Source organism: Nuphar pumila, chromosome 17 (assembly GCF_984573655.1).
Source record: "Nuphar pumila chromosome 17, dmNupPumi1.hap1.1, whole genome shotgun sequence".
NCBI lineage: Eukaryota > Viridiplantae > Streptophyta > Magnoliopsida > Nymphaeales > Nymphaeaceae > Nuphar > Nuphar pumila.
In genome coordinates, this window is record NC_143265.1 from 38111384 (window position 1) to 38183472 (window position 72089).

Genomic DNA, 72089 nt, shown 5'->3' on the forward strand with positions numbered 1-72089 from the left:
ATTCACTATGGTGTTATATCTTATTTACTGCAAAAACTTTGTCTAGATTGTCGACAAGAATGGCTTGTCTTGATCAGCATTCATGATGAAACCTGTTTATATCCATCTGCTGAATTTTCCCTCTTCTCGTATGATCATCATCAGTTTCCACTCACTATTTTCAGCATTTGTTGGACTTTCCATTTCCGAGCACCCACATCACACAATGATCATTCATTCCCGCATCATACCCTTCAGCACACCCTTCATCTCATGACATCAGTATATGCCCACCATGTCCATAGGTTGAAACACCTGCTAAAAGTAGCTGTCATCCATGTCATTCATGGTATACGCCTTCGTTTCCACTTGATGCACCAGCATCCTTCTGATAACACCCCAGCCATCATGGCGCAAATGCTTACAACGCCTTACACTATTTGCTACAGGGGAGTTTGCAGCAATCTGCATATGTCCCTTTTCCACAATTCCCTGCACACCATTAATGCCCAGTTGCAACGTCTGTAGCATCTTCCCAATTGCCACCATCTTCATATTAACGCTATGCAGCGTTGTCATAACAAACCACTCATCAAGCACACCATTCTTCATATATTTTTCCAGATCTTTAATTCATAGCCACTCCTAAATTCCATGGGCTCAAACCTCCCAGTTAAATTTGTAAATTGTCTACATGACTGTTTCTTGTGGATACATTCTACATCTGAGATCCTAGAAATACTTTCATTCACTTGTGGTGCTCCCACATTTGTCTCAACCTTAATCAAGCAAAACTTAAACTCTCCCTTCAGTCGATCTACAATGATCTCAAGATGCAGTTTTCCCATCCCTTCAATGAGAGTCTATTTAGTTTCATCAACTCTTGGAAAATGAGAAGATGGATCTTCTTGAAAAAGCTTGACCAAACCAACAGACACTTTATCAATACCAGCTTTGGTCTTAGGTTTTATCACAACTTTAATGACAAGGTCTGAGAAATCCATTATTTTCAGCATAATTGGCTTCTCAGGATCACATAGGGTTTCACCTTTCATGGTGTCTTTGAGTCCAACAAGTGCTACTATGTCACCTGTCAATGCAGCCTTTACATCCACTTCAGCAACTAGTATCATACCTTATCTCTGTCATATTTTTGTCATCATTTTGGGCTGTCATTTCTCTTCCCCCTTTACACCTAGGTCTGGTTAAATGCACACATCAATGCATTATGTCCTACCCAAATATCAACTCATTTCCTGCATTTATCTGCGGTAGTTCATGAAGTCACACAACCTCAGTTTTCTTGCACAGCCGCCTCCATCAGCTGGCTATTATCAACACTTCCCATCTTCATATTCCCATTTCTCACAGCATTTGCCTCATTTGCTGTAGCTTACCTCCACTGTCAGCCAATTCCACTACTTACAGTCCACTAACCCACCTACTTTTGTCATGTATATCCACATATGTATATATATACCTATGCATGTATATATGCACGTATTTATAAATTTATATAGCATTTCTCCTGTCTTTCCATCATTTCGTATCTTAGTTTAGGAACACTTTTTTTTTAGATATCCATGTGATATATGTCATTATTCTTCTAATTTTTAACCCAGATGCTTTTGCAGGAAATATATGGAAGATATCATTACTTGGGGGTTGTAAATTTGATTTTGCATATTGTAATAGCTAGATTTGAATGAAAATTTATGTTTCTTGCTTTAGGTAGAATGAATGAGCATTATAAAATATCATGAATTGCTTGTTTTCATGCATTTTGCCTTTATTTCTCAAAATCTCACAATGATGAAACACGAATGGCACATGCACCATTTCGTAAGAAATAATAAATATTAAGTTGATGATCCACACCAATGGCCATAGTCAGGGTGTGGACAAAACTTAGCATTTTTATCTTTTACAAAATAACACTGGATCCACACTGGATCCATTTTCAAAATTCATCATATTTTCCTAAAATATTTTCTTCTTTTATCAGAATTTAACTTAAAATTAACTCAAAATATATACCAATGGCCATAGTCATGGTATATAGAGGGTTAATTTCATTTTAAATTCTATAAAAGCACCAAAAAGGTATTTTATCCTTCATTTGAATTTAGATATGACTATTATATAATACATTCAATGACCATAGTCAGGAGTGTATTATATCATTAATCTTATTTAAATTCATTTGAAGAATGAAATATGATTTTCAAATCCAATTTCAAACTTATTCAAATTCATTCATCATATAAGATAGAATTGCATCATATTTTCAAAATTTCCTTTTCAAAATTCCAAGTGATTCTTCTTCTTCATTTCTCAGATCAAATCTTATTCAAATCCAATTCTATCTCATTTCAAGATTCAAAAATTCAATTTCAAAGTCCAATTTGACTTTGAAATTCCAAAATCATTTTATATTCAAACTTCAAATTTCCAACTCAATTCAAAATTCAATTTCAAAGTTCAATTTAACTTTGAAGTTTCTTCAAATTCAAAAATCAAGTTTATCTTCTTCAAATTCAAAAATCACAAGTTTGAGATTGATTTTGAATCTTGACTCCTCTTAAATTTTAAATTCAATCTAGGTTTTCAAAACCCAGATCCATCTTCAAAAGTCCCATTTGGATTTTCAAAACCCAAATCCAAAGTTAGATCAACTTGGATCCAGTTTTCTAAATATAATTCTACTTTTGGATCTTAGACCTCAGATCCAAATTACATCATGAATTCCAGACTTTAGACCCAATCCCTTCTAGGATCTAGATCCTCATTCCACTTTGGATCTCAAATTACAGATCCAAATTCCATTTAGGATTCAGATCCTCATTCCACTTTGGATCTCGAATTACAGATCCAAATTCCATTTAGGATCTAGATCCCCATTCTACTTTGGATCTCAAATTACAGATTCAAATTCCATTTAGGATCCAAAACCCAATGCTACTTTGGATCTTAGATTTCAGATCCAAAATCCATTCTTTAGGATCCAGAACCCAATTCACCTCAGATCTCAGATTCAGATCCAAAATCCATTCTTTAGGATCCAGAACCCAATTCACCTCGGATCTCAGATTCAGATCCAAAATCCATCCTAGGATCCAGAATCCAATTCTACTTTGGATCTCAGACTTTAGATCCAAATCCATTCTAGGATCCAGAATCCAATTCTACTTTGGATCTCAGACTTCAGATCCAATTTCATCTTAGGATCCAGAGTCCAACCCTATCTTGGATCTCAGATTTCAGATCCAAAAACCATCTTGGATTCCAAATCTTGAATCCAATTCCATTTAAAAATTCCAAATCCAAATTCCACTTTAATTCCAATCCTTAAAACCAATTCCATTTCATTCCAGATCTCAAATCAAGTTCCCATTTCAGATCCTAAATTCAAAATTCAACTTTGAACTCTATTCAGAATCCAGATCCTGGATTTGGATTTCATCTTGAAATTCCAAGTTTAAATCAATTCCATTTCTCAATTTTATTCAGATTTCCCAATTCTATCTTTTCTTCTGATTTTGAACTTCAAAGTTAGAATTCAATTCCATTTTCATTTCTATTTCTGATTCAAAATCCATTTATGACTTTGAAAATTCCTTTCTTCTTCTTTTTATCTCAAAAAACTTCAAAATCATCTCTTTCCAGATCCAGATTTATTTTCCCAAGCCCTTGATTATTCTAAAAACTTAGAACTTTAAATCTTAAGTTCTAAGTTAGAAATCATTTCTTCACTTTATCAAATTCATCTCAAGAACACTTGGAAATTCTTTAAAACATTTTCAAAAGGAGCATACATCTTTGCATTTGCACAAGCATGATTCTTTGTGCATTTAGACTTAGAATAAATTCTTAGATAATTTCTTAGCAAAGCAAAAGGCATTGATTCGACCCTTGGTTCGATTACCCCTGGTAAAGGCGCCAGGAACGGTCGAACCTCGTACCGACGAGCGAATCCCGTCTCCCAATTTTCTCGCAAATATTTCAAAAACGGAGGCGAGTTATTTCAAAAAATTTCAAAATTACGGTCAAGTGAGACCCGCAAAAGAATTCCTCTTCTCTCTCCTTTTTTTCTTTTCTTTTCTCTTCTCTCTTTCTTTCCGTCTTTTATTTTTCTCCCTTCAAAAAGGAGGAAATAGAGGTTGGAAAGGAAAAGAGAAGGAAGAGAGAGAACATTACGAAAGAGGAAAAATTTTGCGATGATCATAGAAAATAATTGAATTTCATTGAAAATCAAAAATTGGATTGGAAAATGAATTCTCAAGAAAACTTGAATCTTGGGAAAATCAATTTTTGAGATTTGGATTGCTTTTCTGAGGAAATGGATTTGAAAATCTTGAGAAAATCAGGAACTTCATTGGAAAATGACTTTTGAAATGGAAAATGGATTCTTAGGAAACTGGAAAACCTGAGAAAATTGATTTTGAGATTGGAAACTTAGTATTGAGAATGTGGTAATCTTGGAAAATCATAATTTGAACTTGGAAAATACTTTGAAATCTCATTTGAAAACTCGGAATTCTGAGAAAATCAAATCCTGAAAAAGACTTAGAAATTTTTGAGAAAATTGATTTTCTGAAATTGAAATTGGAAAATGAATTTGAAAATAATGCAATTTGAATGATATGAATGAATGAATATGAAATTGAAAGGGAATTTCAATTAAAGAATTGGGAAACCCTTTTTGAGTTTTGAGAAATGCAGTGCATTTTTGAAGTTAGCCTAAGAGTGTTGGCTGAATGTGGCTAATACGAAGATCATAAATCTTGGTTTTCTTCGTATTCTGACTATGGCCATAAATACGAATCCCACCGAGTTTATAAATTCCATAAGAGCTTGTGCACGTGCCATTCGTGTCAACCATGGTGAATTTGGAAAGATGTGCATGAATGATAAATTAGATATCAGAATTTGCAGAAATTAAACTATATGCAATGTAGTCCTATTCTATGCAGGAAATGTAAATTCTTATTCAAAATTATTACATTGCTTTTTACATTAAATTGAATAAATAAAAGAAATAAAATAACTAAGTCTTCTTCTTGAATGTTTCTGCAAAATTAGAAAATAATGTTAGCAAAAAAATGTAGGTTTTTCTGAATTTATCCGAAAATATTGGAAATTATCGAATATTACTCAGAAATAAACCCAGATTAATACCCCCTTTGATATAAACATGAGAAATAATGAAAAAATTTTGAAAATAAACTTGAAAATTCAAAATTAGGGTCAAAATGACCAAAATACCCCTGATGACCTTGAAATCAGGGTTTTCTAAAGAAATTTTTGTAAAATTTGAAATTTTGAAAATCAAATGAAATAAATCAAACATAATATGATGCAATATGATGATATGCATGAAAATTTAGAAAATTGAAGGTTCGAATTTCGAAATTGTTGTCAAAATGACCAAAATGCCCCTGATAACAAGACAATGGCCTTGAAACCAGGGTTTTCTGAAATAAATTTTACAAAATGGGAAATGTGAAATGCAAATGATATTAAAATTAACCCTAATATGACATGACATGCTTTTTTACATGATAAAAACCCTAAAATGGCAAAAATATCATAAAATATAGAATTTAACTTTATTTTCGCCTGATTTTCGCCTTTGAATTTAAAAATAAACTGACATACAAAGAAAATGAACTTGGATTTGATTCAAATTTTGCATGGACACCTATAATAACACTAAAAACAGAATGGATCTCGAAAATCTAGTTTTTTGTATTTTCTTAATATGGAAAATAGCTAAAATCCTAAGAAAATCAAAATTTTGCCTAAAATGTTGATTCTAAATAGGATTTTGGATATCAAACTTCCATAAAAATTTCCAAAATTTTATGGGGTGACAGAGGACAGTTAGGCAAAGATTTGTGCTTTTTACACATTCTGGTTTTGACCTATGGTCGGAGCTGTACAGTTTCGTCAAGTCGGATCGGAATCCAGCGACTCTAGGATTTAGGGCAAACAGATAGGTTTCGGGAGAAAATATAGAAAAAATAGCAGCCAGATGGGAAAACGGCTGAAATTGTGGTAAAATTTTTCTGACAGATAAAGGAAAATTTTATTTTTTTATAGTATTGGTATTCGGGTTACGGTTTGGAAAAGAGTATACTGTTATCAGAGACCTAAATCTCTGAAATTTCTGGATATTGGAATCTGTCGGACAGAAAAGATAAATCCGGGAAAATTACTTGGATAATTTCAAAAATCTCCAAATTTTGGGAAATGACAGAAAAAGGGGTTAGGAACAACTTTTGTGTTGAAAGTTTTCGCATTGAGGCTACGAGATGTGCGAACACAACACGTTAGGGTCTGTCTACACCCTGACAAAGAAAAATCGAGATTTTCCCAGAGGTTTGGGAAAATCGATTTTCTTATAGAGGTTAAATCCACTGATAAAAATCCCAAAATTTTCAGACAATTAGTAGATTCCATCATGGATCTACTGTAATTTTTAGAGGATGATTCGAATGCCCAACATGGGTAAATCTGAAGGTTCTTTTTGCTAAATCAGAAATTGAAATTTTGGGAGGGTTCAAAACCCACTGCAGCATATGATTTATTTAATAAGGTTCAAAAACCCGAATTAAAGCAAACTTTTGACAAGAAATTAAGAACATGTAAATCTATCTAATAAATTTTTTATTTTTTTTTAAGATCCATTGACGACAATACTAACATGGAATAACAGCTGGACCCTTACGTATAAATGAAAACCTAAGTTAAATACTTAGTAAAGGCAACATTAAGTATTTATGAAGTGACCAAAATATTCTAAATGCAACATAAAGAATGAAATCTACATGAAAGTAAGAAAATAAACAAGGATCAAAGGAGGTATGATTCATTTTAATATTGGCTCTCAAGATGAGAGATCTGATCCATTGAATGGATGGATCTCAATGTTCACATAGCCTTAATAACTAAGGTGAAAACCTTATCGTATTTATCAAAGTAAAAGAAACATGAAGAGGATATTCATACAATTATAAATCCAGCTATTGATCTTATTTCATAACATCCACATGAAAATGAAACCCCAAAGACCTCAAACCGATGGGTGCCAAAGGTAAATCCCATAAGGACCTTAACAGTAACTAAGGCAAATTATGAAATAAAGAGGATAGTGACTCACCTTGGAGATTCGGATGCAACCAGTGGATTTATAGCAGCAATGGAGGGGATTACCCTGGTGGCTGGAAGGGTTGAAGGTGGCTTGAAAGAGGTGACACCACTTCAAGGTTTGCTGGAACCATAGGTTGAAGGTTGCTGGAGGTGATCGGCTGCAACCAAGATGGAGCTGGAATCGTGGCTGGAGCAAGAGGACTTGAAGAAGGTGGTTGCCACCTTGCTGGAAGTTGAGGGTGGCCTGCTGCCACGTTTGGGGGTTGAAGCAGATGGTTGGAACGGCTGCTATGCTGTTGAAGATGATGGCTGAGGTCAAGTGTCGCCGGCTGGAGGTGGGTGGTTGCACTGCTAGAGGTGGTTGGGCTGGGCATCCAAGGAGGTGGCTGCTGCTTCAAGGTGGTGGCTGTGTGTTGCTGCAATGAGAGGTGGGGGTGTTGTGTAATAGGAACCAAGGGAGAGAGAGGGAGAGAGAGAAGCAAAGGGCCCTCCGTGAGATCCACCGTAAGCCCTCCTTGTTTTCTTCCTTTTTTGTTTCTCTTCACTTTGGTCCCAATAGGATCTTTTCTAAGTCCTTGATAGAAAATCAGAGAGAGATACTTGAATGGTTGGGCCAGGGGAGAAAGAAGGAAGGAAGGAAAGGGAAGAAGGAAAGAAAAGAAAGAAAAGAAAGGAAAGAAAAGGAAGAGAAGAAAGGAAAGGGGAAGGAAAAGAGAAAAGGAAAGAAAAGGGAAGAAAGGAGAGGGAAAGAAGGAAAGAGGGGGCTGGAGAGAATGTACGTGAGTGGGGAAGGAGAAGGAAGAAAAGAAGAAAAAAAAAAGAAAAGAAAAAGAAAAGGAAAGAAAGAAAGGATGAAAAGAAAGAAAAAGAAGGAAAAGAAGGAAGTAGAAGAAAGAAGAAGAAAGGAGAGGAAGGAAGAAAAGGAAAGAAGAAATAGAGAGGTTGGAGGTTTGGGCGACCACCTTGTGGGTCCCACCTCTCTAAAATAAAATAAAATAAATAAAAATCAATAAAAACAAAAACAAACAAATAAAAAGAAACATCTTGTTTTTTATTAAAATAGAAATGTAAATGAATGGGCCATCTCAGAGCGGGTCCAAATTCCACTTTTGAAATTCATTTTGACGATTAGAGGGGTGAAATAGTCTTTTCAAAAAAATCCATGAACGAAACGAGCTATTTTTGGCAGTTTTTTAAACGAACTCAAAATTTGAAGTTGAATACCCCATTGCGAAGTACATCCAACATAGAATTTGAAAAATTGAGTTTGAAAGAAATCCATATTGTTTTTCTTGAGAAAATATTTTCAAATTTAGACTCCCGGAGGTAAAAATGTCAATTTTGGAAACCCAGGGCTGGAAATTGATTTATGAAAACTTTCAAAACTCAATCTGGATTGAAATTTATAAAACTGGAGTTCTGAACTTCGAAAATGGAATGAAATGTTATGAAATGCTGAGAAATGATGAGAAATGATATGAAATGCTATGCGAAATGCAGACCCTGAATGAAGAATTTTGGATGTTAGACCCCGATTGGCAGTTGTACCAATTTAAAAAGCATTAAAATTGATAAAATTTGCAAAATGGTTGAAGAAATGGTTTTCAGGCCTTACCGAGCTAGAGTGACACTGAAAATTAGAGTCTGAGCTGAATTGAACTTAAATGAGCTGGATTGAGCTGGGTTTTGGAGTTTCAGAACTCAACTGAACTGACAACGCACTAACTTAACTGACCTTTACGACTAAATTTTCAAGAAAAGCTGCCATTTTTAGAGAAATGATACAGAATGGTCACTAGAGTGAAGTGAATTACAAATCTGAGTTGTGTTCGAGATAGAACAAAGGTCAGTAATACTGACATGAACTAAAATTGAAGCTCGAACAGTAGCTCAATTGACTTAACTCAACTCAATTTCAACTGAAAGAGCTGAAACGGGCTAAAATGGGCTCCTAGACACTTGGAAATGGTTTTGAACTGAAACTGGAGCACTTAAACTCCTGGTGAGCTCATGCTAGACTCTGGGGAATATGACTGACTATGAATGACTGACTCGAAAACAATTGACTTAGATTTGAGTGAGAATTGAGCGCATTTATGAAGAAATGATCCCATTTTGGCAGGAATGATCACAAATGAAAATGGCCTTCTCACTGTGAGCTCAGATGAGCTTGAAATGACTGATATTTTAACTGTTCTGAACTGACCAATGAGCTTGGTTGACTCCGACTGACTGGCGTCCAGGATGACCTAGGGGTAAAATGGTATTTTTTCTAATAAGAATGGGTAAGGTTTGACTCCTACACTGACCTAACAGGGTTGGTACTGCACGATGAGGGTTGTTTGAGAATGGATGAGAAAAATTTGGGGTGTTTACAAAAATAAAAAAGAAGGCATTCAATCACATCCTGCACAAACAATTATGCACATATAATATTCTCTAAGAAGCTGACTCTAAATGCATTAATTTTAAAATAGTTGTAGGACCCTAATCTTGACTCTAGACTTAGATCAGCTATGTCTAATCATGCTATGTCAATATACTCGAGTCAAAATCCAAAGTACGTTCCATAAAAATTCATCTCTGATTCTAGACTTGTGTTTTCCCAACATCCTTGAGCGCCTACCGATATACTTTAGACTATGGCCCTTGGTACGTGGCAAGGGGGTGTCAACCCAAATAAGTGGCCAAGTTGTGAGGCTTTATCCCGAACTATGGTTCTGGAAGAAAGCCTAGCCAAGTGAAGACCGGGTAGAAATAGGTGGGGTTGTTTTTGATAAATGCTCACATGCAAGAAAATTAGAAGGCACTAAAACCTAAAGAAGTAGATTTTTGAAAACTTTAAAGAAGCAAACAATGTTTACACACAAATCCTAGATTGAGGAGGGTTGTATGAGACCTAAGTCAATGTGAACATGAATAATTTCTCCTCAATTTGGCCCTACCAAATCATGCCTACTCTATATGCAATCCATGACAACTGGGTTTGAGTCTAGGTTCCTAGGTTCACATGATATTAGAAAGTAAAAGCTGACATTTTGTAGAACACGATTTTGATAGTTGAGCTAAGTTAAGGCACATGATTGATCAGATGAAGACGGGTCCCATCTCGATCACCAAACATGTTATCATCGCAAAATTTTTTTCTCTACAAGAGAGAAAAATGATTCTGCGAGTCAAACTCCACCAAAGTTTTAAAAATTATTTTTTTGAAAATTACTCACCTCCGTTTTTAAAATTTGCGAAAAAATTATGTAGAATGGGACTCGCATGTCGGTACGAGGTTCAACCGTTCCTGGTACCTTTACTAGGGGTAATTAAACCAAGGATCAATGTGTGTTTAGCTATGCTTAAATATCTAAATCATGCTCTATTTCCTAAATGCACAGAGAATCAAGCATGTGCTATGAGATTTTTGAAAGATGCATATTTTGAAAGATATGATGTTTGCCTCTGTTGCTTGGAGAATACTTGGAAAAGGAATTCATTGGAAATCATGGATCACATTGAAGATTACCTTTTGAATGGAAAATTGATTCTCAGGATAGTTGAAACTTTGAAAAAATTGATTTCTGAAATAATTTGATCATTATTTTGAGAAAATCGATTTCTTTTTGAAATAAATCAATAAAAGGACATATGGTCTTTTGAAATGCTTTCATGATGCGAACTAACTAACATGAATGGATGTAATTTTAAAGAATATTTTTTTGAGGATTTTGAGAAAATTATTTGAGAAATGCAGTGATTTTGAAGTTAGCCTAAGAGTGTAGGTTCAATGTGGCTTATACAAATATGACAAATATGACAAATATGGGTCTCATTCGTATTCTGACTATGGCCATAAATATGAATTCCATCGAGTTTGTTAACTCCCTGAAAGCTTATGCACGTGCCATTCGTGTCAACCATAGTGGATTTCGAAAATGCATGAATTGTCATTCTTCAGATATCAGAATTTACGAAAGCAAACTATATGCAATGCACCCTATTCTATGTAGGAAATGTAACTCTTATTCCAATATTACATCTGATATTACATTAAATAACGAATAAGAAAAAGAAATAAATGAAATCTTCTAATATCTCTGCAAAACTAGAAAATGGATTAGCACAGATATGTAGGTTTTTCTGGATTTATCTGATAATATCGAGGAATTATCGGATTTTATCCAGATATAAACCCAATTCAAACCTTCCTGATATAAATATGAGAAATAAGTGATGATAATGTATGAAAATATAGTTTGGAAATTCAAAATTAAGGTAAATGACCAAAATGCCCCTGATAACAATACTATGGCCTTGAAATAAGGGTTTTTAGAAATTAATTTTGTAAAAATGAGAATTTTGAAATTCAAATGAATACAAATGAGAATAGAATCAAACATAGGATGCTATGATATGATTATATGCATGCTAAACCCCTAAAAATGCAAAAATATCACCAAAATATCAAATTTTGCTTGTATTTCGCGCGAATTAAACATTTCTTTTGATAGTTTGGCTAACACACATGGCAATTGAACTCAAATTCACACCAAATTTGGCATGGACAACTATATTGATCCTAAAAATGGAACAAAATATGAAAACCAGTTTTTATGACATTTTTTTAATATAAAAATCAATAAAAACTTTAAAAATGCATGATTTTGCCTACAAGCCTTTACCTATCCCAATAACAGCCTGATTTCGGGTACCGAATTGCTATAGAAATTCACCAAATTTTACAGGGTGGCAGTATATAGCTAGATGATAATTTTTTCTATTTATAGTTTTGGAATTTGACCTATGGTTGGAGAATTACAACTCTGGCAATACCAATCAGATTCCGACAAATTAAAAACTAATGAGAAATAATAGTCTTTTGTCTAAAATTATGGGCAAAATAGTAAACAGTAACCAAAAACTTTGAAATTTTAGGAGGATATTACAAACAAATAGAGGATCATATCCTTTTTTTACAGATTTGTCATTGGATCTACGGTTACAGAGGACACACTGGATTAATAGAGATCTAAATCACATCAATAAACTGAAACAGGAAATCGATAGGTATGCTTTAAAAATCTAGAAAAATAAACAATACAGATCCTAAAATCCTAAAATTTTGGGCATTGATGGAAAATATCATGAGGATCAATTCTTTTTTTGACAAATCGAGCATCCATCTTACAGGCTATGAGCCATGATCGACCTAAGTCGACCAAAGGCTCTGGTGACCTGTAATAGGTGCTACAAAATGGTATGGAGAAACTGATTTATTCAAGATAGCAGATAATAGCAGAAAGATCTCATAAATTCCCATAAAATCCTAGATCTTTCTGTGAACACACTGTATTTTTTGGATCATTAATCAGATTTCCCATGAGGGAGATCTCGATCTAACAATCTTGTATCTGATGTATGTAGTGTCATAACAGTATTAAAATCCTGGTTTGGTATTTGATTTTTTTAATGAGGTCACAGAACCCAAATCAATTCAGATTTTTTGTGGAAAATCAAAGATAAATGGATGCATTCAACATAAAAATATCCATATTTGTTGACGAAAATTCATGCATGAAATAATGATTGGACAATACGCATAGACTAAAACCTATAAAATAACAATAAAACCTTAATAAAACTAACCTAAATATATGAAATAAACAAAAAAAATTGATGCTATGAATCCAAATGTGATGCTTGAAAACATGAAACCTATATGGAAGCTATAACAACAACGAAAAAAAAAAACATCAGGGAGGCATGATCCATATTTGATTTGGCTCTCTAAATGAGAGATTCAATCCATCGGATGGATGAATCTCATTGTTTATAGAGCCTCAATACATAAGATGAGAATCTTATTATATTCATTGATTTAAAACCATAAAGAGGACCTTCATATGACCGGTCCAGTCTTTAAATTGGCTTCATATCATCCTCATGAAGATGAAACTTGAGAACATCATATCAAGGGGCGGCAAAGGGAAAAATTTCATGAAACTAATAAAAAAAACAAATATGAAATTCTAACAAGCAAAAGGGGTCTCACCTTGGGATCTTGCTGCAACAAAGAAGGATGCAGCCTCAATGAAGGTTGCTGGGGGAAGGAGAAGGTGGTGGCACTAGTGAGGAGTGGATGCAGCAATGGTAGCACCGGCTGGAGAAGGAAGGGCTGAAGGATAAGCCAAATCGGTTGAAGGAGAGAGGAGGAAGGCGGTAGCGGCTAAAGAGATTGGAGATGGCTGCCGGCTGAAGGATGCTGCTATAATGGATGAAGGAGGGAGTTGATGTCACCAATGGAGGGGCTGCACCGGTTGAAGGAGGGAGACTTGAAGCCAAAGGAGGCTTGGGGTGCGTGAAAGAGAGGGAGTTGGAGGTGCCATGGGGTTGCTTGAGAATGAGAGAGAAGAAGAGACTTGGAGGGAAGAGAGTTAAAAAGGAGGAGGGAAAGAAAAGAAGGAAAGAAAGGAAGGAAGGGAAAGAAGAAGAAGGAAAGAAGAGGAGAAAGAAGAAAGGAAAGAAGGAAAAGGGAAAAAGGATAGGAAAAAGGGAGGGAAAAGGAAGAAAGGAAAGAAGAAAGAGAGGGAGGGTCGACCCCCTTGTGGGGTCCACTCCCTCTTGCTAGGTGGAATAAAAGAAATAAAAAAAAGGTAATAAATAAAAAAAATAAAGAAAAAGAAGAGACTTTTTATATATATATTTTTTAAAAATATTTGAGTGTGGAGCCACCTTGGAGTGGGCCCACACACTTTTTTTAGAAAAATTTTCAAAGTGGAGCGCCACATTGGAGTGTGTCCCACCTATTTTCAAAAGAATGAGAAAATAAAAGAAAACACTATTTGAAAAATGAAGGAGGTAGAAGGATTTCTCAGAAAGATTTTTGGATTAAATGAAAGACTTTGGCAATTTTGAAATAAAACTCAAAGTTTGAAATTTTATACCCCTTTGCAGAGCAAACCAGTTTAAAAATTTGAAAATCAAGTTTGAAAAGAATCCAGTCTGTTTTCCTACAAAAATATTTCGAAATTTAGAGTCCTAGGGGTAAAAATGACAATTTTGAAAACCCATAATTTGAAATTGAACTTTGATAAAGATTTTAAAATTCGAATCTGGATTAGAAATTTCAAATCTGGAGTTCTGGATCTCGAAAATGATATAAAATGTAATGAAATGATAAGAAATGATGAAAAATGATATGGAATATCATGCGAAATTGAAACCCTGGATAAAAGATTTTAGGTATTGGACCCCAATTGACAGTTGTACCAGTTTAAAAAGTGATAAATTTGGTAAAAAAAAAGCAAAATGATTCAAGAAATGGTTTTTGTCTCTATAGGGCCAGGAATGACACTGAAAAACTAGGGTTTTAATTGGAATGAACTGAGTTCTAGGGTTTCAGAACTCAAATGAACTGTCAAGATATTGGCTCAACTAAACTCCTAGACTAATTGATCAAGAAATGATATCATTTCTTAGAGAAAGGGTGAGAAATGGTCACTAGAGTGAACTGAGTTACAAACAAGAACTAGGTTTGAGCTGGAACAAAGATCAATAATACTGAGATGAACTAAAACTAAAGCTTAAACATTAGCTCAACTGACTAGACTTAGCTCAATTTCAGCTAAAATGAGCTAAAATGGGCTAAAATGAACTCCTAGATAGTGGGAAATGGATTTAAACTGAAACTGGAGCACTTGAACTCTTGGTGAGGTCAAGCTAGACTCAAAGGAATAGGATTGACTAGGAATGACTGACTCAGAGACAATTGGCTTAGATCCGAGTTAAAAATAAGCTCATTTCTCAAGAAATGAACCAATTTTGGCATAAATAATCAGAAATGAACATGATTTGCTCATTGTGAGCTCAGGTGAGCTAGAGATGATTGACATTCTAACTATTCTGAGCTTAAGAATGAGCTTGGTCGACTCTGACTGACAAAGATCTAGGATAACCTAGGGGTAAAATGATAATTTTCCTCGTGAAAGGTTGTAAAATGGCATCTAAACTGAGACAAACTTGAGGTTGGACTCCTAAACTGATCTACCAGGGTTGGCATATACAAGAGGGTAGTGTCTGAGAATGGATGAGAAAAATTTGAGGTCTTTACAGGACTCTAAATTTTCATGATTTTAATCTTTTATTTTCATTGTTATTCATTTTAAAGACCATGTTTCTTAACCTTTGTTTTAATCTTTTTAAAATCCAATTTTATTAGCTTTCTTCAGGTGGGGCCCACAATGCATGGAGTGTCCAAACCCTAAATTCTCCATTTTCATTCAAATTTCTTTTTTTCATATTTTATCCATACAAAAAATACAAAAAAATGTTAAGAAATCTAGGTGCTTTTTGAAGTTTTTGAAAAAAAAAAATCGCTTTTAACCCCTTTTATTTTCAGGCTTTTTAAAAAAGTAGTTTTTTGAAAAAACAAGTGGGGCCCACTCTGAGTGGGGCCCACTCTGAGTGGTGCCACATTTGAGAGTGTTAGGGTTAGCTTAGTATCCTAGATAGGTTAGAAGAGTCAAAGTTGATTTTAAAATTTCATTTTCACTTAAGATTTTAACTTTGGTTTTTAAAGTTTTCAAAAAAATAGGGCTTTAAAAACCAAATGTGGGCCACATTAGGTGGTGCCACATTTAGAAGTTTTCCAAATCCTTTAGAAGTCTAATTAGGTCAATTAGGGTTAGTTAGTTAGAGTCCATTTAGGGTTAGGATCCCACCAAAAATTGCCCCTTTTGGATAGAATTTCAAAAAGTCAAATTTCATTAATTAAAATCCTAATTAAGTGGGTTTCAAAAACCTATATAAAGAGGCTTCCAAGGGGGGGTCGACCCCTATGCTCTTTCTCTCTCCTCCAGCAGCTCTTCCTCCTCCATTGTTGCAGCAGCCACCAAGGTAAGTTTTCTCTATCTTATTTCATTAATTTTATTAATTTTTTATGCTTGTTTCTATAATTTTCACCATTGTCGTTGCATATGGATTCCAAGCTTCTTTTTCATTCAAGAATCATAAAATTGATTCAAGAAAGTGATTTAAGGCTGTGTATGGACGTTTTTTATGATTTTGAACCATTGAAATCGTTTAAATTATCATTTTTTATGTTTAAGCCAATAAAAAGATAAGATTCACCCGTTTAATGTGTCGAATCTCTCTTTTCGAAGGCTAAATCAACTTCTAACTGTATATTCCTTGATTTTTTTAATTTTTTTATCATGTTCATGCTTATTTTGATCATTCAAATGTCAAATCCAAATTCATGGTGTTATTTTTATTTATTTTTTATATTTAGATTAGTTTTTTCATATTTTATCGATAATATATGGGTTTTGATCCCGGGCATGCGGGAACCATGTTATTTTATATTTAAATTTCTATAAAAAAATACAATATTTTTAGGGTTAAATTGTGAACATGTTAGTGATTTTTTATAAAAAAATCAAATTATTTTGGGTTCTGTAACTTTGTCAAAAAAATAGAAAACTGAATCTTACTTTTAAACCGTGAAATCGCTAGGTGGATTCGGGAACAACTTGCCAAGGCGATATCTCCCTCGTCAAAGATCCGATCAATGATCCGTAAGTTGCAGTGTTTTTGCTATTAAGTCTAGTATTTTTTTTTTAAAAAATCATATTTTTATGCATCTGTTTATTATTTTTCTTCTAACAGAAATCAAAATTGGTTTCACAGAGCCCATTGTACCTTGTTTAAACCCTAGATCAACTTGGGCAAATCGTATCTCCCTTACCAAAGATTCGATCGATGATCTGTAAAAAGAAAAACCTTTATATGTGTGTATAATATCATCTTATAAAATTTCATAATTTTTTAATATGATTTGCTATATTTACTTGTACCTGAAACCAGATGTATTTATTTCAACTCGTTACATATAAGCCAGAATCAATCATATATTGCTGGAACGATATCTCCCTAACCAAGGATGATTTTTCTGATCTGTAAAAAAGGAAATATTAGTTTTTCTGTATAGTATCTCTATGTAAATTTTTATGAATTTTTATGGTGATTTAATACCTGATTTGAGTCTGACACTGTGACAAGTATATGCCCATTGGCAAAATTATGTATTTTAGGGTTTTATTCAATTTTTATATTAAAATAATATCAAAAATATATTTTTTTTAATGAAGTTTAATTTTAGGATTATCAAAACTATCCATGTTGATTTTTACAGATTTTTGAATCCATTTGATATACTATTTGATTAAATCATGAAAACAAGGTGCCCGTAGAGTCTTGGTTCGAGTAAAACACTGGCAAAAATAACTATTTTTGTGATATTTCAATTTTTTTATAAAACATTTCATATTTTTAATATTTGATAATGTTTATAATCATGGTAGGGAGCTTCACACCCGATTTGGTGTTTATTTGAATCCATTTAAGCCCTAAATCCAAAGTTTTACAAAAATCTTTTCTGAAAACCCTGATTTCAAGGCCATAGTCTTGTTTTTAGGGGTATTTTTGTCATTTTTCTCCAAATTCTAAATTTTAAAATTGTGTATCTTTATTATTTATTCAATTTTATATCATATTTTATTATTTTTATCTCAGAAAAATATGGAAAAAGGCTTATATTTGGATAAATCCAATAATTTTTAGATATTATTGGATAAATCTAGAAAAGCTGACATATTTTCACTAACAAGTTTTCTAGTTTTACAGGGACATTCAAGACTATATTTTATTTATTTTTCTTTTCTTTTATTTCAATTCAATTATTGATGTAAATTGTAAAAAACATTGGAATAAGAATTTAATTTCCTGCTTAGAATAAGACTGCAATGTATATAGTTTATTTTTTTTATATAAATGCCAATGTGTGATGGATGATGATTCATGCATATTCAAACTCACAATGGTTTTCATGAAAGTCACGTGCACTAGCTTATAAGGAGTTGATAAACTCAGTAGGTTTTGTTTTTATGGCCATAGTCAGAATACAAACGAAACCCAGATTTATCATCTTTTTCTAAGTCACAATCGGCCTACACTCTTAAGCTAACTTAAAAAACCATTGCATATTTCAAAGTTTTTCCAAGTATTTTCTCCTTTTAGAATAAAAAAAGATATATTCAATACATATTTGTGGCAATAGTTAGGGATATGTAAAGAATCTATTTCATCTAAGTTCTATAAGGCACAAAATTATTTTTCTCAAAGATTTTCCTCAAATCCTTCAAAAAATATTTTTTTTGCAAAATTACATTCATCCATTCACTTACGTTTAGATCGCATCATGAAAATATTTCACAGGGATACACGCCCACCCTTTTATCAATTCAAGATTTCAAATCTTAGAAATCAATTTTCTTAAAATCTTAAAAGTTTTCTTCATAATCGATTTTCTCAAAACATAAAGATTTCCTCATAAATTGATTTTCCTTTTCTTCAGAAAAGTTTTCCAAATGAAATTCATGATTTTTAAGATGTCTTCATTTATAAATTCTTCCAAGTATTTTTCAATTTTTTGAAGCAAACATCATGTTTTTTAATCTACATTTTTCAGAATTTCATAGCACATGCCTAATTCTTTGTGTATTTAGGAATAAAACATCGATTTAGACAAGTTGAGCAAAGCAAATCACTAGATTGATCCTTGGTTCAATTGCCTCTGGTTATGGTGCCAAGAATGGTTGAACCTCATACCGACAGGCGAGTTCCATTCTTCTGAATTATCCTGCATTTTAAAATGGAGGCGAGTTATTTTCAAAATCTTTTTCAAAGGTTAGTTTGACTTGCAAAAGTAAACTTTTGCAATGATAATAGGTTTGGCGACCGTGATGGGACCTGTCATCGTCTGATCAATCTTGTGTTTTGCTCTATTCAATTTGTCAAAATCGTGTTCTACAATGTCAACTTTATATCTTGTGAACCTAGGAGCCTAGAATCAAACCCAGCCGACATGGATTGCATATAGACTTAGGCATGGTTTGGTAGGACCGATTGAGGAGGCATTATTCATGCTCACTTAGACTCAGGTCAAATACAATCCTCCTCAATCTAAGATCTGATTGAAAACAATGTTTGCTTTTCATAAATTTTTCAAAATTCTACTTCTTTAGGTTATTAGAAACTTCTACTTTCTTGCATGTTGACCATTTTTCAAAAACAACCCCACCTATTTTTACCTGGCCACCACGTTTCTGGGCTTTCTTCCAAAACCATAGTTCAGGACAAAGCCTCACAACTGGGCCACCTATTTGGGTTGACCCCCACTGCCACGTACTAAGGGCCATAATCCAAAGTATATCGCCAAGCGCTCAAGGATGTTAGAAAACATGATCCTAGAGCCAGAAAAATCTTTTATGCCACGTATATCAAGCTTTGGCTCGAGTATATCGGCATAACATGATTAAACACAAATGATTTGAGCCTTAGAGTTAGGGTCCTATATCTATTTCAAAATGTGTGCATCTAGAGTCAGCTTTTTAAGAAATATTGTATATGCATACTTGATTGTGCAGGATGTGATTGAATGTTATTTCTCTTTATTCTCTTTGTTTCCTTATATTTTTCCATAATTTTTCTGAAAATCCTGGATGATTTTCAAAAATACCTTATTTTTCATGTATTTTTTTTTTTATAAAGATTTTATCAAGCCCTGGATGATTTTTTAGAAATCCTCTATTTTTCCTCAAAACTCCAGGTAATTTTCTATCCTTTCTTTCCTATGGATCTTGAATCTTCAACCTTATTTTGATCCTACCTATTGCTTTCAAAAATCGTGTATTTTTCTCATGGATTTCAATCACATTTTCAAAAATCCCTTCACCTTATTTTTTAGTGAATTCCATGATCATGGCAGTGGGAAATTATCCGCCCATCTTCCCTTTTGGTTTACCTTAGTTGCGTACTTCCTTTATCGAAGTAACAACACAATTGTCACAATTTTAGCGAGGGCTCAATCCCGGGTAATTGGATATCCTTTCAAAATTGTCAACCTAATCTCATCAGATTTTCCTCTTATCCTTTTCATTCAAATTGTTGCCCTAAAAAAAAAATCCGTATCCTGACCATCCCCTTTGTCCTATAGAGAGTATCGGCATTGTTGAATGGTTCAGACCAGATCAGGCAAGAAGACTGCACCATATCAGCACGTTAGCGATATTAGCAGCGAGCGAGAAAGGATGAGTTTCTCAAGTTTGGCCAAAGGACACGGTCAGCAAGCTAGCAATGACATCAATCCCACCATATATACTTTATTCCAGAAGATGATGGCCAAGATGCAATCGGAGCAAGCTGAGGCTAGCTCAAGAAAGGTGCCACCCAAAAATAAAACTAAGGGCAAAACCATTAGGAAACACATCAAAATCACCTGAAAGAAGGTCCAGCAGGACAACGAGTATGAAGGGACAAATTCAGCGGAAGAAGATTCTGGAGAAGAACAGGAGATGTTAATTCAAGAGCCTGAATCTGTTAACCAGTTAAAGAATCAAACCCTAACAATCGATGATCTGATCCAGCTTCAACTGATAGAAGTGACCAGGATGGTCAAGGGCCTATAGGTCCACGATAAAAGCAAAAAAATATACACAAGTGAGGACTTCTATGATGGCCTTGAAGGTCTGGAAGATCTCCCCCGCAAATTTGTCAAATTCGATGGGACTGGTGATCCCAAGGCTCACTTGGCCATATTCTTCATAGAATACAACCGATTCAAGAGAGATCATAAGACTTTATTTAGATGCTTTCCATACAGCTTGGAAGGTACAACAGCCAAATGGTACTCCGAGCATATCAATCCAATCGAGTTGCGAGAGTTCGATAAGGTGGTCAACTAGTTTATCGAACGGTTCTTATTCAATACTGAAGCCTTACCCACCTTGAACCATCTCTGTAGCCTTAAGCAGAAAGAGGACAAAAAGGCCAGAGACTTCATTCATAGATGGAGATTCATCTACAATCGAATGAGGGATCCGATATCAGAAGGGCATGCATTGTCAGTGATCCTAAATAATTTCTCCCAACCCTTGAGGGGCATGATCTCTACCTCCCCGGCATGATCCTTTGTCGAATTAATAGAACAAGTCGAATGACTCAAAATGGAGATAGAAAATGGTGTATATGAGAACCTCACGCTCTCGAAGAATAGCTCAGATGCCAAGGAAAAAGTGCGAGCCACTTGTGCAACCAACACCACGGGCCAAAACAATAGCAACAATGTAAGACCCGCAATTTTTCAGATAACTCTGAATAAATTCTTGAGGCATTTTCCAGTGAAAAATAGCATTTTTACCGTAAAGCGAATCAAACCGATTCATGCGACCCAAATATACTTAGGATATTCGTATCTTCATTAATCTATGCTTAAACACTCTGGAAGCCATAACTTCCTACCTGAACAAAATCAAGATATTTGTACGAGCCAACTTTCTTAGTTACGTCAATACGAAGATAATGGCCTACTTAGAAATTTTCAGAAAAAAATGCCAAAAACTCGACTTTTTTGCGGGACCCGCAAAATATTTATAAGACCCACAGAAATATTTCTCAAAAAATATTCTAAAATATTCTAGAATATTCTAGAGCCTTTCAGGACCTTCCATCACCTTCCAGGGAATATTCCATAGAATATTCCTTCTATATAAGATCAAACAGTCAGATGGATAAGATCAAGCTGAATTTCTGAATAAGCCAAAGGGCATTTTGATCAAATGGATTGCTTAGCCCCTAAGCAACCTTGGCTATAAATAGTGGAGGACCCTCCTTTGAAAAAATCGCCAACCCCTCTCTCTCTCCTCCTTTTTCCAAACCTCCCCTACCTAGCCTAGCCCACCTGACCTGGTCTGAGCCTGCTTGATCTGGTCTGAGCCTGCCTGACCTGGTCCTAACCCACCTGACCTAGGTCTAAACCCACCTGACCTAGTCCAAACCCAGTTAACTTGACTTAAACCTAGCTAGGTTTGAAGTCAAAGTCAAAGTCCTTTTTCGTCTGAAGTACGAATTTGATCCTTTTTGAAGTCAGACCTCTCGGAGGACGGATCGAAGCAACAGGAGTCATTTCTTCCGCAATTTGAAGTAAGTTCGCTTCATTAATCCAGCTCTCTCAAGTATTTGCATGCTTGTATATACGTATATCTTCCGAAGTAGTATCTTGCTTAAGTTCTTGGTTGAGCCCTCTAGGACGCTTCGGTGTTGATGCACTTGTCTCGTAACTATCATCAGATATATATGTTGGAATACACAGTATATGTGCTCTTCAAAATAGTATCTCACATTAGTTCTTGGTTGAGCCCTCTAGGACACTTCAGTATTCACTCGCTCACCTCGTAACTATCGTTGGATACAGATCTAGGAGTATATCTGTCGATACTGTCGGCGCATCTTATATCGCATAGGCTATGTAATTTACCTTTGCCGTTGCGTCGTATGATGTCAAGGCTTCCTACTTTCTACAATTTCCGATTAATGCACTTCCGATTATGCATTTACTTATGTCGTTGCATTGAAAGACGCCAAGGCTCCTGCTTTATGCGAATATATATGTAGAATATTTCATTCAGTTACACACTCTGAACAATAGTATATGCATTTCTTTTATGCCGCCGCTGTATAAAGCACGTGCCTCTGCTTATACTACATATATACGTAAATGAGCATTCAAATGGAGATCAACTCCAAATCGCCAATGTGATTCTCTTACCGCTCCTCGTTCAAGATTCTGCTTGACGAATAAAGCCCCTATTGGAAAGGCTTTGCTTTTTGGCAAAATTCTCTTTTCATAAAGACTAAGTCAATTACGTATGGCCTGGCTATGGCCCAGAGTTCCAACAACCTTGATGGATGCAACATACGCACAATGATGCACATTCATTTCCTGAGTTAAGCGTAACGATTTCCAGTCGAAGAGGGGAGATGCCGCTGAAATGGGTAAAAGAAACACACGCTTTCTCCGTTAAAGAGAGGAAGTGCTGCTGAAATTTCTGAAGAAGCTAAGAATAGCTCAGAAAGAACGTGGCAGAATACTCTGTCATATAGCAGAGTGCTGCCCAGTTAATGGAACACTTTCTACGATGTAGAAACGGTCGTCGCACTACTGCCGATAGAGCAAGGGAGGTGCCGACGAAATGGTTGGCAGGAGAGCTGCCGGAACCAGTTAAGTGGCACAACAATGTTGTTTGTTGGAATGATGTCAGAATGACTCGTCTCCCTGATACCTGTAAGAGCACCATACTTGTGACGCCCCCATAATTCCTGACTTGAAAATCCTTTGGATTTTTTGGTAAACTTTTTTTTTAAAACATTTGCGCAAGTGCGGAAGTACCAAAACAAGGAGAAAACAAGCGGCGAATTCTGGGGCGGGTTGCAGGAGTGAAACAACAAGGTTTGAAACAACTTTATTAATCATTTTACAAGTAGTACAAATCATTTTCCTTATACAAAACCAACAACTGCCAAGATCCTCAAAGTTTCCAGAAGTGTGGGTTCAGAGTCCGCTGTCGCAGATCGAGCTTCATCGCATGCCTAAGTAAAACACTTGTATCCCCATAAAACGGGGTCAGTACTCTTTCGAGCTGGTGAGACAAACCAAACCACAATATATCCATGTGTGGAAAACGAAAGCAGGCTTATCATGAAACACATAGCATGCTTATTTACAAGAATTGAGCAGTTACAACAAGAGCAGATGTACAAAGCTATACATGGTGCAATAAGAGAATATAACTAGTAGGAGTCAATGCGATTAAGCAAAGCATGACATTTCATTTCATAATTAATATAAATTAGCAAAGTATACATCAAGGAACATAATCTAACACAGTTTATAACATTTATAACATGGTATGCATCACAAAACAATAAATCTCTAATGTAACAATACAAAAAACTGTGACATGCAAACAAATGTGTCATCGTGAACTCTGCACAAATACAAGTGGACAAGTAAGTGCATCGTGTCATAAGTGCAAGAACTAGCCAAGTGACATTACAAAGCATTGCACATTAGGATGAGACAGTTAGAAACATTTTTGCCAAGGTAAGGCATGACTCAAAAGCTGTGCCAAAGTTCATAAACCATGTATCTAAACCATAAGCGAGCTCATCTCGCTAAGTGGGTCCATTGCCCGCAACAAAACTCGCCAAGGAGTTGCATAAGTCTCAAAAGACTGTAATTCCATGCCAAGTGCCTCGAGTCCCTTCACACTTAGGGAAAACCATATAATTTGCCAAAGTGATTCGTGCAATCAAACACAACCAACACGACCATATGACTACACCCATTTGATGACATACATTAAAAAATCACTAATATGAGTTTACGATTTTATTCTTTAGTGAAATGCTTACATGCTAAAGTGTGTGTGGCCGTGTACATGCTGTTCAAACACCAACAAAATGCCTTGCCACACATATATTAACACTCTTAAATATAACTTGTGTCGTGCCCTATAAGACGAGGGAAAAGCCATATTACATTTAACCTACGCCATAGATTCCTCAATTACGCCAAGACCTCATTTTACTTAAAAGCACTCGATAAGGTGTCATTAGCACGAAAATTTGCGTTCTATAGCAAAAATGGGCATACGTACCAAGGGGCAAGTCCATCCAACATCACATCGAGGAGCTTACCATTTCTTTGTGCATTCCTAACCGAATTTATATAAATTTGCTTTGGTCGACGTGCACTATTTGATTCCAACATAATGAGTCAAATTCCATAAGGTGATTGGGGTATTGGACCCCGTGCTACGTATGCACTTGCAACCCCATAGGCTGCAGCCCGAAGGCCCACTAACAACGCTAAAGGTGTGGCAAAAAGAAGGAAATCCAACTGCGGGCTGGAGTTATTCAAAGCTGACCTACCCATCTAGCAGCCGTATTGATGCCATGGGGCACCATGAGCACGCTGCAGGGCACAAAAAGGGCGACCCTGTTGAACCAAAAGAAGACAGTCAGATGCAGCCGTGAGAGTAACCCAGGTCTGGACCGACTCGTCCTGACCACACGTGTGGCTCAGCCACCACTCCACAACGCACAGGGTGCAGGCTTTGCAACTTGCACCCGGGGGCGACCCACCTGCTGTAATTCGGTTGCAGCAGGCCCACCAAACCACGACCTAGATCTGGACCGACTGGTCCAGACCCAAGTTGGCTTCAGCCAACGGACAAGGGCGGTGTGCAGGTGATGTCTTTTTGCAATCGTTGTAAAATTTTGAAAAGATTTTTATATGAAAAGCATGTGAAAACCAGACATCAAATAATAAAAACCGATTCTCACTAGTGGATGAGACCGGGTCGAACTCAGGGAACGGGAATATTTTGTATTCAAGCACACAATTCTAAACTAATCTTTATTGCTGAATTATGGAAATGTAAAATGTTCAGAAAAGTAAAAACAACTAGCTATTACAACAAATGAATACCCTTCGCAGAGGGCGTAAAGTGCAATATTTACAAACCCAATTAAATTCCTAAATTCTAAAATAAGAGAAAAACATGTTCTATTCTTGCACTTCCCATGTTATGCAATCGCTTCAACTCCACTCCTTCGTTATCCTGCACAAATTCAATGAACACGAGCAGTACCAGAATTTGAAATAGAAATCTATATTGAATTAACTAATTCTTAAAAACACTGAAGGATATTAACAAAAGACTTCAATGACAATTAAAACTACATTAACTAACACAATTAACTAAATTTCAATTCACTAACACTCCACTTTATGAAACCTAATTATTTCAATTAACTAATACTGAAGACAATTAATCACTAATACTTCATTAACAAACTATGAACATACACTATTGAAAAACACAATATTAACAAACATTGAAAGCAGTAAAATCAAAAATTGTAAAAATCAAGAAATGACTAATGAAGGATCAAAAATTCAGGTATTTGAAAACAATAAGAAAAACATGTAAAACAAGCTAACAGAATGGCAAAGGAAAACTAATTTTGAAAAAAAATTATTGAATGAGGCAAAACGAGAAGAATTTTTGATAAAAAAAAACAGGAAATTGGAAACTGTATAAGACCTAAGAATCCAATAGTGAATCAATCACTAAAATCTTGCTATCAAAACTTGATCCAGACTTTCTGAGATCAGTTTATCCATATTCACAGGAGAAGTCAGTATATAACAACCACGTAATCTGAAAACTCAATACATTGTAATCAATTAAGCTAAAAACTTAGGCATTTGAGTAAAATATTGATCAATGTTTATACAGGCCATGTTTCAGTAATCTTATTCCACTGTGAACCAGATCTTCACTGTAAAAAAAATTCGGTGAAGCAGAGTTAATTCCGATCCGTTATCCACCTCAACTCTAAATGAACATCTGTTTTTAGAATCACAAATCAACTGATCTAGATGATCCAAAACACATCGAATTTCAATTGATCTAGTTGAAAATCTGTATCCAAAGACAAGATTTGAATTCCATTCAATGATTTATCAAATATTTTGAAGAACTGTATTGGATTCAGGCAACAGAATTTTTTTTTTTTTCAAACATAGGAAATATGGAATTCAAAATGTGAACTAACCGCTAAGAATTAATATTCATCTAACGAAAACACCAATTACAAAGTTAATCAGTAAACTAAAATATCAATCTTAGAATTGATCAGCAGAAAAAAATTTCAGAACAGCAGATTGATCTCTGCTGAGCTGTTGCAGAGTAGTTCATGGCAAAGCAAGAAATTCCGGCGAATGAAGAAAAATTCCGGCAGCTTCGCAAGATATGATTCTTTTGATTTGTTTTAAATCCAACCGGAGAACAGAATGGATTCCAGCAGTGCCAGAAAAGTGACCGTGAATCAGATGTAATCCGTTAGCTTATTACAGACTTCCGAAAAAAATTCACCAGAAATTTTTATCGATTCAGGTAATCGATCCCTTCTTTTAAAAAAAAAACAGAATTCTATCGATTCAGATAATCGATATACAAAGCTTAATCCAGCAAATCCAGATCAATGTTTTGATTAAAAATTTATGCAAATATTTATCAAAACTATTGATAAAAAAAAAAATATTCAGGCCGATCCTTGTCGATCGCCGGATTCTTCACAAAATTTTCTTCTTTTTATGTTTTCTTTTTATAAATTTTTTTTTTCATTTTCCAAATTGAGATTTAGCAGATTATCTTTCAAAAAAATTTAAAACGAAGAAGAAGAAAAACTAATTAGAAGAAGAAGAAGAAGAAGAAGAAGAAGAAGAAGAACTTACCGGTGAAGGAAGAGGTGGCTTCCACTTCAGGCGCCGCAATCGACTGGAAATTTCCTTGCCACCGGATGAGGATGATCGGCTGCTGCTGCTGGAAAAAGAAGAAGAAGAAGAAGAAGAAGAAGAAGAAGAAGAAGGAAATGAGGGAATCCGGCAATTAGAAAAAACAGAAGGAAGAAGGGAAAATCAGAGGGGGAAAAGCAAATTTCTGGCGCACAAAACTGGAACCCCCTCCGATCTGTTGTACGCCCCTTTTTAAAAGGGTTTAAACCGGTTGGAACCGGTTTGAAACAACCCCTTTTTATTTTCAAAACTTCCAAACCGGTTCCAGCCGGTTTGGTTTTTACTTGCTACTTTTTTTAAAAATACAAACCGGTTCCACCCGGTTTGTATTTTTATATTTTTTTATTATTATTATTTTTATTTTTTATTCTTTTCAAAAGTAAAGAAAACTGTGAAACTTTTCAAAAACAAAACTATTTATAAAAGAACTTCAAAACTAATCTACTATATTTTTTCTTTTCTTTTCTAAAAAAACACTTAAATTGAATAAAACTATTTTTCTAATTTTTTTCTTTTTAATAAAAACTAAAACCAACTAAAACTAAAATAGGCATAAGAATGTAAAATAAAACTATTTTTTATTCATTTTCTAATTTTAAATTATTTTAGCACATTTACTCAAAAACTAACATAAAATTGGGTTTTTGAAACATTATTTCATAAAATCATGCATATTTAAATGTTAATAAACCCTGAATTATATGCATGATCAGCAGGTCCTCCAGCCTGCACCTGGATGCAGCCCAGCTGCTGCAACAACCACAACACGACCGAGAACCCAGACTGGAAGACAAGAAAGGGCTGATGCCCAACGAATCCAAAATGGGACAGGCCTTTGACAGGTCTGGACTTTATGCGGTCCAGACCATGTCAGGCCAGGGAACGAAACAGCCCACACCCACTGTGATCATCGCAAAATTTTTTCCCTCGTAATATTCTCTCTCTTCTTTCTCTTTTCATTTCCGACCTCTTATTTTCCTCCTTTTTGAAGAAAAAAAGACGGAAAGAAAGAGAGAAGAGAAAAGAAAGAGAAGAGAAGAGGAACTCTTTTGCGGGTCTCACTTGACCTTAATTTTGAAGAATTTTGAAATAACTCACCTCCGTTTTTGAAATATTTGCGGGAAAACTGGGAGATGGGATCCGCTCGTCGGTACGAGGTTCGACTGTTCCTGGCGCCTTTACAAGGGGTAATCGAACCAAGGGTCGAATTTATGCCTTTTGTTTTGCTAAGAAGTTATCTAAGAATTTATCCTAAGTCTAAATGCACAAAGAATCATGCTTGTGCGAAATGCAAAGATGTATGCTCTTTTTGAAAATGTTTTGAAGAATTCCCAAGTGTTTCTGAGATGAATCTGATAAAGTGAAGAAATGATTTTTAACTTAGAACTTAAGATTAAAGTTCTAAGTTTTTAGAATAATCAAGAGCTTGGGAAAATAAATCTGGATTTTGGAAAATGATTTTGAAGTCTTTGAGATAAAAGAAGAAGAAAGGAATTTTCAAAGTCATAAATGGACTTTGAATCAGAATAGAAATGAAAAATGGAATTGAATCAGAAGGAAAGATAGAATCGGGAAATCTGAATAAAAATTGAGAAATGGAATTTGATTAAAAAGTTGGAATTTTAAGATGAAATCTGAATCCAACATCTGGATTCTGAATAAAATTCAAAGTTGAAGTTTGAATTTGGAATGGAAACTTGATTTGGAATCTGTAATGAAATGGAATTGGTTTTGAGGATTAGAATTAAAGTGGAATTTGGATTTGGAATTTTGAATAGAATTGGATTCAAGATTTGGAATCCAAGATGGTATTTGGATCTGAAATCTGAGATCCGAGATAGGGTTGGACTCTGGTTCCTAAGATAGAATTGGATCTGAAGTCTGAGATCCAAAATAGAATTGGACTCTGGATCCTAAGATGGAATTTGATCTGAGGTCTGAGATCCGATATGAATGTTGAATCCTGGATCCTAGAATGGGTTTTGGATCTGAATTTGAGATCCAAAAAGTGGAGATTTGAACTTGGAAATTGGGATCCAAGTTGGATTTAGGGTCTAACTTTGGATTTGATTTTGAATATGAATTTCAAAGTCAAATTGGACTTTGAATTCGAAGTTTGAATCTGAAATTTAGAAGATGAATCCAGAATTTCTAAGTTTGAATTGAATTTGGAATTGAATCTTGAATATACAAATGAATTTCAAAGTTAAATTGGACTTTTGAATTTGAGATAGAGTTTGGAATTTGAAATACAAGATGATTCTGAAGTTTCATAGTCAAATGGGACCTTGAAATTGAATTCTTGAATCCTTTTGAGAAATAGAGTTGAATTTGAATAGGTTTTGATCTGAGAAATAAAGAAAAGAACCACTTGGGTTTATGAAAAAGGATTTGGAAAATATGATGCAATTCTATCCTAAATGATGAATGAATTTAAAGAATTTTGAGATTGGAATTTGAAAAAGCTATTCCATTCTTTAAGTGAATTAAAATAAGATTGAAGACATAATGCATTCTTGACTATGGTCATTGAATGTATTATATAATAATCTATATTTAAATTCAAGAGAAGAATGAAATACATTTTGGTGATTTTATAGAATTTAAAATGAAATGAACCCTCAATATACCCTGACTATGGCCATTGGTATACATTTTGAGTTAATTTTAAGTTAAATTCTGATAAAAGAAGAAAATATTTAAGGAAAATATGACGAATTTTGAAAATGGATCCAGTGTGGATCCAGTGTTATTTTATAAAAGATAAAAACACTAAGTCTTGTTTACATCCCGACTATGGTCGTTGATGTAAATCATCAACTTAGGATTAATTTACCTCTTACGAAATGGTGCACGTGCCATTCGTGTTGTCATTTGTGAGAATTTGAAAAAAATAAAGGCAAAAATGCATGAAAACAAATAATTCATGATATTTACAATGCTCATTCATTCTATCTAAGACAGGAAATGTAATATTTTTAATATCTAGCTTGTTACAACACTTGAAAACATCAAAAATTTCTAATTCAAGCTTTTCTAATATTCCTGCAAGATAGAATTAACACACACAAAAAAAAAATGTGAATGTAGATGACTATTCCAGGTCTTACACAAGATGCTTTACTCACATTTGAATGAGAAAGGCTCATGGCCTACCCTGCATTTGTTAAAAGATGCACATATATAGGAGCATGTATGTATATATATATATAGATATATATAGATGTATATATATGGGTGATGTCATAGTTAAATGAACATTGGTATGCAATGAATGAAGGCAAGGGCTAGGGTAACCCAAAATGAATCATGTAATAACATGGCCATAGCAGCTCATGACGAACTATTATGGGAATAGTGACTTCTTGTGGTTTACATTAAAAGAATGACAAAGAATGATAACTCAAAAAGGGATCATCATGACAAAGAGAGAGAAATTTACATCCGTTCCCTGTGAACCACTGCAAAAGAATGGTAAAATGATAGTTATGATAGTTCAAGAATGAACTATCATGACAAAGAGAGAAAAGTTATAGTGGTTCTCTGTGAACCACTGCAAATGAAGAATGATGAAATGTAGTTATGGTAGTTCAAGAATGAACTACAATAAGAGAGAAATGGCTTACAGTGGATCCTTGTGAACCACTGTAAATGATAAAGAAGGAAGAAATGTAGTTATGGTAGTTCAAGAATGAACTACCATAAGAAAGAAAAGACTTACAGTGGTTCCTTGTGAACCACTGTAAATGATAAAGAATGAAGAAATGTAGTTATGGTAGTTCAAGAATGAACTACCATAAGAGAGAAAAGGCTTACAGTGGTTCCTTGTGAACCACTGTAAATGATAAAGAAGGAAGAAATGTAGTTATGGTAGATCAAGAATGAACTACCATAAGAGAGAAAAGACTTACAATGGTTCCTTGTGAACCACTGTAAATGATAAAGAAGGAAGAAATGTAGTTATGGTAGTTCAAGAATGAACTACCATAAGAAAGAAAAGACTTACAGTGGTTCCTTGTGAACCACTGTAAATGATAAAGAATGAAGAAATGTAGTTATGGTAGTTCAAGAATGAACTACCATAAGAGAGAAAAGACTTACAGTGGTTCCTTGTGAACCACTGTAAATGATAAAGAAGGAAGAAATGTAGTTATGGTAGTTCAAGAATGAACTACCATAACAGAGAAAAGACTTACAGTGGTTCCTTGTGAACCACTGTAAATGATAAAGAAGGAAGAAATGAAGTTATGGTAGTTCAAGAATGAACTACCATAAGAGAGAAAAGACTTACAGTGGTTCCTTGTGAACCACTGTAAATGATAAAGAAGGAATAAATGTAGTTATGCACACATGATATACTAAGATTTACCAAAATATATGCAATATCTGAAAAAAAAATGATAAAGAAAGACAGCAATAGGGAGCAGTTACCTCTTCATGCCAATAGAAGTTGCCAGGAAAGATATTCAATGACTTGAACGCTCATTTACCAAGGACCAGCTCCTTGAAAAGCAGGATGCACTGTAGTGCGCTTTCGAACTCCACTTCTTGTAAGGCAATTGTGAAGCGGCAATACCCAAGAACTCTAGTCCACAAACTGTTGTTGATGTACAATGTTGTGGTTCTAAGGATGGTCTCCCTGATATTTGACTCGCTAAATATGATATTGGTGCTAGTATCATCTTCAGAGCCATTTGGTTTGATAGAATTTCCAAAGTAAGCAGATGGCTTCGCTATCACAGATACTCCTCCAGAGCAATCTAGCACATCCCTTCCACACTGCTCTAACATCTCATTCAAACGTTCTACCCTTGTCTTCAGAATTACTTTCTGTTCAGCAATTGCCTCTGCATCCCAGCAACTTGTCTCTAGCATACTTCAGAGTACTGCGTAGCTTGCTTAAGCCAGGGAAACTGTGGAATACTTCAATCAGGAGAGGGTCATTCATAACCAATCAGCCAAATTTGATCCCCCCACTCAGCATCCCAAAGGAGAGTCCACCGAGGGGACAAACAGAAAATGTGGGTCAGACTCCTTCAGCTTCGACAATATGCCTTCTATGTTCCACTTATCCTGATTTTCATCATTGAATTCCAAACCAGAGAATGAAGTGTCTATCGCCACCCTGGCTCCGAACCTTATGCAAACTGAAAGGATGCCCCTAATTTCTTTATTGCTGTAAATGGAGCCCGTAGGGATGACTGTTGACCTTGAAATATACCCAGGGTCTGTGTATAGTCCTTAAAATGCTGTCAGTGAGCTTGAACCCACTGTCTTTCATTGTAGGAATAGTCACAATATTGGCTTTCAAAACTTTGCTGCAGACATGTGGATTCCATTAGAGCCAGCAGGGAAGCATAGGGTTCCACCTTCTTCAATGTTGCACAGGACTATTTTATCGAATAAAGCCAGAGGGCAGTCCCCATAAACCAACTCGGTGATATTATGCATCTCGATCCCATAACTATCCTTTATGAACAGTCGAAGCACAATAGTGACATCAGTCTCTTGCTTCGTCATGTTCTGTCTTGCAAAGCTTTCGAAGATGACACCTTTTGCAACCAGAGGAATAGGCAAGGAACTATGATCAATGTCCATGTGAATCAATGCCGAATCTCTTGTTTGATTCACAGAGAGCTCAGCATCACTAAAAGCTGCAATGACAGACTTCGCAAATCCAATCATCATATTTGAGCTCGTCTTGTACTCCTTCTATGATATAGGATGCTGGTCAACAAGCTGAAAAAGCTAGAAACTCATGGAAAAGACACCCATAATCATATTGGCTAAATAAAGCTGGATGACCATTGAGAAAATCGACTGTCTTAAACAATGCATTAAAGAAAGCTACTTCCAAGTCCGAAGAAACCTGATTTTTAACAAGGCCACAGAAAATGGCTGCATGTGAGGGTAAAACATTGTTGGCAAGGTACCTTAGAACCCTATTAGAAGCAGGAAGACTGGAGAGCTCGAGATGATCTAAAATATCCAAGAAAAGCCGAGAACCAATCTCCCGCATTGTATCCGGAATTTATTAAAAAATTATACTGGTAACAACTTCAAATTCTGTCATGCCAGTGATGACAACTCGTGGTTTTAACTTCTTGATCAACTCAATTAGAAGATCAGATTTGGCGTGGAGCTTCAATCACCATGATCACATTTTCTTCAGGTTGGTCATCTGTACTACAATTTATACCCTCTTTTGCCAAAGACGTCAACCATTTCTTGGGCAAGTTCATGTTAATACAACATTAAAAACTAGAAACAATTGATAGCTGCATCTAAAACCAGACCCACAGTACTGAAGCCAATAGCACCAAGCTTATCAACATATACTATGGTCCAACTTCTAGCAAGTAAGCTTGAGAATGCCAGCTCTTATTTAAAACTTCACCATAAACTCCTTAGCCATACAAAAAAACCTGGACATTTGCCACTTTGTTCTGATATTCTGGAGTAAACAATTGTTAAAGGTATATAGACACCATCATGTGAAATAACCTCCTCCGTTTCACAGACAAAGTACTCCAACATTGTGGTTCTTCTGGCTTATAAAATTGTTTACCTAAACAATCCTTGTGGGGATGATGAGCAAGCTGGAAGCTCAATCCTGTATCATTGTTCGCACCAATCACTCCCAATGGCAAAAACCTCTCACTGTACATCTAGCAATATGGCAACCTTTGGAAACTGAACGTTTATCCCCTGGGTGAAGATTTACGAGAATGTAGAAATATTCGTGGTGATGTTTCCAGAAAATACTACATACCACACTCACGTTTCTGAACTTGTTGCGGCCCATGTTAAAGATTGGTTGCACTAACTACATAATCCTTCCTTAGATGAAGTCCTTGAGTTAGAGTTCACAGTAATGAACTTGCCATCCTTTGTGCTTGTAATGTCAACGCAGTAATTTGCATCCTGCTCTTTAAACAACAATGTATCCACATTATTTGATCCCAGAATTGTAAAAAACACTCTGTAAGGCCACCAAATCTGATCTGTAACCAAAGTATGAACAACTCCCTGATTGGGGATTCTTTGATGCATACCGCAGTTTCCCAATGGTGGTGGTGGTGTGGAAATGAATGGGGCAACAACTATTTTTGTAAATGGATGAAGCAACTAGTGACAGAGTTATGTGGTAGCAATGGAATACCGGGCTATAAGTATTAGGCAGTGAATGGGAAAGAGGCCATAGGTGGTGACGGCAATGTGGGATAAGACAACATATGGTAGCAGTAGTGAAGTATGCATTTGCTAAGTACCCACAGATTCCTTCAACGATATTCCAAATAATTTTGCCACCTGAAGTTGACGTCTGCCAAGTGGTGGATGTGGCTCACCATGTATAGTAAACAGAGTATCCTTATTAGGGGATACATTCACAGCTCTTATCCAGATTATTTATCTCACAAGCAAAAAAAAAAAAAACTTTATTCAATCTGAGACAGGTTATATGTTAACAAAAAAAAAAGAAAAATTGCCTCAACGTAACATATATTACATGCTCTACAAAGAAAAAAATAAAAAAAGGTGACCCTAAAGAAGCACACAGCTAAAGATTCAAGAATGTAAGATGACGGTGCTACTATTCTTTAGGGTATCAAGATAATCTTACCTTTTTAGGCCAAACCATGATAAAAAAAAAAACTTCGATCAGATAGCGAGTTGATAGTAATTTAACCAGCATCTACATCAGCCCAACGTGATGAATCTGATGCCCATAGACATGATCATCCGAGGTATGTTTTACCAGGTCTTGCAACTCCAGACAAGACGGTGACAAAGGTAGCAGAGATAAAGTAAAATACAGAAATAAAAGGGGAGGAAATGACACGAGGGCTGCGAAATATCAGTCAGATATAAACAAATGTTAGAAATAGCCAATTAACTAGGTGTCATGAGGCCAATCGAGGTGAATCTTAGCAGGATACCACCGACTTCTAGCAGAGGAAAAGGCTAGGGACGCAGGGCATTTCCCTTGATGTGGTGGATCCACAATGGGTAACATTATCAGGAGTTTATTAAATCGTAAATGCATATGAGATGATAACCCTATCGGTTCAAGGGGGATTAAAACAAATATTATGGCGCATATCAGCAGAATCCTAAAAAAAAAAAAACACAAACAGAAAGCTTCAAAAGATTGAAAGATTAGAAGATCGAAACAAAAAATTTTATTAGAACATGATCGTTCCCTTTTGATGTTAGCACGTTTACAAAGGTTGATGATTGCTACAGGCAAAATCAACACTATATGGGTGCTCTAACGGGACCATGAACAAAATCAAGAACAAGAAAAAGGAATAAAGAAGAGAAAGAGAAAAAAAAAAGAAAAGAAAGAAAAGAAAAAGATAATAAAATGAAAGGAAAAGAAAAAAAAAAGGAAATTAAAATGAAGTTATACAAATTGAAAGATATAGATCGATGATTGGTATTGAATTAAAGTAGAATGATCATGAATTTGTAAAATAAAAAAAAAAGGAAAATGTTGGATAGAGAGAATGCTGAAATTAGAAAGGGATTTATAAGAACATAAGGGTTCCATTGATGTTGCATAAGGGTGAGTTCGATCCTGCTAAATGCAGGCCGACTCTATCAATGGTGCATAAAAAAAAAGAAATAAAACGGGAAAGCCTCAAAGAAATCAAAGAAGGAGAAATCAGAATGAAATTTTATCGGGTACTTACCAGCGTTTTATTGAAGTTCTGAGGGATGAAGAAGAAGCTTCTCTTCATTTTGCCATGAAGATCTTCTATTACTGAAGAAGAGGAGGGAATCAGAAGGAGAGGGAGATGAACATGGAAGGTTGATGCTCGATCCTGAAAGAAGGAAGGAAGTGCTGGGGTGAAAACCTAGGGTGAGGATGGGTCGAATGAGAGGATAATGAGAGTTATTTACAGGAAAGGGGAGGGGTGAAGACGATGGATCGAAAAAGAGGCCTTCCATGCCCCTTTTAAAGGTGGAGGAGATGGTTCGAGAAGGGGAGGTTAGAGATGAACGAAGGAGGAAAAAGGGAGGGCGATCGGTGGAAATGGAGAGAGAGGTGGTTTCGGTGGGTAATGGAGGAGAGAGAAAGAGAAGGGCGATGAAGAAGGGTGCGATCATCCCTTCTTTTTCCGAGGTCTCTCCAAGAGAAACCCTAAGAAGGGTTTTTTTGTAAAAGAATTTGGTTTTTCCAAAAAGAGGCTCCCTTAACAAAAATTTTCATAAAAATGGTTTAAAAATGATTTTTTTAGCAAAATCGACTTTAAAAAGCTTAAACTCATTCATTTTTTCTTGAAATTTTCCATTTTTTTGGTTTTTGTTTTATTCTTCAATTTTTTTGTATTTTTAGAATAAAATCCTAAAGTTTGTGAGAAAACAATGGTTAAAACTATTTTTTTTGTGTTTTTGCAAAAATATTTATAAAAGGAAATTTTTCTGAGAATTTTAAAAGCTATTTTGAGAAAATTTCTTCAGAAAATACATTTGGATCCGAATTTTGAAGTAATATGGACTTAAAGCAATGGATTCGGATCCGGAATTGATTTTGAATATATCAATATGGATTTTAATTCAGAGAATCTGAAGAAATGACTTGATTTTCTCAAAAAACGGGGTTAGGGGCAAAAGGGTCATTTTTACAAAACTTTGAAAAATTTGGGGTGTTCACAGATGCCCCTCTTTGCTACTAAGCCGGTTGAAAGCCGAGTTTAGTGGCAAAGATAACACTCCAAATTTTGAAAATGCCCCAGTCAGCAGGTCTGAACTGGGTGTGGAAAAATTATTTTGGAAATATGGCTTTTCAGGCTTAGAACCTTGTCCTGAATGGTTTTGGGAAGACGAAATCCTCGAAATGATATGATTGAGTAGAAAATGAGGAAATCGTGATGGGACTTTGGGTGAAAATCCTGAAATGATGGGAAATGAGAATTGTGATCAGGTCTCATGGGTGAGACAAGATACTCTTTTCGGAATGATTCAGGTTTTGCCCTTAACCTGGATGGGACGAAGATATATCAAAAATGAATTTGGAAATGAGGAAAGGAATACATGAGTACCTTGATGGGACATTTTGGAAAAGGCCTTGTGAAATGAAGCTCGAGTATGATCCTTTCTTGGAGGAATATATGAAGCATGGGTTCCTTGATGGGAAGAACCATGGTGGGACTGGAAGAAAACATCTCGTCAAAAACGAGGAATCTCATTGGAATGTGACTTAGGTTTAACCCAAACCTGCAAGGAAGATACCTCGCGAAGCGAGGTTCCGGGTTAACTCTTAATCTGGATAAGAAATCTACCATATGGGTTTCTCAAAAATGGAGAAAGCACGATGGGACCTTCGGAATTTGGATGGACAAATCCGAGAGGGGTTTTTGCGAAAGGAGGAAATATAGAGTTCCCCAAAGCTTCGAAAAGGGGAAGAAATTGGGCGTCTCATTGCTGAGACTGAAATAGCTTTTGAAATTAATGATCTTTCGCAAATGGTTCAGGTTTGCCCCTTATCTTGAGTGGGGGAAATCTACCATACAGGTTTCTCAAAAATGGAGAAAACCATAATGGGACCTTCGGAATTGGGACTAACAAATCCGAGAGGGATTTTTGCGAAAGAAGGAAATATAGAATCCCTAAAGCTTTGAAAAGGGGAAGAAGTTGGGCGTCTCATTGCTGAGACTGAAATAGCTTTTGAAATCAAAGAATCTTTTGCAAATGGTTCAGGTTTAACCCTTATCCTGAGTGGGGGAAATCTACCATACAGGTTTCTCAAAAAAATGGAGAAAGCACGATGGGACCTTCGGAATTTGGACGAACAAATCCGAGAGGGGTTTTTGCGAAAGGAGGAAATATAGAGTCCCTAAAGCTTTGAAAAGGGGAAGAAATTGGGCGTCTCATTGCTGAGACTGAAATAGCTTTTGAAATTAAATGATCTTTCGCAAATGGTTCAGGTTTGACCCTTATCCTGAGTGGGAACACCATACAGAATCCTTGACTGAAGAAACCGTGATGGGACAGGAAGAGATGCTTCAACTAAATGAGGCAACTCTTCTGGAAGATATAGACAACGCTAAGTTGCATCAAAAAATGGATATTTAATATTTATTTCTTTTTTTGGAATAGCTAGAAAACTTTGTGAAATAATCACTCAATATAGATTTTGATGAGAACTTGAGTTGTATCTTCGATTTTGGAAATACATGACCAGCAAAAAGCTGGGACTTTTGAAATACATGACCAGCGAAAGCTAGACCCTTTGAAATACATGATCGAAAGCTGGAACCTTTTCGAAATACATGACAAATAGACGTTGAGATCTTTTTGAAATACTTGTCCAGCGAAAGCTGGAACCTTTGAAATACGTGACCAGCGAGAAGCTGGAACCTTTTTGAAATACTTGACCAGTAAAATTGGAACATTTAAAATACATGACCAGCAATAATGCTGGAACATTTTGGAAATACATGACCAATGAGTGTTGGGTCTTTTGGGAAATACACGAATGGTTATGAAAAACTGGGTTTTAATAAAAAAATTTGAGAATGATCGAAATTGGGAGATTATAACCCGAGGGTTGAGAAAATGGTGAATTTTTGAAAATATTGTACCCAGAGGTTGGAGAATTGATAATCTTGAGAGATTTGGAGATATGAAGGTTTGGAAATGATAGATTTTGAGAGATTGAAACCCGAAGGTTTGGAAATGAGAGAATCGAGAAATCGCAACCTAAAGGTTTTGATTTATGGAATAGGTTGATTTTGGGAGCTCGACAATTGTGAGCTGGGACTTTTTGAAATATATGACCAGCGAGAGCTGGGTCTTTTGAAAATACACGACCAAAAGCTGAGTTCTTTTTTTGGGAATACATGACCAGCAAAGCTGGAACGTTTGAAATGCGTGACCAGCGAAAAGCTAGAACGTTTGAAATACCTGACCAGCGAAAAAGCTGGAACATTTGAAATACATGACCAACGAGTATTGGATCTTTTTTGGAAATACCTGACCAGCGAAAGCTGGAACGTTTGAAATACATGCCCAACGAGTGTTGGATCTTTTGAAATACCTGACCAGCAAAAGTTGGGACGTTTGAAATACCTGACCAGTGAGAAGCTGGAACGTTTGAAATATATAACCAACGAGTGTTGGATCTGACCAGCAAAAAGCTGGAACGTTTGAAATACCTGACCAGCAAGAAGCTAGAATGTTTGAAATACATGCCCAACGAGTGTTGGATCTTTTGAAATACCTGACCAGCAAAAGCTGGGACGTTTAAAATACCTGACCAGCGAGAAACTGGAACGTTTGAAATACATGACCAACGAGTGTTGGATCCTTTGGAAATACCTGACCAACAAAAGTTGGAACGTTTGAAATACCTGACCAGCGAGAAGCTGGAACGTTTGAAATATATGACCAACAAGTTGTTGGATCTTTTCGGAAATACCTGACTAGTAAAAACTGGGACGTTTGAAATACCTGACCAGTAAAAACTGGGACGTTTGAAATACATCAGCTTTTGGGAGATTTTAAATCAGAATTTGAATTTTGTAGAAGAAAAGGATTTTGATCAAAAGATTAAATGTAGAAAGTTATTGGTGCGAGGGTCAAATCCTCCGAATGAGTTCAATGGATGATTGGAGATTTTTGGGAAATACCCTAGTGCGAGGACTGGGTAGTAAAAGATGAGCTAAACAAAGTGAAATTTTCAGAGAATGAATATTCTTTGGTAAAATTTAATGGACCATCATAGTTTAATTGCATGTGGTTGACTTTCAGGATTTTGTCCCCTTGTCCTGAATGGGGGAAATAAAAAGAATACCGCATTGATAGGAGGCATCAGGTTTATCCCTTAACCTGAAGGGGTTGAGAAAGAAAGAAAAGAAAGAAAAAGAAATACCTCGTGGGAAAGAGGCATCAGGTTTATCCCTTAACCTGAAAGGGTAGTTTCGAAATAAGAATCAAGAAGAAATAAAATGGATGAATAATTAATAAAATGAATAAAATTTGATAAAATTGATAAAGATTCGATAAACAAAAAGTTGATAAAAGTTGAGAAAAAGAGTTTGATCCTGCCTGCATGTGGGATCTTTAAAATGAAGAAGATGAGAAAATCATTTTTGGAAAGAAGGATTAACCACGAGAGCTAATCTTTGAAAGGGGATCATTCATGAGAGATCATCATGAGGGTTAATTTTTTGAAGCAACGATTTGAAAACCAATTTGTAGAAAATATGATCAACACGAGGATTGATATTTGAATGTAATGATTCAAAATCAATTTTTTAGAAAATATGATCAACGCAAGGGTTGATCTTTGAATGCAATGATTTGAAATCAATTTTTTTAGAAAACATAATCAACACCAGGATTGATCTTTGAATGCAATGATTCGAAATCAATTTTCAGAAAATACAATCAACACAAGAGTTGATGTTTGAATGTAATGAAATCAAATTTTGGAAAATGAGATCAACACAAGGGTTGATCTTTGAATATAATGAAATCAATTTTTGGAAAATGAGATCAACACAAGGGTTGATCTTTGAAATGCAATGATTCGAAATCAATTTGTAGAAAAATATGATCAACACGAGGGTTGATCTTTGAATGTAATGATTCAAAATCAAGTTTTTAGAAAATATGATCAACACAAGGGTTGATCTTTGAATGCAATGATTTGAAATCAATTTTTTTAGAAAACATAAACAACACCAGGATTGATCTTTGAAATGCAATGATTCAAAATCAATTTGTAGAAAAATATGATCAACACAAGGATTGATCCTTGAATGAAATCAAATTTTTGGAAAATGAGATTAACACAAGGGATTGATCTTTGAATGATTTGAAGACAATTTTTTTGGAAAATATGATCAACACAAGGGTTGATTTTTGAAATGCGATAATTCGAGATCAATTTTCAGAAAATATGATCAACGCAAGGGTTGATCTTTGAAATGCAATGATTTGAAAATCAATTTTGTTTAGAAAAATATGATCAACACAAGGGTTGATTTTTTTGAAAGAAAGGTTGTAATAAAATATTTGAACTAAAATTTTCATGATTTTTGAAAGACCCTCATAGGTAATATCATTTCTCTCATGAATGATGTAAGGATTGTCCCGTATTTTTTTTTGAAAAAGAAATTTAATGCCCCAATATAGCAAAAAGAAGGAAGTATGAATATCAAAGATAAAAAGAAAATCGACATTTCATTGATAAGCAAAAGTTGATAACAAAGCTGAATATTTACAAGTATTATAACTAAAAGAGTCACAAAAACTGGGCTGACTTGCCCCTACAAAACGACTAATAGAAAGGGAATGAAAGCGATAACTCTTGGTATTTTCAACTCTCTGAGTAGTATAGAAATGGTTCGGGCGGAACTGCAGTCTGCTTTTCTCCTTCCTCTGGCACTAGAAGCTCCTTGTCAATGTAGTCCTGCACAATGTTTTTGAGGACGAAGCAACGCTCCGTGTCATGCCCCCTCGCTCGATAAAACTTGCAAAAGCGATTCTTCCATTTCCCTTTGGTGACAGAGGGATCATCCTGCTTTGGGAGCTTGATCATTTCTTTCTCGAGCAGGTATTGGAGAACTTCTTCGATCGGCTGACCTAGAGGGGTAAGCTGACGATTATAACCCCAACCTTCATGCTTTGCTTTCTTCGGCTTGTTTGGCTTCCGCTGAGCACTGACCCCTATCTGGCGACTAGACTGAGCTTGCATGTTTAGGAGATCCGGATGCTTTTCTCCTTCATTTTGGACAAAGAGATTTTTATCAAGGCGATCCTGAACGATATTCTTGAAGATGAAGCAATGCTCAGTGTTATGCCCTGTTACTTGATGGTATCTGCAGAACTGGTCTATATATTTTCCCATGACTATGGAAGGGCTGGCGGCTTTTGGGAGCCTGAGTAATCCGTTAGACATCATGTATTCGAGGATTTTGTCGAGCAGTTCATCCAAAGGAGTGAAATCTCGATCCCTGCTCCAATCCTTGTGCTTTGGTTCTTCTTGCTTCTTGCCTTTTTGCTGAGGACTGTATTGAAGAGGTCTATCATGGTTTTCACAATGTTTCCCAATTTGGTTTTTATATTCTCTCAAGTTGCTGCCCTGGCTGCCTTGATTGCTGCTCCTGCTGGCTTTGGAATTTCCTATACTGATATTGCCGTGTTCAGTCATGGGGAAGGTGACAGGTGTCTTACCCTCTGTGGGAGCTTTTCCGCAATTGGCTTCAGCTTGTTCAGACAATATCTCAACCATCATCTTTTTGAATAACTGATATATCGCAAGATCAATCTCACTCTTGCTGTCTTGAACTCCTTCTTTGACAGACTTTTGAGAATCCATTCCTTGCTCTCTCTGCTTATAACTGTGATGTTAGAGCAGTGTAATCTCTGAGCTTTGCCTTACTCAACTGATAGTGCTGATGCTCTCTAGAGTATAAATGGGTCTTTTAGAAAAGATCTAGGAAGAAATTTTAATAAAGGAAGAAATGATAATCTGAAAATGAAAGCATCCCATTACGAGGGATCGGGTTGTCACCAAAGTTTGCGACAACCGCACTGTTTTTCTGAAAAAGGATAGATAAGTAAAATGTGAATAAAGATAAATTTTGAAAAGGACATATCCTGACAAAAGATGTTTTATTGTAAATGAGGGTAAGGAAAAAATTTTGAAGAATTGCAGGCAGGATAAAAAAAGAATTAGAAGAAATTAAGAGAAGAAAAAGGAAAATACACCTAGGTTTTAAAACAAAGAGGAAATTTTGAATAATATATACCCAGGGTTTTGAAAAATATAGGGAATATAAAATATCATAGATATACAAACAAGGATGCACAAACAACACTCCCTAGAGGCTGAACCTAAATGCAATATTTTGAAATGGCTTGTAGGACCTTAATCCTAACTCTAGGGTTCAAATCATCTGATTTCAATCAAGACATGCCAATATACACAAGCCAAAGCTCGAAGTACGTGGCATAGAAATATTTTGTCCGTTCTAAGGTAATGGCTTCCCAACATCCTTGAGCACCTACCGATATACCTCGGACTATGGCCCTTAGGTACGTGGCAGGGGGGTGCGAACCCAAATAAGTGGTCCAATTGTGAGGCTCTCTCCCGAACTATGGTTCAGTGAGATAGCCCAGCAACGTGAAGACCGGGACAATATAGGTAAGGAGGTTTTCAAAATATGTTCAACATGCAAGAAATCAGATGGCTCTAATGCAAGTCCTAAAGAGATAGATTAAAATGAAGAGAAACATACACTTGCATACATTGTTTTTGCATTCAATCTCTAGAATTGAGGAGAGTTGTATTTCAGACCTAAGTCTAATGTGAGCATGGAATAATCTCCTCAATATGGTCCTACCAAACCATACTTAAATCCTATATGCAATGATGTCAGCTTAGGACAGAATCTAGGCTCCTAAGGTTTGCATGGAAATGAAGCTGACATTTGAAGAATAAAGACTTAGATAATATCAAAGCAAAAGAAAAAGGCATAATTCGACCGGACGGAGATGTGTCCCATCTCGGTTGCCAAACCTGTGATCATCGCAAAATTTTTCCTCTCGTAATATTCTCTCTCTTCCTTCTCTTTTCATTTCCGACCTCTTATTTTCCTCCTTTTTGAAGGAAAAAAGACGGAAAGAAAGAGAGAAGAGAAAAGAAAGAGAAGAGAAGAGAAACTCTTTTGCGGGTCTCACTTGACCTTAAATTTGAAGAATTTTGAAATAACTCGCCTCCGTTTTTGAAATATTTGCGGAAAAACTGGGAGACGGGATCCGCTCGTCGGTACTAGGTTCGACCGTTCCTGGCGCCTTTACAAGGGGTAATCGAACCAAGGGTCGAATTTATGCCTTTTGTTTTGCTAAGAAGTTATCTAAGAATTTATCCTAAGTCTAAATGCACAAAGAATCATGCTTGTGCGAAATGCAAAGATGTATGCTCTTTTTGAAAATGTTTTGAAGAATTCCCAAGTGTTTCTGAGATGAATCTGATAAAGTGAAGAAATGATTTTTAACTTAGAACTTAAGATTAAAGTTCTAAGTTTTTAGAATAATCAAGAGCTTGGGAAAATAAATCTGGATTTTGGAAAATGATTTTGAAGTCTTTGAGATAAAAGAAGAAGAAAGGAATTTTCAAAGTCATAAATGGACTTTGAATCAGAATAGAAATGAAAAATGTTATTGAATCAGAAGGAAAGATAGAATCGGGAAATCTGAATAAAAATTAAGAAATGGAATTTGATTAAAAAGTTGGAATTTCAAGATGAAATCTGAATCCAAGATCTGGATTCTGAATAAAATTCAAAGTTGAAGTTTGAATTTGGGATGGAAACTTGATTTGGAATCTGTAATGAAATGGAATTGGTTTTGAGGATTAGAATTAAAGTGGAATTTGGATTTGGAATTTTGAATAGAATTGGATTCAAGATTTGAAATCCAAGATGGTATTTGGATCTGAAATCTGAGATCCGAGATAGGGTTGGACTCTGGATCCTAAGATGGAATTGGATCTGAAGTCTGAGATCCAAAATAGAATTGGACTCTGGATCCTAAGATGGAATTTGATCTGAGGTCTGAGATCCGATATGAATGTTGAATCCTGGATCCTAGAATGGGTTTTGGATCTGAATTTGAGATCCAAAAGGTGGAGATTTGAACTTGGAAATTGGGATCCAAGTTGGATTTAGGGTCTAACTTTGGATTTGATTTTGAATATGAATTTCAAAGTCAAATTGGACTTTGAATTCGAAGTTTGAATCTGAAGTTTAGAAGATGAATCAAGAATTTCTAAGTTTGAATTGAATTTGGAATTGAATCTTGAATATACAAATGAATTTCAAAGTTAAATTGGACTTTTGAATTTGAGATAGAGTTTGGAATTTGAAATACAAGATGATTCTGAAGTTTCAAAGTCAAATGGGACCTTGAAATTGAATTCTTGAATCCTTTTGAGAAATAGAGTTGAATTTGAATAGGTTTTGATCTGAGAAATAAAGGAAAGAACCACTTGGGTTTATGAAAAAGGATTTGGAAAATATGATGCAATTCTATCCTAAATGATGAATGAATTTAAAGAATTTTGAGATTGGAATTTGAAAAAGCTATTCCATTCTTTAAGTGAATTAAAATAAGATTGAAGACATAATGCATTCTTGACTATGGTCATTGAATGTATTATATAATAATCTATATTTATATTCAAGAGAATAATGAAATACATTTTGGTGCTTTTATAGAATTTAAAATGAAATGAACCCTCAATATACCCTGACTATGGCCATTGGTATACATTTTGAGTTAATTTTAAGTTAAATTCTGATAAAAGAAGAAAATATTTAAGGAAAATATGACGAATTTTGAAAATGGATCCAGTGTTATTTTATAAAAGATAAAAACACTAAGTCTTGTTTACATCCCGACTATGGTCGTTGATGTAAATCATCAACTTAGGATTAATTTACCTCTTACAAAATGGTGCACGTGCCATTCGTGTTGTCATTTGTGAGAATTTGAAAAAAATAAAGGCAAAAATGCGTGAAAACAAATAATTCATGATATTTACAATGCTCATTCATTCTATCTAAGACAGGAAATGTAATATTTTTAATATCTAGCTTGTTACAACACTTGAAAACATCGAAAATTTCTAATTCAAGCTTTTCTAATATTCCTGCAAGATAGAATTAACACACACAAAAAAAAATGTGAATGTAGATGACTATTCCAGGTCTTACACAAGACGCTTTACTCACATTTGAATGAGAAAGGCTCATGGCCTACCCTGCATTTGTTAAAAGATGCACATATATAGGAGCATGTATGTATATATATATATATAGATATATATAGATGTATATATATGGGTGATGTCATAGTTAAATGAACATTGGTATGCAATGAATGAAGGCAAGGGCTAGGGTAACCCAAAATGAATCATGTAATAACATGGCCATAGCAGCTCATGACGAACTATTATGGGAATAGTGACTTCTTGTGGTTTACATTAAAAGAATGACAAAGAATGATAACTCAAAAAGGGATCATCATGACAAAGAGAGAGAAATTTACATCCGTTCCCTGTGAACCACTGCAAAAGAATGGTAAAATGATAGTTATGATAGTTCAAGAATGAACTATCATGACAAAGAGAGAAAAGTTATAGTGGTTCTCTGTGAACCACTGCAAATGAAGAATGATGAAATGTAGTTATGGTAGTTCAAGAATGAACTACAATAAGAGAGAAAAGGCTTACAGTGGTTCCTTGTGAACCACTGTAAATGATAAAGAAGGAAGAAATGTAGTTATGGTAGTTCAAGAATGAACTACCATAAGAAAGAAAAGACTTACAGTGGTTCCTTGTGAACCACTGTAAATGATAAAGAATGAAGAAATGTAGTTATGGTAGTTCAAGAATGAACTACCATAAGAGAGAAAAGGCTTACAGTGGTTCCTTGTGAACCACTGTAAATGATAAAGAAGGAAGAAATGTAGTTATGGTAGTTCAAGAATGAACTACCATAAGAGAGAAAAGACTTACAGTGGTTCCTTGTGAACCACTGTAAATGATAAAGAAGGAAGAAATGTAGTTATGCACACATGATATACTAAGATTTACCAAAATATATGCAATATCTGAAAAAAAAATGATAAAGAAAGGCAGCAATAGGGAGCAGTTACCTCTTCATGCCAATAGAAGTTGCCAGGAAAGATATTCAATGACTTGAACGCTCATTTATCAAGGACCAGCTCCTTGAAAAGCAGGATGCACTGTAGTGCGCTTTCAAACTCCACTTCTTGTAAGGCAATTGTGAAGCGGCAATACCCAAGAACTCTAGTCCACAAACTGTTGTTGATGTACAATGTTGTGGTTCTAAGGATGGTCTCCCTGATATTTGACTCGCTAAATATGATATTGGTGCTAGTATCATCTTCAGAGCCATTTGGTTTGATAGAATTTCCAAAGTAAGCAGATGGCTTCGCTATCACAGATACTCCTCCAGAGCAATCTAGCACATCCCTTCCACACTGCTCTAACATCTCATTCAAACGTTCTACCCTTGTCTTCAGAATTACTTTCTGTTCAGCAATTGCCTCTGCATCCCAGCAACTTGTCTCTAGCATACTTCAGAGTACTGCGTAGCTTGCTTAAGCCAGGGAAACTGTGGAATACTTCAATCAGGAGAGGGTCATTCATAACCAAGCAGCCAAATTTGATCCCCCCACTCAGCATCCCAAAGGAGAGTCCACCGAGGGGACAAACAGAAAATGTGGGTCAGACTCCTTCAGCTTCGACAATATGCCTTCTATGTTCCACTTATCCTGATTTTCATCATTGAATTCCAAACCAGAGAATGAAGTGTCTATCGCCACCCTGGCTCCGAACCTTATGCAAACTGAAAGGATGCCCCTAATTTCTTTATTGCTGTAAATGGAGCCCGTAGGGATGACTGTTGACCCTGAAATATACCCAGGGTCTGTGTATAGTCCTTAAAATGCTGTCAGTGAGCTTGAACCCAGTGTCTTTCATTGTAGGAATAGTCACAATATTGGCTTTCAAAACTTTGCTGCAGACATGTGGATTCCATTAGAGCCAGCAGGGAAGCATAGGGTTCCACCTTCTTCAATGTTGCACAGGACTATTTTATCGAATAAAGCCAGAGGGCAGTCCCCATAAACCAACTCGGTGATATTATGCATCTCGATCCCATAACTATCCTTTATGAACAGTCGAAGCACAATAGTGACATCAGTCTCTTGCTTCGTCATGTTCTGTCTTGCAAAGCTTTCGAAGATGACACCTTTTGCAACCAGAGGAATAGGCAAGGAACTATGATCAATGTCCATGTGAATCAATGCCGAATCTCTTGTTTGATTCACAGAGAGCTCAGCATCACTAAAAGCTGCAATGAAAGACTTCGCAAATCCAATCATCATATTTGAGCTCGTCTTGTACTCCTTCTATGATATAGGATGCTGGTCAACAAGCTGAAAAAGCTAGAAACTCATGGAAAAGACACCCATAATCATATTGGCTAAATAAAGCTGGATGACCATTGAGAAAATCGACTGTCTTAAACAATGCATTAAAGAAAGCTACTTCCAAGTCCGAAGAAACCTAATTTTTAACAAGGCCACAGAAAATGGCTGCATGTGAGGGTAAAACAATGTTGGCAAGGTACCTTAGAACCCTATTAGAAGCAGGAAGACTGGAGAGCTCGAGATGATCTAAAATATCCAAGAAAAGCCGAGAACCAATCTCTCTCGTTGTATCTGGAATTTATTAAAAAATTGTACTGGTAACAACTTCAAATTCTGTCATGCCAGTGATGACAACTCGTGGTTTTAACTTCTTGATCAACTCAATTAGAAGATCAGATTTGGCGTGGAGCTTCAATCACCATGATCACATTTTCTTCAGGTTGGTCATCTGTACTACAATTTATACCCTCTTTTGCCAAAGACGTCAACCATTTCTTGGGCAAGTGCATGTTAATACAACATTAAAAACTAGAAACAATTGATAGCTGCATCTAAAACCAGACCCACAGTACTGAAGCCAATAGCACCAAGCTTATCAACATATACTATGGTCCAACTTCTAGCAAGTAAGATTGAGAATGCCAGCTCTTATTTAAAACTTCACCATAAACTCCTTAGCCATACAAAAAAACCTAGACATTTGCCACTTTGTTTTGATATTCTGGAGTAAACAATTGTTAAAGGTATATAGACACCATCATGTGAAATAACCTCCTCCGTTTCACAGACAAAGTACTCCAACATTGTGGTTCTTCTGGCTTATAAAATTGTTTACCTAAACAATCCTTGTGGGGATGATGAGCAAGCTGGAAGCTCAATCCTGTATCATTGTTCGCACCAATCACTCCCAATGGCAAAAACCTCTCACTGTACATCTAGCAATATGGCAACCTTTGGAAACTGAACGTTTATCCCCTGGGTGAAGATTTACGAGAATGTAGAAATATTCGTGGTGATGTTTCCAGAAAATACTACATACCACACTCACGTTTCTGAACTTGTTGCGGCCCATGTTAAAGATTGGTTGCACTAACTACATAATCCTTCCTTAGATGAAGTCCTTGAGTTAGAGTTCACAGTAATGAACTTGCCATCCTTTGTGCTTGTAATGTCAACGCAGTAATTTGCATCCTGCTCTTTAAACAACAATGTATCCACATTATTTGATCCCAGAATTGTAAAAAACACTCTGTAAGGCCACCAAATCTGATCTGTAACCAAAGTATGAACAACTCCCTGATTGGGGATTCTTTGATGCATACCGCAGTTTCCCAATGGTGGTGGTGGTGTGGAAATGAATGGGGCAACAACTATTTTTGTAAATGGATGAAGCAACTAGTGACAGAGTTATGTGGTAGCAATGGAATACCGGGCTGTAAGTATTAGGCAGTGAATGGGAAAGAGGCCATAGGTGGTGACGGCAATGTGGGATAAGACACTAGAACATATGGTAGCAGTAGTGAAGTATGCATTTGCTAAGTACCCACAGATTCCTTCAACGATATTGCAAATAATTTCGCCACCTGAAGTTGACGTCTGCCAAGTGGTGGATGTGGCTCACCATGTATAGTAAACAGAGTATCCTTATTAGGGGATACATTCACAGCTCTTATGCAGATTATTTATCTCACAAGCAAAAAAAAAAACTTTATTCAATCTGAGACAGGTTATATGTTAACAAAAAAAAAAAAAAAAATTGCCTCAACGTATCATATATTACATGCTCTGCAAAAAAATAAATAAAAAAGGTGACCCTGAAGAAGCACACAGCTAAAGATTCAAGAATGTAAGATGACGGTGCTACTATTCTTTAGGGTATCAAGATAATCTTACCTTTTTAGGCCAAACCATGATAAAAAAAAACCTTCGATCAGATAGCGAGTTGATAGTAATTTAACCAGCATCTACATCAGCCCAACGTGATGAATCTGACGCCCATAGACATGATCATCTGAGGTATGTTTTACCAGGTCTTGCAACTCCAAACAAGACGGTGACAAAGGTAGCAAAGATAAAGCAAAATACAGAAATAAAAGGGGAGGAAATGACACGAGGGCTGAGAAATATCAGTCGGATATAAACAAATGTTAGAAATAGCCAATTAACTAGGTGTCATGAGGCCAATCCAGGTGAATCTTAGCAGGATACCACCGACTTCTAGCAGAGGAAAAGGCTAGGGACGCATTTCCCTTGACGTGGTGGATCCACAATGGGCAACATTATCAGGAGTTTATTAAATCATAAATGCATATGAGATGATAATCCTATCGGTTCAAGGGGGATTAAAACAAATATTATGGCGCATATCTGCAGAATCCTAAAAAAAAAAAAACACAAACAGAAAGCTTCAAAAGATTGAAAGATTAGAAGATCGAAACAAAAAATTTTATTAGAACATGATCGTTCCCTTTTGATGTTAGCACGTTTACAAAGGTTGATGATTGCTACAGGCAAAATCAACACTATATGGGTGCTCTAACGGGACCATGAACAAAATCAAGAACAAGAAAAAGGAATAAAGAAGAGAAAGAGAAAAAAAAAAGAAAAGAAAGAAAAGAAAAAGATAATAAAATGAAAGGAAAAGAAAAAAAAAGGAAATTAAAATGAAGTTATACAAATTGAAAGATATAGATCGATGATTGGTATTGAATTAAAGTAGAATGATCATGAATTTGTAAAATAAAAAAAAAGGAAAATGTTGGATAGAGAGAATGCTGAAATTAGAAAGGGATTTATAGGAACATAAGGGTTCCATTGATGTTGCATAAGGGTGAGTTCGATCCTGCTAAATGCAGGCCGACTCTACCAATGGTGCATAAAAAAAAAGAAATAAAACGGGAAAGCCTCAAAGAAATCAAAGAAGGAGAAATCAGAATGAAATTTTATCGGGTACTTACCAGCGTTTTATTGAAGTTCTAAGGGATGAAGAAGAAGCTTCTCTTCATTTTGCCATGAAGATCTTCTATTACTGAAGAAGAGGAGGGAATCAGAAGGAGAGGGAGATGAACATGGAAGGTTGAAGCTCGATCCTGAAAGAAGGAAGGAAGTGCTGGGGTGAAAACCTAGGATGAGGATGGGTCGAATGAGAGGATAATGAGAGTTATTTACAGGAAAGGGGAGGGGTGAAGACGATGGATCGAAAAAGAGGCCTTCCATGCCCCTTTTAAAGGTGGAGGAGATGGTTCGAGAAGGGGAGGTTAGAGATGAACGAAGGAGGAAAAAGGGAGGGCGATCGGTGGAAATGGAGAGAGAGGTGGTTTCGGTGGGTAATGGAGGAGAGAGAAAGAGAAGGGCGATGAAGAAGGGTGCGATCATCCCTTCTTTTTCCGAGGTCTCTCCAAGAGAAACCCTAAGAAGGGTTTTTTTGTAAAAAAATTTGGTTTTTCCAAAAAGAGCCTCCCTTAACAAAAATTTTCATAAAAATGGTTTAAAAATGATTTTTTTAGCAAAATCGACTTTAAAAAGCTTAAACTCATTCATTTTTTCTTGAAATTTTCCATTTTTTTGGTTTTTGTTTTATTTTTCAATTTTTTTGTATTTTTAGAATAAAATCCTAAAGTTTGTGAGAAAACAAAGGTTAAAACTTTAAAAGCTATTTTGAGAAAATTTCTTCAGAAAATACATTTGGATCCGGATTTTGAAGAAATATGGACTTAAAGCAATGGATTCGGATCCGGAATTGATTTTGAATATATCAATATGGATTTTAATTCAGAGAATCTGAAGAAATGACTTGATTTTCTCAGAAAACGGGGTTAGGGGCAAAAGGGTCATTTTTACAAAACTTTGAAAAATTTGGGGTGTTCACACCCACCCGGGTATTGGGTGCGGCCTAGGTCCAACGCTGAACCATGGGGAAAGGGGAACCGCTGCAGCCACCCTAAGTGGCGCTGAAATAAGTTGCGAAAAACTCAATGGAGAAGGGAGGTAGGCGCCTTATCTCAACTTGGTTCAGGACAAGGGCCATTGACAGGTCTGGACCACATTCGGTCCAGACCATGCCCGGCAAGGGAGAAAAAGAAACTGAACCCACACCAACCCGAGTTGGTGGGTTTGGCCCAGTCTCATGCAAAGGAAGAGGCGCCCAGGCTCACCCAGCTGGGTTCGGCCTGGTTCACACTTGCTGGAACGTCCAGGCAACTGAAATAAAGCAAAGGAGACATGACATTCATGGTTAAACGAGTAGAAAATGAAATGGAAATTAAACAAAAAACAATGGGGCGATTTCCCCATGGCTCGGACTGTTTCGCCTAAACAAACAACACCCACAAAGGGGCTAACCCGACATGTAGGGTTGCTGGCTTATGCCGAAACGTGGCCTCCTTGCCAAACGCTCAAACCTTGGAAAAACCTTGAATATCATGCATCACGCCACCAATGAAGAAGAAAATGCAATAACCAAGGAAAGACACGAAAATATGGAAGGGACTTCAACCCTTTGTGCAACTACTTGCCTAATGAAGGAAAAACCAAAATCGTGATGGCATGCTCAACATAAAACTCATTCACAATGCATGCAGCCTATTCGTAAAATACATAAATGAGACATGAGAAATAAAAAATGGAGATGCTCAATCGAAATCCACAACCACGGTCTTGTGAAGGAGTGTCTCACCTTCGCGGCTTTCACACGGTTGAAAAGGTGGAGGAAAGAAGCTAGAGCTGGAGCTACTACGTAGATGGTATCCACTCACTCACGGTTTTGGAGAAGGATAGGGGAGAGCAAGAGAGGGGAGAGAGAGCCTCCAAGGGAAAATCGCCCAAGGCTTCTCTCTCTTCCTTTATTAGAAGTTTAAATACTTAGGTTAAAAGAAATGGATGGCTGGGATTATCCCAGCTTGGATGGATGGCTGGGGTGCTCCACGCCCCCCCATAGCAAATGCATGTCATTCCTTTTTAAACTTTTTAGAAAGTTTTCAAAAACGCCATTGTAGGGGCTATAAGGTTGCCATCAAACTTTGTAAAAATTACATGGGGGTGACCTAAGCTGCCGCCCAACCCCACCTATCGATTTTGGATATTTGAATTAGTTCAAATACCTTTCAAAAATACCATGGGGTGCCAACCCCATGCTCTTTTTATGGAAAAACGCCCCTCATGATGGGCTCTAGGCTTCATCATGAGGTTTTTGAAAAGAACAATGGCCAATAGTGGCCTTCTTTTCCAAAACGATGCAATTTTTTTCAAATATGCCACCCAGCTGGTCAATCGAGCTCAAAATCATCCTCTAGAGGGGTCGCCCAATGGGTTTGGGTCTCCTCTAGTTGACCCGGATCCAAATCCAAAATCGCCAATGTTCTATGTTTTAAAACAATGCTTAATTAATGCATTAAAATATTAAACTAATCCCAATAAATCATTTAGTTCCCTTCAAAGCCTCAATTAACATGGAATGCTCAATGCCTTTTGAGAAAATTGTCTTTCGTTTGCAATAATTAAGCGTATTACGATTCGTGTCCAATATTAAAGAAAAACTTGTAATTCACATGCACTAACGAGGTTTTTACGTCGTATAAGTCCCAAATTCGGAGACAAGCTATATAAACATATTATAATTTAACCCTTAAAATTTTAGAAGCTAATTCATCCGGAATTAGGCACTTCTTACTTACACAGTGTATTTACGCGATTTTCGGGTCGCGCGCACAAAGAAAAAATACAAAGCACAGTCAATTTATAGCTAATTACGCGATATAACCTCGTATACATACAAAAGCATACATATCAACACTAAGTAAGTAGTGAATTTCTCAGAAAAATCATGGGTCTTACATCCTACCCTCCTTAAAAAGGATTTCGTCTACGAATTCACAAAACGTCAAACACCAACAAAAATAGTCAGATCTTGTCTGATAGCGCCTAATCGGCCACAACTAAGTCTCTCGCAGACTTCTTAGGACAAAACTTGGAAACATGCCCTGGTTGTCCACACTTGAAACACTTGCCATCGAAGAGAGGACAAGCTCCAAAAGCGTGATCTTCTTCGCATCGTCGACACTTCCGCTGGACTTCCAGTCGTTGGGATCGCCTTCGCTGGCGGTTCTGCTGCACTTTCTGACGCTTCCGCTTCCTAGTAGGTGGCGAGGACTCCACCCTACTAGGTTTCTTCTCGGTCACAATCGCAAAAACTTGAGTCTGTTGCTCAACTTGGTCTTCATCCAGTAACGTAGCTACTTCGATAGCCTCTTCGAGCGACTTTAGCCCGCTAGTGAACACTTTAGTTTTCAAAGTAGGCCTCAAACCTCGAGCGAACTTCATTGCTCGATCATTCTCCATGACGTAAACATTCAGACAGTATCGTTCCAAACAACGAAACTTCGTAATATAGTCTGACAAAGTCATTGTTCCTTGTTGCAAGTCCAAAAATTCTTGCATCTTCTTACTGCGCACATGCTTAGGAAAATACGCAGAGTTAAAAACTTTGACGAATTCTTCCCACGTAAAATTTGTGTCCTTGAATTTAACCGAAGAGACAGTGTCCCACCACTTCTCAGCGTGGTCTTTCAAACGATAAGTACCAAAACTCACCTTCTGTTCCTCTGGGACACCCAAAACACAAAAAATACGCTCTATCTCGTGCATCCACGACTCAGCAGCTTCAGGGTCTGTCTTACCCATAAAAACAGAAGGATCTAACTCCATGAATCGCTTATAGGTAACTGTACTCTTGTTCTGGCCACCTTGGGCTACGTGCAGAAGATTCACACCTATTTGTTGGATCGCAACCACCTGCTGTTGCACAACCTCTGCAAGGTTGCTCACAGTACCCATAATATCATTGCATCTAATCTTCCAAGTCATCTATCATGACAAAAAGACACACAAATCAATCGCTAGGTCTGACAACCATGCTCGCGAATATAGTAATCACAACAATCATGCAAAAATCATGAGCATACAACACACATAATCCAGACCGAAACCACATCACAACATATAAGCACGTTCTACGAACGATCTCAAGCGATACCCTACAAGGTCGCTTTTGCTAGAAAATCACTATTCTATACGACAAACGTTAGAGAATCACTACTCTAACACAACAAAACACGGGAGTCATCATTACTCATATCATTGGTAGGGAATCACCACCCTAGCGGCATCGTTAGAGAATCACCACTCTAACGGCATCATCAGAGAACCTCCACCCTGATAGCATTACTGAAGAGTCACCATTCCAGTGGCGTCATTAAGAAATCACCATTCTAATGGCATTGTTAGCGAATCGTCACGCTAATGGCATCGTCAGAGAATCACCACGCTGACGACCTTGCTGGTGAATCATTACTCCAACAACCTCAATAGAAAATCACCATCCTAATGGCATCGTTAGCGAATCGCCATGCTAACGGAATCGTTAGAGAATCACCACGCTGACAGCCTTGCTGGTGAATCCCTACCCCAACAACCTCATTAGGAAATCACCATCCTAATGGCATCGTTTAGCGAATCACCACGCTAACGGCACTGCTGGAGAGCTACTCCATCCAGCGGCACAATTGGCACTACCAGGAATCACCTCCTGAGCCGACACACCACCATCCTCCAGACAGTGGTTAGGGAAACAAAAATTCCCGCAATGCTCTCTCACGAGCAACAACATCCTGAATATCGGTGTTAAACCATCCCATATACGACCCTCTCAGGAGTCAGATGCCATCACCGGCAACACACACGCAACATGCAAAGCGCATAACGACAGATACGTTCTCCTCACCCAGAATGACTGAAGAAGCAACAATATCCTTCAACGGGATACACAGAGGCTCACTGGCACAGACAAGGCTTTCACTTTCTGTCCAAAAGATCGCATCAAGCAAGATACCCTTCGTCAAAGAAAGGGTCACGAACAATTCCAACGAAGTTGGAAAAGAGGGAAAACATCCACTTAGAGCCTCACACGATGATTCTCATCGAAGCCATCTCGTCTTTAACACAATAAGGCTAAAAGCTCGATAGTCGCTATGATATATCAATCGTCTCCACCACACAATGTGGAACGAGAAGGGCGAACTATGCAAGTAGTCCCCTAGGTCTCAGTCGAAAATCTCCAACTCTCACAAGAGTCGACTCTAATCAGCTTGGGAAACTATATCCTCAAGCGCAAACAAACCCTTAGGTTCCGTTAATCAATATCGTAAGCCAAATTATGAGGCTTAAACATGAAACTATGTCTCGCATCGGAAGACACCCAAAAAACACACAATTTCATCTAAACATGCAGAAAAAACAATTAAACACCAGAAATACAATTCTACAAGACTAGGCATACTTACAGTGCGATGCCGATGCGTGCAGAGACTTGAACCACACTTCTTTATTACTTTTAAAACACTGCTTTGATACCATAACTGTGACGTCCCCAGAATTTATGACTTGACAATCCTTTGGATTTTTGGGTAAACTTTTTTTTTTTAAAAACATTTGCGCATGTGCGGAAGTACCAAAACAAGGAGAAAACAAGCGGCGAACTCCAAGGCGGGTCGCAGGAGTGAAACAACAAGGTTTGAAACAACTTTATTAATAATTTTACAAGTAGTACAAATCATTTTCCTTATACAAAACCAACAACTGCCAAGACCCTCAAAGTTTCCAGAAGTGTGGGTTCAGAGTCTGCTGTCGCAGATCGAGCTTCATCGCACGCCTAAGTAAAACACTTGTATCCCCATAAAACGGGGTCAGTACTCTTTCGAGCTGGTGAGACAAACCAAACCACAATATATCCATGTGTGGAAAACGAAAGCAGGCTTATCATGAAACACATAGCATGCTTATTTACAAGAATTGAGCAGTTACAACAGGAGCAGATGTACAAAGCTATACATGGTGCAATAAGAGAATATAACTAGCAGAAGTCAATGCAATTAAGCAAAGCATGATATTTCATTTCATAATTAATATCAATTAGCAAAGTATACATCAAGGAACATAATCTAACACAGTTTATAACATTTATAACATGGTATGCATCACAGAACAATAAATCTCTAATGTAACAATACAAAAGACTGTGACACATGTGTCATCGTGAACTCTGCACAAATACAAGTGGACAAGTAAGTGCATCGTGCCATAAGTGCAAGAACTAGCCAAGTGACATTACAAAGCATTGCACATTAGGATGAGACAGTTAGAAACATTTTTGCCAAGGTAAGGCGTGACTCAAAAGTTGTGCCAAAGTTCATAAACCATGTATCTAAACCATAAGCGAGCTCATCTCGCTAAGTGGATCCATTGCCCGCAACAAAACTCTCCAAGGAGTTGCATAAGTCTCAAAAGACTGTAATTCCATACCAAGTGCCTCGAGTCCCTTCACACTTAGGGAAAACCATATAATTTGCCAAAGTGATTTGTGCAATCAAACACGACCATATGATTACAACCATTTGATGACATACATTAAAAAATCACTAATATGAGTTTATGATTGCATTCTTTAGTGAAATGCTTACGTGCTAAAGTGTGTGTGGCCGTGTACATGCTGTTCAAACACCAACAAAATGCCTTGCCACACATATATTAACACTCTTAAATATAACTTGTGTCGTTCCCTATAAGACGAGGGAAAAGCCATATTACATTTGACCTATGCCATAGATTCCTCAATTACGCCAAGACCTTATTTTACTTAAAAGCACTCGATAGGGTGTCATTAGCACGAAAATTTGCGTTCTATAGCAAAAATGGGCATACGTACCAAGGGGCAAGTCCATCCAACATCACATCGAGGAGCTTACCATTTCTTTGTTCATTCCTAAGCGAATTTATATAAATTTGCTTTGGTCGACGTGCACTATTTGATTCCAACATAATGAGTCAAATTCCATAAGGCGATTGAGGTATTGGACCCCGTGCTACGTATGCACTTGCAACCCCATAGGCTGCAGCCCGAAGGCCCACTAACAACGCTAAAGGTGTGGCAAAAAGAAGGAAATCCAGCTGTGGGCTGGAGTTGTCCAAAGCTGACCTACCCATCTAGCAGCCGCATCAGTGCCATGGGGCACCATGCGCACGCTGCAGGGCACAAAAAGGACGACCCTGCTGAACCAAAAGAAGACAGCCGGATGCAGCCGTGAGAGAAACCCAGGTCTGGACCGACTGGTCCAGACCACACGTGTGGCTCAGCCACCACTCCACAACGCAAAGGGTGCAGGCTTTGCAGCTTGCACACGGAGGCGACCCACCTGCTGCAATTCAATTGCAGCAGGCCCTCCAAACCATGGCCTAGGTCTGGACCGACTGGTCCAAACCCAAGTTGGCTTCAGCCAACGGACAAGGGAGGTGTTTAGACCCTCCAGCCAGCACCTGGACGCAGCCCAGCTGCTGCAACAACCACAGCACGACCGAGAACCCAGACTGAAAGATGAGAAAGGGCTGACGCCCAACGGATCCAAAGTGGGACAGGCCTTTGACAGGTCTGGACCACATGCAGTCCAGACCATGTCAGGCCAGGGAACGAAACAGCCCACACCCACCCGGGAATTGGGTGCAGCCTAGGTCCAACGCTGAACCAAGGGGAAAGGGGAACTGCCCCAGCCACCCGAAGTGGCGCTGGAATAAGTTGTGAAAAACTCAATGGAGAAGGGAGGTAGGTGCCTTATCTCAACTCGGTTCAGGACAAGGGCCATTGACAGGTCTGGACAACATTCGGTCCAGACCATGTCCGGCCCGGTTGAAAAAGAAACCAAACCCACACCAACCCGAGTTGGTGGGTTCGGCCCAAACTTATGCAAAGGAAGAGGCGCCCAGGCTCACCCAGCTGGGGTCGGCCTGGTTCACACTTGTTGGAACGTCCATCCAACTAAAATAAAGCAAAGGAGACGTGACGTTCATGGTTAAACGAGCAAAAAATGAAATGGAAATAAAACGAAAAACAATGGGGCGATTTCCCCATGGCTCAGACTGTTTCGCCTTAACAAACAACACCCACAAATGGGCTAACCCGACATGTAGGGTTGCTGGCTTATGCCGAAACGTGGAATCCTTGCCGTAAAAATTACATGGGGGTGCCCTAAGCTGCCACCCAACCCCACTTATCGATTTTGGCTATTTGAATTAGTTCAAATACCTTTCAAAAATACCATGGGGCACCAGCCCCATGCTCCTTTTATGGAAAAACGCCTCTCATGATAGGCTCTAGGCTTCATCATGAGGCTTTTGAAAAGAACAATGGCCAATAGTGGCCTTCTTTTCCAAAACCATGCAATTTTTTTCAAATATGCCACCCAGCTAGTCCACCCTAGACCAGCTGGTAAACTGAGCTCAAAATCATTCTCTAGAGGGGTTGCCCAATGGGTTTGGGTCTCCTCTAGTTGACCCGGATCCAAATCCAAAATCGCCAATGTTCTATGTTTCAAAATAATGCTTAATTAATGCATTATAATATTAAATTAATCCCAATAAATCATTTAGTTCCCTTCAAAGCCTCAACTAACATGGAATGTTAAATGCTATTTAAGAAAGTTGCCTTTCGTTTGCAATAATTAAGTGTATTACGATTCGTGTCCAATATTAAAGAAAAACTCATAATTCACATGCACTGACGAGGTTTTTATGTCGTATAAGTCCCAAATTTGGGGACAAGCTATATAAACATATTATAATTTAACCCTTAAAACTTCATAAGCTAATTCGTCCGGAATTAGGCACTTCTTACTTACATAGTGTATTTACGTGATTTTCGGGTCACGCGCACAAAGCAGAAATACAAAGCACAGTCAATTTATAGCTAATTACGTGATATAACCTCATATACATATGAAAGCATACATATCAACACTAAGTAAGCAGTGAATTTCTCAGAAAAATCGTGGGTCTTACAGTACTTGTAAGAGTTGTTGCGCCGAAGTAGTGGTAGCGCCTTGACAAGGTCCTGAGCTTGTTCCGTAAAAATACGCCGAGTAGCCGATCCGTAGAGATCGAGTCATGTGCATGCTCATTGAGAATTATTAGACAACCGGACTCATAAGAGCCGCTGAGCCAGAGTGTGTTGTTTCCACCGAAAGAGGTGAAGTGCTCGTCAAGGCCAAAGTGCCGACAGCAGAATTAATCATGCATATGAATAAAACCTTTATTCTGTGGTTAAAGCCGTGTGGGTGATTGGGGTCGGGTACATACTTCTCAAAGGCTTCCCTATAGGCATGCAATGTTCGTCAAGTAATTGTAAGACCCAGGCCTCCTTGAGAATTTCTCACCGAGGAAGACGGTGATGGCGTAGCCTTGAGTGACATATATTTCACCCAAACCTGATAGAGTTCATTGATGGCCTCTATCACTCAGAGGTATGGAGGTCGTGGTTATCCTTAAATATCTAAGGATTGAACCCAACTAATCCAGTAGCAGAATGTATTTGAATATCTAGTAGGGACTTCTTCCGGTATATTGTACCGTTCTACTAGGGGGATGGGGTCAACAGGCCTCTGGGGTATCTAAAATAAATAGAATATTCAACCCCCAGATCATCGCATTGTCGCTCAGATATGAGTCCCCTAAGCCCAAGGGGAGGTGCAATTATCGAAACAAAGCATTAGCTTAGGTATAACGATACTTTGAATGTATGAGTGTATGGACGTTGTTGAGTCAGTCCTGTATAACCTTTGTAAAGGTGTCATGGTCGGTATACTACTGGACCGATTGGGAAGGAACCCAAATGATATCCGTACAACTAAGCAAAGCTCAGAGAGTTGTTCTTAGATTCATAGGATACAGATGTGCCAAAGCTTAAAGGCTTGAGCTAGACATTCATTCGAGACCAGGAAGAGGTCAAGGCTAAGTCATGGAGACTTAAGCTGTTATTCAAATCATAGCCCTGAAGAGGCTTGCACCAAGTCATGAAGACTTGAGCGAATGTTCAACTCATAGCTCTGAGGAGACTTTTCTGATATACTCCAAGTCCTAGAGGCTTGAGCGTCGTTATTGCAAACAACGACCTTGAGTGGTCATCGTATGCACTTGAGTTGAATGGATGTGTGATTGCTTGCTTACCAGACCACCAGTGGTTCTGACCCCGTTTTATGGAGATTTAAGGTGTTGGACCTGCGTTGTGATATGCGGAGCAAAGCGGCATCTAGTTCCAGGGTTTCACTAGACAGAGTTGTATTGCTTTCTTTTATTAAACCTACACTGCTTTTCCAAGCAGTAGTGTTGTAATAAACATGTGGTTTTCTATAAAATGGAACACTTTGGTGGTCAATGAGTTGCTTGTCCGTATACCTGCAACGTGCTCAGAGTTTTCTAAAACTGACGACTCATTATCATCTGATTTCGCTGCTAAAAGTGTTACTAAGTTCCGCTGCAAAGAAAAAAAAAACAAATTCATGAAAATTTTAACTTAGCTTTGTTTTGGAAATCCAGGGCGTTACAGAATTGGTATCAAAGCATGAGTCTGAGAAACGTGGTTCAAGATCCGCCTTATTTGTGGTATTGCACTGTAAGTATAAATTTTATACTTTGCTGATTTGGGTGTATCTACGTGAATAGATAAATGGCTCCTAGGACGAGGGGAACCCTGCCAAGCGAGGAGTCCCATACACAGGACTTCCTGCTAGAGACACTCAACAGACTTGTGTCTGCCATTCGTGAATCAAGTCAAGCACCAGCCCCACCTCGCAATGAGAACCTGCGAGGAATAACTTATGAAAAATTCCTCAAGCTCGATCCACCAATCTTCGCCGGTAGAGCCGATCCTGAACTGGCAGAGAGTTGGATCGATGAGACAGAGTGCGCATTCCTGGTACTGGGAGTACCAAAAGAGAAAAAGACAAACTTCGGCACATATAGGCTGAAGGATAATGCACGAAAGTGGTGGGATACCACTAAGATCATCCAGTTCTTTCAGCTTGAAGTCATCCCTTGGGATGATTTTCGGAGAACTTTCTTGGATAACTACTTCCCGTTACACTCCAGAAATAAGAAAAAGATGGAGTTCCTAGAACTAGAGCAGAGTGGTATAAGTCTCATCGACTATACTACCAAGTTTCAGAACCTTGAGCGGTATTGCTCTCGGTTATTTGATACCGACCAGGAGAGGGCCAATAAATATATCAATGGATTTCGGGAAGGGCTACGGTCTCAGGTGATAACTAGTATGCCCCAAACTTTCCAAGCTGCTATGGCGGCAACTTCAAAGATTAGCACAGACTGAGAGTGATGTAAAGGGATCGTAGTAAAGAGACCAGTAACAAGTAATGGGAACAATAAGAGGACGTTCTCTGGTGGCCAAGAATCACGACCACCGTTTTATAAGAGAGATTTTCAAGAGAAGAACTTTACTCCACCGGCCGAGCGGTCATTGCAGATGGTAGAAGCTAATCATCCCTACCAACAACCTAATTTTCGATGCCCAAGGTGTAGCTCAGATCATCCCGGAGGGGTTTATCCTCACGATATGGGAGGTTGCCTGTATTGTGGCAAACCAAGGCATCGTGTAAGAGAATGTCGTAAGAAGGTCTCAGATCTTCAATAGAGAAATATGGGATCTGGAGGACCCTCTCAACAAACACAACAACAATGACTGCCACTACCCAAGGCAGAGCAGAAACCCATGGCAGGTTGTGTCTATGCGGTGACAGTCGAACAACTCACGAATGATGACCATATCAAGGAGTCTGAATACCTTGATAGAGAGAGTTATATAGGGTAAGAAGCAATTGAAAGACAAGATCCAATGAATGCTTGAGGCAAGTAGCTTATGACCTTGTGTACGGTCATCTGGATCGATATGTATCCTTGCTCTCTAAAGTAATTTTGGATTTGTCAAATTAAATCTTAAGTGCTTATGCCCAACATTGATGGCTATAGATCTCATGATTGAGAAATTAAGTTTGCATAATTAGAACGCTAAAAGTCACTTAATAAAATAAACCATCGAGGAATTGTTCCCAAGAAGGGAGTCCTCTAAGGTTTTATATATTCAAGATCAGATCGTCTAGCCAGAGCGAGCCTGTGAGGGTATACAGCTCTGCGCGAGTGTATATGTTCCAAAATCAGTAGCTTGGCTAGCATGATTCTGTGAGGGTGTACTAATTCAATATCAGGTAAGTCTAACGAGAGCAAACCTGTGAGGAGGTACGTTTCTAATACCAGGTAGTCTGACAGGGGACTTATTCTAATATGGCTAATCTCTAGAAGAATGATCGGTGTGTATGAAATAGTTACACAAGATGGCTACGTTGATAGCCGATTGGAAGAACATTGATTCAACAAAACTACCGTAGTTGTAGCGTAATTTGAACTCAAATATGAGAAGCATACCTCATCGATCATGAATCATGATATGAGATTATGATTGGAATAAATACGATATTGAACTAAGTGAATAACATTATGAATCTAATATATGGGAGAAATATCCTGAGTTACGCACTTAGTACTCTTAACAAAATTTTGCGGAGGAAATTCCTTTAAGGGGGTAATGATGTAAGACCCGCAATTTTTCAGATAACTCTGAATAAGTTCATGAGGAATTTTCTAGTGAAAAATAGCATTTTTACTGTAAAGCGAATAGAACCGATTCTTGCGACCCAAATATACTTAGGATATTCGTATCTTCACGAATATATGCTCAAACACTCTAGAAGCTATAACTTCCTACCTGAACGAAATCAAGAGATTTGTATGAGCCAACTTTCTTAGTTACGTCAATACGAAGATAATGGCCTACTTAGAATTTTTTGGAAAAAAATGCCGAAAACTCGACTTTTTTGTGGGACCCGCGAAAATATTTGTGGGACCCACAGAAATATTTCTCAAAAAATATTCTAAAATATTCCAGAGCCTTTCAGGACCTTCCAGCACCTTTCAGGGAATATTCCATAGAATATTCCTTCTAGATAAGATCAAAGAATCAGATGGATAAGATCAAGCTGATTTTCTGAAAAAGCCAAAGGGCATTTTGGTCAAATGGGTTGCTTAGCCACTAAGCAACCTTGGCTATAAATAGTGGAGGACCCTCCTTTGAAAAAATCGCCAACCCCTCTCTCTCTCCTCATTTTCCAAACCTCCCCTACCTAGCCTAGCCCACCTGACCTGGTCTGAGCCTGCCTGATCTGGTCTGAGCCTGCCTGACCTGGTCCTAACCCACTTGACCTAGGTGTGAACCCGCCTGACCTAGTCTAAACTCAGTTGACTTGACTTGAACCTAGCTAGGTTTAAAGTCAAAGTCAAAGTCCTTTTTCGTTTGAAGTACAGATTTGATCCTTTTTGAAGTCAGACCTCTCGGAGGACGGATCGAAGCAACAGGAGTCGTTTCTTCCGCAATTTGAAGTAAGTTCGCTTCATTAATCCACCTCTCTCAAGTATTTTCTTGCTTGTATATATGTATATCTTTCGAAATAGTATCTTGCTTTAGTTCTTGATTGAGCCCTCTAGGACGCTTTGGTGTTCACGCGCTCGCCTCGTAACTATCGTCGGATATATATGTTCGAATGCGCAGTATATGCGTTCTTCAAAATAGTATCTCACCCTAGTTCTTGGTTGAGCCCTCTAGGATACTTCGGTGTTCACTCAGTCACCTCATAACTATCATTGGATACAGATCTAGGTGTATATTTGCTTATACTACCGACGCGTCTTATATTGCATAGGCTATGTAATTTACCTTTGTCGTCGCATCGTATGATGCCAAGGCTCTCTGCTTTCTGCAATTTCTGATTAATGTAGTTCCGATTATGCATTTACTTATGTCGTTGCGTTAAAAGATGCCAAGGCTTCTGCTTTCTGCAAATATATATAGAATATTTCATTCAGTTACATACCCTGAACAATAGTATATGCATTTCCTTTACGTCACCGCTATATAAAGCACAGGCTTCTGCTTATACTACATATATGGCACGTAAATGAGCGTTCAAATAGAGATCAACTCCAAATCGCCAATGTAATTCCCTTACCGCTCCTCGTTTAAGATTCTGCTTGACGAATGAAGCCCCTATTGGAAAGGCTTCACTTTTTGGCAAAATGCTCTTTTCGTAAAGACTAAATCAATTACGTATGGCCTGACAATGACCCAGGCTTCCAACAACCTTGATGGATGCAAGATACGCACAACGGTGCGCATCTATTTCCCGAGTTAAGCGTAGCGATTTCCTGCCAAATAGGGGAGATGCTGCTGAAATGGATAAAAGAAACGCACGCTTTCTCCGTTAAAGAGAGGAAGTGTTGCTGAAATTTTTGAAGAAGCTAAGAATAGCTCAGAAAGAATGTGGCAGGATACTCTATCATATAGCGGAGTGCTACCCAGTTCATGGAACACTTTCTACGATGTAGAAACGGTCGTCGTACCACTGCCGATAGAGCAGGGGAGGTGCCGACGAAATGGTTGGCAGGAGAGTTGTCAGAACCAGTTAAGTGGCACAATGATGCCGTTTGTTGGAACGATGTCAGAATGACTCGTCTCCGTGATACCTGTAAGAGCACCGTACTTGTAAGAGTTGTTGCGCCGAAGTAGTGGTAGCGCCTTGACAAGGTCCTGAGCTCGTTGCATAAAAATACGCCGAGTAGCCGATCCGTAGAGATCGAGTCATATGCATGCTCATTGAGAATTATTAGACAACCGGACTCATAAGGGCCGCTGAGCGAGAGTGTGTTGTTTCCACCGAAAGAGGTGAAGTGCTCGTCAAGGCCGAAGTGCTGAGAGCAGAGTTAAGCATGCATATGAATAAAACCTTTGTTCCACGGTGAAAGACGTGTGGGTGATTGGGGTCGGGTACATACTTCTCAAAGGCTGCCCTATAGGCATGCAATGTTCGTCAAGTAATTGTAAGACCGGCAGGCCTCCTTCAGAATTTCTCACCGAGGAATACGGTGATGGCGCAGCCTTGAGTGACATACATTTCACCCGAACCTAATAGAGTTCATTGATGGTCTCCGTCACTCAGAGGTACGGAGGTCGTGGTTATCCTTAAATATTTAAGGATTGAACCCAACTACTACAGTAGCAGAATGCATTCGAATACCTAGTAGGGACTTCTTCCAGTATATTGTACCATCCTACTAGGGGGATGGGGTCAACATGCCTCTGGGGTATCTAAAATACATAGAATAATCAACCCCCAGATCATCGCGTTGTCGCCCAGATATGAGTCCCCTAAGCCTAGGGGGAGGTGCAATTATCGAAACAAAGCATTAGCTTAGGTACAACGATACTTTGAATATATGAGTGTATGGATGTTGTTGAGTTAGTCCTGCATAACCTTTGTAAAGGTGTCATGGTCGGTATACTACTGGACCGATTGGGAAGAAACACAAATGATATACGTACGACTAAGCAAAGCTCAGAGAGCTGTCCTTAGATTCGTAGGAGACGGATGTGCCAAAGCATAAAGGCTTGAGCTAGACATCCATTCGAGACAAAGAAGAGGTCAAGGCTAAGTTATGGAGACTTAAGCAGTTATTCAAATCATAGCCCTGAAGAGGCTTGCGCCAAGTCATGAATTCTTGAGCGAATGTTCAACTCATAGTCCTGAGGAGACTTTTCTGATATACTCCAAGTTCTTGAGGCTTGAGCGTCGTTATTGCGAACTGCGACCCTAAGTGGTCATTGTATGTACTTGAGTTGAATGAATGTGTGATTGCTTGCTTACCAGACCACCAGTGGTTCTGACCCCGTTTTATGGAGATTTCAGGTGTTGGACCTGCGTTGCGATATGCGGAGCAAAGCGGCATCGAGTTCCAGGGTTTCTCTAGACAGAGTTGTACTGCTTACTTTTATTGAACCTACATTGCTTTCCAAGCAGTAGTGTTATAATAAACATGTGGTTTTCGATAAAATGGAACACTTTGGTGGTCAATGAGTTGCTTGACCACATACATGCAACGTGCTCAGAGTTTTCTAAAACCGACGACTCATTATCGTCTGATTCCGCTGCTAAAAGCTTTACTAAGTCCCGCTGCAAAGAAAAAAAAAACGAAATTCATGAAAATTTTAACTTAGCTTTGTTTTGGAAATTCGAGACGTTACAAGCAACATAAAAAGTAAAAAGGATAATGCCCTCAAGCATGATAACAAGTCTTTTGGCCCATCGCAAAAACCAAGCACTCGAGAGAAGATAAAGCGCGATGGTTGGGGTTATGACCACGAATTCACTTCTTTAGATGAGCTGCTTGAGGAAGTTCTTGAATACCTACTCGAAAAAGATATGATCAAACTTGCAAGGGTTGTTGATCCTCCAGTCACCCTAGGGAAATGAAAAGATTGTTTATACAAGTTCCACCGAGCAATGGGGCATGATACTGAATGCTGCTTTGTCCTCAAGAACATCATTCAAGACTGCATCGACAAAAAGCTTTTTGTGGTAGATGAAGAAGAAGATCAGCCGACTGTCTTGACCAAGTCTTTCCTTGATCATTCAAAAAAGTGACAATGTCAATGCTCTCCCATCTTGCTTTTGTCATTTTAAAGGGATGATATAGTCTCATTTGTTTCTTGATTTGTCATTCTTTCTTTAATGCATCAATAAAATTATCTTTTTTTCTTCTTCTCATAATCTGACGCCATCTTCTTTTTTTCAAAATATCTTCTTACGAGGAGTGACCTCTTTCAGAGTGCCTCCCGAATCAATCAAGTAGTGTATTGCCAATTTGTCGCCTTTTTATCTTCAGAGAGCATTCATCAATTGTCTATCCTTTCGTCCAACATCTTACTCCCCAGTTACACTGGGGATTTTTTTTAAAATTTATCTCTACTTCAAAACGTCCTGTATGTAGGCAGGATCAAACAAAATCTTTCATCGTTCATTTACATTTATTTGCATTCATTTGCATCTATTCGCATTCATCTATATTTTGCATTCATTTGCATTCATCTATATTTTTCCTTCATTTGCATCTATTTGCATTTGCATCGAATTTTTTACCGATTCAGGATAAGGGATAATCCTAAGACTCCGACAAGTTGTCCAAGTTATCGTGAGGGTGAAGATTGAAAATCTCCCATCACAATCATCAAGCACTTTCAAAACACCAGTCTTTTTCAAATCCGACCTTCGGGTCGAGTCTTTTATCAAAACCATTTTTGCCAATCTTGCCAAAATCAACCTTTGGGTTAAGCATTTTTCTAAATCCGGTTCTTACTGGTCAAACTCTCTAAATCTGGTTTTTATTGGTCAATGTTTTTAAACTCAGCCCATATTGGTCTAGTTTTCCTTTAAAGATTTGAGTTCTTACTCCAATTTTCTTTCCTTCAAATTCTAGAATTGGTCTAGAAAATTCGAGTTCCGACTCGAACTTCCTTTTGAATCCGATTTAGCACTTGTCCTTCCATCAAATCCAATTTTTTGAGTTGGTCCTTACAAATCCAGTTTAGCACTGGTCCTTCCAAATCTGGTTTAGCAACGGTTCTTCCAAATCCAATTTTTGAGTTGGTCCTTACAAATCCAGTTTAGTACTGGTCCTTCCAAATCTGGTTTAGCATCGGTCCTTCTAAATCTAATTTTTGAGTCGGTCCTTACAAATCTAGTTTAGCACTAGTCCTTCCAAATCTAGTTTAGCATTGATCCTTCCATAAAAATCAAAATTTTGAGTTGGTCCTTACAAATCCAATTTAGCATAGGTCCTTTCAAATCTAGTTTAGCACTGGTCTTTCTAAATCTGGTTTAGCATCAGTTCTTTCATAAAATCCATTTTTTGAGTTTGTCCTTATAAATCCAGTTTAGCATTGTTCCTTCCAAATCTGGTTTAGCATCGGTCCTTCTATAAAATCCAATTTTCGAGTTGGTCCTTACAAATCTAGTTTAGCACTCCTTTTTCCAAATCCGGTTTAGCATCGGTCCTTCCATAAAATCCAATTTTCGAGTTTGTCCTTACAAATCTCATTTAGCACTGGTCATTTTACAAAATTCAGCCTTGCGTTGGTCCTTTTACTAAATCCAGATTTGCATTGGTCCTTTTATAAAATCCAGCTTTGTGTTGGTCCTTTTACAAAATCCAGCTTTGCATTGGCCTTTTCACCAAAATCCAGCTTTGCGTTGGTCCTTTTATAAAATTCAGCTCTACGTTGGTCCTTTTACAAACCCAAACCTCTCGCTGGTTCTTTTATCAAATACAGTTTTGTGCTGGTCCTCTCACCAAAATCTGGTTTTCACATTGGTCGCTCTTCCAAAATTCAACTTTCGAGTTGATTTTTTATTAATACCAAGCCTTTTTCAAGGTTCACTATTAGTCACGAATGTGTCAATTGGATGTCAAGCGATTTATTTCACTAAGGATTTCAAGAATATTTTTGCCAATTTGTCATAAAAAATAGTTGTTAATCTCCAAATATTTATTGCATAAATTTTACCTCATACTACCTTCAGTATTCCCTCCAAAAGAACAAAGCTTTTGCGAAGAAAGAAGAAAATTCAAGTTCTTTTCTGTTGGTCAACCAAAAGGATGAAGAAAAAATTCTCGATATAACCGGTAAAGGAAAAGTTCAATGAAGTTGAAAAGCCATAAATGAATTGATATTGATCATAGCTATGGCACATTTCTAAAGACTATTCTTCTAGTAATAAGGCAGTGAAAATATCCTGAGCGATAAAAAAAAATTCACTTAATCTCAATTTCAATATCTCTCTAATCAATCAAGCTACAATCAACTATCTGTAAAAGGGATCTCTCAATCATCGTCAAGTTGAAGACTGATGGATGAGTTAGACCCCTGGGGCCAAAGAAGACTCGGATCGTCTCCGAGTTGAAGGAGTATATGACATGTCCTTCCAGAGAAAGTTTAAATCATCGCCAAGTTGAAGGCTGATGCGATGAACCTCCTACAAATCCCTTAAAGATATTGATCACTGCTATCATAAAGAGATTTTCAATCCAACGAGACAATTTTATCAATATAATTCTTGGGACTAAAGAAGACTCGAATCATCTCCGAGTTGAAGGAGTATGTGACGTGCCCTTTCAGGGAAAATCAGAACATCATCAAGTTGAAGGTTGATGTGATGAAATTCTCGCCAAATCCCAAGAGAGTTCACTTTTCATATCTCAAAAGAGCTCAAAAGATTATCAAGAGATTTCAATTAAAGAGACAACATCATTAATTCAATTCCTGGAACCAAAGAAGACTCAGATCATTTCCAAGTTGAAGGTGCATGTGACGTGTCCGTCCAGGGAAAGTCAGAACATCACCGAGTTGAAGGCTGGTATGATGAAATTCTTACCAAATCTTAAGAAAACTCATTCTCTATGTCTCAAAAGAGTGCAAAAAGATCATCATGGGTAAACTCTAGATATCAAACTGCTAAAACTGCCAAGAATCCTCTTTATTTATGTGAAATTCTTTATCAATATCTTTTTCATCAATTGCTTTTATGATACTGAGAAAAAATTCTTTTCTTTTCATATCAAGGAAATAAATAGCTTTATTGAAGAAACTCAATAGCAATAAATTTGATTTTGATTCTGGATTCTACAGAGTTAGCCCAGTTGGAGGTAATACTCTAGGTAGTAGAGGGAATATCTTTCAACTACAATTTTTATCTTATTAACAATATTTTTAAGTTACCCCAACAGGAAGTGAGAACTTGATGTCTATTTTTATATATCCCGTCATTGTTGTTATCCTTCTTTAGGACTTGATAACAGGAGTTTTCAAGATCCTTCCCTTTTGTTTTTAATCTGAACACCTGGGCTCTTAGATTCGCACACTTCCCTGTGTACCCCACTGTCCCACCATAGACAATTCCCATTTATGGTAAGGGTTAAACCTAAATTGTTTCTGCAAAAGGTCATCTGTCTTAAAAGCCATTCAATCTCAGCAATGAGACACCCAAGATCAATCCCTTTTCAAGCTTTAGGGAACCCCCATTTTCTTCCTCTTGCAAACCCCTCTCAAATTTATTATGCAAAATTTGAAAGTTCCATCATGGTTTCTTCATTTAAAGATTCCGTTTTTTTGTCCCCTTCAGGTTAAAGGTAAAAACTTGAACCTTGTTCTTCCATGAGGTAGTTTTTGCCCCCTTCAGGTTAAGGGTCAAACCTAAACTTTGTTCTTCTATGAGGTTTTTATCATCCCCTTCAGGTTAAAGGCTAAGCTTGAGCCTCATTCCGATGAGGTGAATTTTCTTCTTTATTCTATTTTCCTCATTTAGGTTAAGGGCAAAGCCTTAGCCTCATTCCAATGAGGTGAATTTTCTTCTTCATTCTATTTTTCTTCGTTCAAGTCAAGGGTCAAGCCTGAACCTCGTTATTCTATGATGTATTTTTCGTCCCACCCAAGTTAAGGGCAAAGCCTGAGCCTCATCTTGATGAGGTGAATTTTTTTCTTTATTCTCCATTCCATACCTACCATAATCACCAGAGCCTATTCTTTTACACCCAGTCAGATTCTTCTAACTGGGGCATTTTCATAGTCCAAATTTGGTGTATTTTTCTTTGCCACTAAGCTCGGCTTTTGACCGACTTAGTAGCAAAGAGGGGCATCCGTAAACACCCTAAATTTTCCTCGTTCACTTCCAAACACCCCTCTTCCATAGATGCCAAACTTGTAGGTCAATGTAGGAGTCTAACCCTAGGTTTGTCCTCTTTTAGGTGTCTTTCACCCCCCATTATGTTAGTAAGATTACCATTTTACCCCTAGGTCACCTTAGATCCTTGTCACTTGAGCTTAGAACAGTTAGGATGTCAGTCATTTCTAGCTCACTTGAGCTCACGATGAGTAGATCATGTTCATTTCTGACCA

The 72089-nt window shown here is 37.3% G+C and overlaps 2 pseudogenes; both read right to left on the reverse strand.

Annotated features, from left to right (window-relative positions):
- Nucleotides 1-31867: 31867 nt before the first annotated feature.
- LOC149811891 (methionine S-methyltransferase pseudogene) lies at nt 31868-33627 on the reverse strand (annotated as a pseudogene).
- A 13486-nt stretch (nt 33628-47113) lies between these two features.
- Nucleotides 47114-48873, reverse strand: LOC149811892 (methionine S-methyltransferase pseudogene; annotated as a pseudogene).
- Between the last annotated feature and the right edge of the window lie 23216 nt (nt 48874-72089).